Source organism: Miscanthus floridulus, chromosome 8 (genome assembly GCF_019320115.1).
Source record: "Miscanthus floridulus cultivar M001 chromosome 8, ASM1932011v1, whole genome shotgun sequence".
NCBI lineage: Eukaryota > Viridiplantae > Streptophyta > Magnoliopsida > Poales > Poaceae > Miscanthus > Miscanthus floridulus.
In genome coordinates, this window is record NC_089587.1 from 100510493 (window position 1) to 100582581 (window position 72089).

At 45.8% G+C, this 72089-nt stretch overlaps 3 protein-coding genes and 1 pseudogene across 5 annotated transcripts; 3 read left to right on the forward strand and 1 right to left on the reverse strand.

The window, feature by feature from the left end:
- The first annotated feature begins 19443 nt into the window (after positions 1-19443).
- LOC136473097 (uncharacterized) lies at positions 19444-23159 on the forward strand. Of its 2 annotated transcripts, XM_066470791.1 has the most exons (10): positions 19444-19805; positions 19920-20169; positions 20262-20420; positions 20676-20723; positions 20831-20890; positions 21043-21135; positions 21231-21374; positions 21760-21867; positions 22595-22646; positions 22724-23159. In XM_066470791.1, exons 2-10 carry the CDS (start codon positions 20065-20067, stop codon positions 22759-22761), a joined length of 807 nt encoding a protein of 268 aa, XP_066326888.1. In that variant the 5' UTR covers positions 19444-19805; positions 19920-20064; the 3' UTR covers positions 22762-23159. The 2 variants fall into 2 exon arrangements, with proteins under 2 accessions (XP_066326888.1, XP_066326887.1); XM_066470790.1 differs by lacking the exon at positions 19444-19805 and having other exon boundaries at positions 19812-20169.
- Positions 23160-23856: 697 nt separating this feature from the next.
- Positions 23857-26600, reverse strand: LOC136477079 (mediator of RNA polymerase II transcription subunit 15a-like). 2 transcript variants are annotated; one of them, XM_066475097.1, is made up of 5 exons: positions 26371-26600; positions 26182-26293; positions 25748-25826; positions 24223-24333; positions 23857-24108 (listed from the first exon to the last, which is right to left on the reverse strand). In XM_066475097.1, the coding sequence occupies exons 1-5, from the start codon at positions 26436-26438 to the stop codon at positions 24017-24019; spliced, it is 462 nt and encodes a 153-aa protein (XP_066331194.1). In that variant the 5' UTR covers positions 26439-26600; the 3' UTR covers positions 23857-24016. The 2 variants fall into 2 exon arrangements, with proteins under 2 accessions (XP_066331194.1, XP_066331193.1); XM_066475096.1 differs by having other exon boundaries at positions 24223-24336.
- LOC136469642 (protein Brevis radix-like 2) lies at positions 26487-28053 on the forward strand (annotated as a pseudogene).
- A 26885-nt stretch (positions 28054-54938) lies between these two features.
- LOC136469643 (uncharacterized) lies at positions 54939-55412 on the forward strand. Its single transcript, XM_066467755.1, has one exon. The coding sequence runs from the start codon at positions 54939-54941 to the stop codon at positions 55410-55412; it is 474 nt and encodes a 157-aa protein (XP_066323852.1).
- The last annotated feature ends 16677 nt before the right edge of the window (positions 55413-72089 follow it).

Here is a 72089-nt window from a genome sequence, read left to right on the forward strand (position 1 = left end):
CATCATGCTTTTCTAAGGATGGGTGTTTCCAACTTATTTGCCGGCTTGACAAGAGCTACAAAGTTTATCGTTCTCAAACACAACATCTTTCAAGCCTCTAACCAAGTCATGCTTAACCAATCTATTAAATTGTTTCATTCTAACATGACCAAGCCTTCTACTATGACAGAACCGCCCAATTTATACAAGATCAAGTACGGCTATCCCCGCTAACACGTTGACACGCACATACTCTCACTTATATAAACCTGGTAGTCCACCGAGTGTCACGCAAGACCTCGGTAAATCGACATCACAACCAAGATCGCGTGATTAAGCAAATACATATCACATACGTAGAGTTGCAGCGGAAATAATATTACAAATGGTTTCACAAATAATAGTATAAGTTTGGATTTCAAAACCGATTAGTGAAAACAACATTTGCTTTCAAAGAATTACATTAATATAAGTTCCAAATACATTGCTAGCATAAGTGACATCCTCAGACAAAAGCATGTAGATGAGAAGTAAATATAGTCACCAAGCCCACCGGCGGTTAACCACCATCTTCAGCAGGCCAAAACCTCACCTGCAACATGGTGGGATAAACCCTGAGTACTCGAATGTACTCAGCTAGACGTACCCATCATAACTAGAATAAAATTGACTCCAAGGATCATGCAAGGCTGTATAAGTGGATGTAGCTTGACAACATTTTGCATAAAAAGCAATTAACTAAATTATACAATTATAATTCTATTATCAAGTTAATTATGACTATCCATCTCTAAATTCACAACTATCCTGTGCCAAACATGTATATCATTTTAATAGCATACATTAGTAACCATAGCAGGTATTGTACTTCCATATTCATTCGAACCATCATGTTCCACAATATAGTTACTACGATGCTGGAGCTAGCCAAGTTTCTCACTATCTAGGAGAGACAGCGATTCGAATCAATTTCAACCAGCTGGGAATTTATTCCTAACACAAACCCCGGCAGACCAGATCATTAGTCGTCTTAGGTCACCTTTGGTACAACTCAGGTACACATTTCATGGGTTCATACTGCGTCGCACAATCGGGGACACCAAATGCCAGGACATTCAGGACTACCCTACCCTTGGGCTCAGTTTGGCTCCCCGCAAGGAGCGCACAACAAAATAGGACCTAGCATGAGTTGAGCTACTCGGCTTCGCGGTCGGAACGAGTTATCCGGCCAGCTAAGTGATAGGCATGTGTTCAATCTTGTCAGAAGTTCCAACAACGGTATGGTCCTTAACCAGCACAGACGAAATCACATGAGTCAACCTACACATAGACTCTGTCCGGCCTCGATTTACATCACCCCATGGTTCTATTCCACGATAGCAAATATAGTCAACCATGCTCTAGTATCCACCTATATCTCGTAGGTGATAGGAAATCACCTGACTTCTACCAGTCTAAGTATGGCTAAGCATATGTTTGATCCTGGACCTACACAGGGTTAACGGTGTATATATCTGGACAAGGAATTTATATGCATCGAGTGGTTCCATTCAACTCTTATATCCTAATGCATCAATCATAAGGACTTAAGTAATCATTTGTAAAATACTGGGAGACTTAGAATGCTTCGGGGCTTGCCTGGAATCCAACACTAGGTCAGTGCTTATTAGATGACACTCGCTTGGTGAGTATCTCCTGTGTCAGGCATGTACTCTAGGGATCCTTCTATCTTCAGGAAAAGTCCACCATACACCGTCTTCGGGTTCGGTTCCAACCTTACAACCTTCACGTGGTTCATCTAGCATACCTAGATGAGATGCATGATGCAAGTGCATGAATGTGATGAATGGTAACACAAGACGCACCGCATAAGCATTCAAGACCAACACAAGATTATGCAAGACATAGACATCAATATCTATTTAACTAACATCACAAAACTAACTATAGAGAGCAAGCACATCAAGCATGACACAAGTTTAACAAGGTCACAAGTATCATAACTTGACCATCAACAAGGGCATAAGCCACACTTAGCAACACATGGAGTAAACAAACACAACTAGCATCTGTCTATTTCTGGACTGCAAACAATAGCTTAATGTTTTGATCATAACTAGAGTTATACAAATCCAATAGCCATGCAACAAGACATTCTGAAAAGCTTATGAAATTTTCTATAATTCATCTTTAATCATATTAGCATGATTCTCTAGTTAACTAAGCCAAACATACCCGTTTACAGAAACTGATCTAAACAAGACAGAGAGCAATCAATTCTGTAACCCAACTTTAAACAGCTATAACTCTTAAACTACTTGGCCAAATGACACCAAATTTTAACTGAAGCTAGATACATGAATTATCTACAACTTTTGTATAAACAAGTTTCATAAAAAAGCACATTATCATGAAGAACTTTGCTAAGTTCCTAGATCTGTCCATAAACCACATCGGCAAGAAAATAATTATTAACTTATGTTGCAAACACATAATTGGGCAAAACAAACTTTACCAACATTTCACACATGACTAAAGAACACCAGAAAGCATGGTGCTCACCTCTAAATAAATTTTCTTAAAGCATTTCTTAATTTATTTAGACATCAAGGTGTATTTATGAACATATACCAAAAATACACTATAAATTCTACAAAAATTACAGTAGCTCACATATCCTCTCAATAGTCTATGGTACAAATTTTATACCATTTGCATAAGTATAGCTGCCTCTATGAAAAAGAAAATTTGCTATTGCAAGAAATCATGTGAGAGCGAGATAACCAATAACTCACTCATACTTCATCCAATACTCATGAAATTTTTACCACACATCAACTATCACATGAGTAGCATGCCACAAAAATTTCACTTCATTTGGAGCCCTAGATCTGTAGTTATGGAAAATAACAAATTCAACTAGCATTACAACCTTACTGCACAAATCTATTTTTTGCAGCTAAAACTTTAAACTAAAATATGCCATATTATAGATCTACTGCATAGACAATTTCACAAGGATTCTAAAAAGTCCTCATTTGCTATTTTACAAATTTCCTATGAATTACTATGAATTTCCAAAATTCAGCAAATTTTCTACAAAAAGGTCCTTAACAACACTATTCATCTAAGTCTATGGTTTGCAGATACACCCTTCCCATTTGTCGAATTTCTGTGCGAAGTCCTTGCCGTGGATTGGAGCAGAGGATGCGCAGGAGCTCGTCGTTGTTGGCCGGAGAAGGCTCATCAGCGGTGTAGGAATGGCGGGGGAGCACCAGGGGGTCCATTTGCACCCTAAGGTTGTCGCGGATGGCCGGGAAACGGACCGTGATGCTCTGGCCACGCATGGCGGCGGCATGCAGCGGTGGTAGTGGCGGTCCTCCGGCCTCCTGGCCTAGGTTGGCTCGACGAAGGAGCGCACGAGAATGAGGAGAGGTTGGCGGAGCCGGTGGCGCACGCGGGGGAACACGAAGGAGCTCAGGGCAGTAGGGACGCTGCGGCAGCAAGTTCGGCCAGCCGACCATGGCGGCCCCGACGCTGGGTATGAGCGGCAGCGCAAGGAAAGGAGCGGCAAAGCGAGTGGGGGAAGGCATGGGGCAGCTCTGGCATGCATTATGGAGGAGTAGGGCATAAGGAGGCGCGCGACACTGAGGTGGAACACGCGTCGGCCATGGCGGAGCGCACTCGGTGCATGGCGGCCACGCAGGCAAACCATCGAGAACGTGGCGAGCGTCGGTGTGGGCAAGGTGGGCGCCGAATTGGGCTAGATCTGGGCCAATTTAGACCTCGGGCCCAAAACAAAGTTTGTTCACCTCGACATGCTCTATATTTCTTATTTAAGTTGCCAAGTCATTAGAGCTCTGGATCAGCGGATAATTAGTGTCCCATTAGCAAGTGTCAATGCATTGACAGCGATTACCAAACTCCAAAAAATCGATGGTCGAGACAAGGTCCAATGAGTGCCATCTTTATACATGCTCTTTGCCATCAAGTACACTCCAATTTTTATCTTTGGACCAAATCGAGTTGCTTAACAAAATTTGGAGAACGCGAGACGTCAATGCCGATGTCGATGAATTTCTAGACTTAGAATATTTCTAAGTGCTGAAATCAGCAGTAGGTTCCAACTTTGAGCCACTGCTAGACTTGGTTTCAAGCCAATCCATGGTATACTCCAAAAACAAAGTTTCCTCTACATAACATGAGCTTCAACTTTTATTTAATGTCCAACTTTAAAATAGGTGCAGAAGCTATAGTTCTACTTTGACCAAAGTAGGATTACAATAAAGCTTAAATTATCCTTTGTGACCCATTGGAGCATTTTCTTGGCATTTGCTCAACATGAACCTTTCATGACTTTTGTTGTAGAGTTCATCTAGAGTCATTTGGGCAAGGTTGCAAGGTTTGGTTGATGAGCTAGAATTCCATTCACTTTATAAAACAATTCAAGCAAGGACATAACTTGTCATTTCATGTGACTTCTTGATTCCAAACTTCACGAAACTTTTCCATGGATCAATATAGATGGATATTGATGTGAGACACATGAAACAAGTACATCCAGCATTACTCAAGCATTCATTTTTGAAAGGGCAGCATGTAAGTGATGGTGCATGGTCCAGGTTTAAGCGGTGGCTCATTTTCATATGTTTGACCTAACATCTCCATCACCACTTAACATGCCATGGTTGAGCTTAAACCTATTGCTTAATTGGTGACAAACACATGGGGTGTTATAGCCTTCCCCCCTTAAAGGAATCGTGTCCCGAGATTTAGGATAAAAGACTTTTATGGAAGAGAGACATGCTACCAGTTTCCAATATCAGCGATAGCTTTAGGCTACATAGCTTCAAGCATAAGAGAGGCTAAATTGGATCAAGACAATTTTCTAATACTCACTCTTCACAGTGGCTCTTGTCCAAAGAATTTCCTTCGTTAACTCCCATAAAGCATTTGTTACGTTGGGAGGAGTCCAAGACAGCACTGTCCTACGTACTTCGTCCTCGATGTACGAAGAGTGATACAAGCGTAGACTAAATACTTGTAACATCTATTTCCCTAGTGGATATAGCACAGACCATATGGGCTTTGCACTAGACTGCAGTCTGTTGACGGATCTTCCTTGCAATGGTGCTATATTTGTTCCCAAAGTTTGAAAAGTAGTTCTCTACTAAAGTGGCTTGAGCACAACTTTCCCTAAAGGATGTGATCATAGATGGGGTAAACATTCTTTGAGGGTATGAGAAGCTAGTTAACCAATATCCAAACTAGTTGTAGCAGTGCAATCACTCAGATGTCAACTGATGGAAAGCTACATAATATTCCATGTGTGTAGTGCTCCTTCTCTAATGATAACACTGTATTATCTGAGTCCATTGAGTGAGTGGTGAATGTGATAGCTGACTCTATCGGCTCAATGTTCTCGATGATCATTCCTTAGGGAGCCTTCGTATTCAAGTTGCAACAGTTATCTGGGTTGAATCTAATGCAATCTCTTAGGTAAAAACACATATAAGGTACCAAAGGCATATCAGCATTGGAGAACCATTGATGCAGATGGATGTTAGCGAGGCTTAGAGGACAACAAAAGTTGCAAGTAATCACAAAACTAGGGACTAGTTCACTACCAAGCAGGTTGAGTATAATTTGCCTTTGTGGTGTAGTTGCATATCAAGTTGGGTTGACTTGCATCGTAGCAAAACCAGCTTTCTTAAACTACATTTGACGTCGAGGCTACCATTCTAAGGCCAATCAATATCTCAAAAACCATAATCCAAAAATCTATGGTTTGACACCTTTCCAATTACTTTCGATTTGCAAGAGTATAAATTGACTCGTAGAACACCTTGATTGCTCGAACATTGTTGATAGAAGAGGCCAAGAACAAGGTACAAAGGGGTCTAAGGAGTCTTCTTTAGGGCATCTAAAATATTACAATCATCGCATTGCCAACATGATCTGAGCTACACACACAATCATCCAATACGAAAAATGATAGTAGTCAGACAAGAAGATTATAGATTCTATTCCCCTTGGTAATCAGTTCATATTCTGCAAACTACTGCTCCATGGTGCACAAATTTTGGTAGGCATTTAGATCCAAGAGTCCTTTAACTACTGACAAAAATTCAGCTCAAACGGATACCGTTTGACTATCCAATAAATCATCTACCAAAACTATTTTGTTCTGAAATTTTTGTGACCGAACTGTCAAAACATCCCTCAAATCTGATGCTTCACTCAACCAATCCTCAAACAAACTTAAGGCATTGATGTGTCCTAAATGAGGAATGAGGTCACCAAAGTTTGGGGCCATTCCAACCATGTTTGAGTCACTAATCGTTGGCCTGAAGATGCTCGGTTTTGTACCCAAAAATCTAGACAGATTTCTTGTTCTTCTCTTTATAACCGCGGTAGCTTTCTCGCTGAGGATGGAGGTTAGGATTTTCCTTACATGCCTCTTAGGAAACAACCTCAATCGTTGATTTAGACACCAACTCGACAATGCGCAAGCATTGGACTGGTGGGCTATTTTTGTAGGGCACAATGCATACTCTCATGAAGGGGCAGTCCTACATGATAAGGAAACGTCTCTGATTACCCTGCTATGCTTCATTCAATAGAGTCCTAAACAAATCCTTTAGCAACCCCATATACATAACGATACTAACCGAGACTAGGGACGTGCTTTCTCAAGCTCTTTACTTAGCCGATACATTATCTTGCACCACCCGTGTGATTGTCCAAGGTGGAATTGACTGGACAACGCAGGGCTTGGAGAAGAAAGCAGTACTGGCATCGCTGACTGGCTTTGTTGTTTCTTTGTCTAACATTGTTCTATGAGATCTACCTTCATAGTTACCAAAGAGTCGTTACCTAACTAGAGACTAACTTTCCTACTGATAACTGATCAGTTGTCTCTCAACACTAAAAAGGTTCCAAATCTTCACTCTTGATAATAAAAATTGTGGTCGAAGCATACAGATGGTCGCCATTGAAGTTAGCAGAAAGGGGTCACACCAAAGAAGGTTGGTTTGTCTACATGATCCTTATGCACCTAAAGATTGAAAACTTGGACAGGAAACTCATAAGTACCAGGTGACCTATTACAACACATAATATCCTGGTCCATTTATCATCCGACTGATAACTTGCTCAACCTTAAGTGGTGCACCTTTCTGATCCAATAGAAATGACATAAGTTGCTCACTAGATGATAGACATCATTACCGGGACTGTCAAGTAGAGTCACTTGTCTACCACCTCTTGCAGTCTGTTTATGTTCCTATTAGTGACCTGTTCTTCAAAGGTTAACCATTGGACGACTTCAAAAGGGAGTCCTATTGCATCTAGTTTGACATATAGATCTCTTGACATGATAAGGAGAGATAACCAAGGAAGAGCTCATGTGAAAATAACACATCGGTGCAGTTCTGCAATGGATCATGACTAGAAACCTTGATACCAGCGCGTGCCGAGTAGCATAGCCTTGTGTGTGCACCCATAGGAGGCTCTCGGTTTCGTCGCGACACCGTAGATCACTAATCATGGCACCATTACTGAACATACAACCCACAAGAAATCTCACATGGCACAAATTGGGTTGCATAGGAGCAAGCACTATGCGAAGGAGGGATAGCAAACAAAGGTAGTCACAAGGTTAGGAGTCAACAAGCAGGGGATCTGAAGATTAAAACACAGCGCAAGAGAGCATAGCCTAATTGCTTAATTGGTGACAAACACATGGGGTGTTACATCTATGTCATAACCAACTCATGCTAGACTTAGTGAACAAACATGTAGATAATTTAGCTTCACTAGCATTGAAATCAACCAAGTATAGATTCTCATATCTAAAGCCTTTGAAGATCAAGTTAGATCCATCTACATTTATGATCTCTACATTATCTACCCCAAATATGCACTTGAATCCAAGATTACACAATTGAGCCATGGATAGCAAATTGAAGTTCAAGCGCTCTACTAGCAACACATTGAAAATGCTCATGTCATTGGATATTGCAATCTTACCAAACCCTTTGACCTTGCCTTTACCATTGTCAACAAATGTGATACTATCATAACCATCATTGCCATTGGTGTTGATTGAGTTGAACATTCTTACATCACTGGTCATGTATTGAGTGCACCCACTATCAATAACCCAATACCTTCATCCGGCTTTGTAATTGACCTACAAAAGAAGATTAATTCTTTTTAGGTACCCAAACTTGCTTGGGTCCTTAAAGGTTAGTTACTAAGCTCTTTGGTACCCAAATGGCTTTCTTCTTTGAGCCCATCCATGGTTTACCAATGAACTTAGCCTTCACACCATTTGTACCCTTAGTAAGCACATAGAAAGAATTATTCTTAATTGATGATACATTAACATTTTTGCTCTTGTTCTTGCATTCATGCTCTTTATGATCAACTTGCTTGCAACTAGTGCAAAATCGACCATTGTTCTTCATAAAATTAGTCTTGTGAGGAGCAAAGGCCGCCTTGCCTTTCTTGGGAGTATAGCCCAATCCCTCTTTGTAGAGAGAAGCTCTTTAGCTACCCAAGCATATAAGCAAGCGGTCCTCATCGCCATAGGCCTTAGCCAAGGTGTGAGTGAGCTTATTGACCTCCTTCTTGAGGTTCTCATTCTCAACCATTAGTAAGGTGTCACAAGTGAAACCATCACTACTAGATGAGGTGGAAGTGGAAGTACTATAAGAAGTGTTAGTAGGAGCAACAATGGTAGGCATAGATAATGATTCATCAATTATATCACAAGTTAAGCCTACATTGCAAGTTTCAACATGCTTCTTTTTATTTTGCTCATCAAGCAAAAGAGGAATAAGCCTTTTCAAGCTTTTTGTGAGCCTTGCCAAGCTTCTCATGGGCTTCTTCTAGCCTCTCATGAGATGCATTGAGCTCATCAAAGGCTTGCTTAAGGGCTTTTAGTTCCTTACGCAAGCTTTTGCATTCTCTTCTCTTGATGTCAAAGTATTCTTTAGCATCTTCTAGCATGTCAAATAGTTCATCCTTAGTAGGTTTATCATCATCACTATCACTTTCATTTTCATTTTTATTTTCATGTTCCTCATCACTTCCATCATCACAAATTTGTACCTTAGTGGCCTTAGCCATGAAGCATGATGGAGTGTCGAAGAGAGAAGGCTTCTCATTGATTGCAATGCTTGCAAGTGCCTTCTTCTTGGTGCTCTTGTCATCATCACTATCATCATCATCACTTGAGGAAGCATCACTATCCCAAGTGACCACATATGAACCACCCTTCTTCTTGAAGGTCATCTTGTCTTTCTTCTCTTTCTTTTCCTTCTTGTCCTTCTTCTTGTCTTCTTGTTGTCATCATCATTGTCGCTATTGTATGGACATTGAGCAACAAGATGATCTTTGCTTCCACATTTGAAGCACCTTCTTGACTCTTCCTTGTTCTTGGATGAAGATTTCTTTCTTCTAGCATGGTACCCTTTCTTTATCATGAAATTGCCAAATTTCTTAACAAAGAGAGCCATCTTCTCATCATCATCATCCCATGAACCATCACCTTCACTTGATGTATCTTACTTTACCTTGCCCTTGGATGATGTGGCCTTAAATGCCACACTCTTCTTCTTCTCATCCTTCTTCTTATCTTTCTTCTCCTTTTCTTCTTTCTCATCATCGTCTTTATATGTATCATCGGTCATTATATCTTCCAACACTTGATTTGGTGTCATAGTGTCCAAACCACTCCTCACTAGAATAGTGACCAATGTGTCAAATCTTAAAGGCAAGCATCTCAAGAACTTGTGGGAGAAGTCCTTGTCCTTCACCTCTTCTCCAGTGCTTTGAGATCATTGACAAGCACTTGAAGCCTATGAAACATCTCCGGCACACTCTCATCCTCCATCTTGAAGCTTGCAAACTTCTCTCTGAGAATGTATGCCTTTGCACCCTTCATGGCTTGAGTGCCCTCAAATGATTCCTCCAATTTCTTCTATGTCTCATGAGCTCTCTCAATGTTCTTGATTTGCTCAAATATTCTCTCATACAAAGCATCATGGATGACACTAAGTGCAATGTTATTGTTTTGGAGAAGCACTTCTTCAGCGGCGGTGGGAGCCTCTTCATCTTCAATCTCAATCTTTGTCTCTACCACCTTCCAAACCTTCATATTGATTGACTTGATATAAGTTGTCGTCTTGGCTTTCCAATAAGGATAATTTGAGCCATCAAATTAGGGTGGCACTTGATAAACTAGGTTAGCACTTAGGGTTTCATCAATTCACCAAAACCAAACTAGAGCTTTCAATGGTGCGGCTATGGGGAGGTCACACGAGTGAGTCCGAGCGGATTAAGATGAGGTGACCCCGATCGATAGCAGCATTACGAGCACGTGCGCACAGACGATGAGACCTAGAGGCTTAGCGTGAAGCGCTTGAATTGGAGCGGCCAGACCCGAGTAGGTTGCACCAACGTCGGCTAGCAGGTACAAGCACGGTAGAGGGACATCACCGTCGCCCATGCGATTGAGGGCATTGGCCCAGACACAGTGGCCTTTGGCACCTACCTAGAGCCACGACACAGTAGGTGAAATGAGGGGTGAAGCGAGCGCCACGATGGCAAGGCGATGGTAGCCATAGCCTTGTCTCATCCCTATGCGCGGCTCAGTGACCAGAGGGTGGCGTGCGCACACAATGATAGCGGGGCCAAGCCATAACCAGCTGGGACAGCCAATGCGAGGCCAAGGGCGTCGCACGACACTGATTGGGCACATGAGCTAGCCAGCGGCAATAGCCCAGCCACGGCTTGAGTTCAGCGCTAGCAGCGCACGCACGCGTGGTGAGCGCGCCCACGGGGCCAATGGCCAAAACGGTGCCAAGCATGATTTTTAAAACGAGCCAAAACTACTTCACGTCTCAATTATGACTCAACCAATTCCACTAACCTGTAGTTGGTGCTAACAACTAACTAGCGAAATAATGCTTACGACTAGAGGATGGCCCAAGAGAAAGATACAGAGACGCCAAGATAAGATCGTCGCGCTGAATGCCGGTTCACGAACCAAGCACCAAATCATGGTTCACATCGCGTTCTAAGGAGGTTTGGGCAATTTTTACGTGAGCAACGTGGCATCCAACCCAACTTCGACCTACACCATGCTCAAGTACTCACTTTGATGCAATCAACAATACCAAAACATGCAACTAGTGTTTAAATATTTTTGTTAAAAATTAAATGCCAAAATAGCATTGTCTTACTACTTTTCCATACTTAGAAAAGTTAAGGATTTCAGTTGGAACTAAGTAGCCATTAACTCTTTTGTCATAATTTTTAATAGGTCTAAACCTTGTTAACTTCAACCAACAAATACTTTATGCAATAGTCCATACCTTATACTAACCCATAGGAGCAAAACATTTAAGCACTATTTAACTATTTTGCTCAATATAATTCACCAAAAATGGTATTTTAACAATAGTTCAAGTGTTTGCCGACTTAACCAAAAGAGCTTATTTTAACTTCAAATTTGATTTTTGAGCTCTCAAGAACACTAGTTAACAATATTTATTTTGATTTTTCTCAACCATAAAAGTGAGTCACATAGGATTCGCTTATCATTTCACGCGCGTTATAAATTTTTAAAACCTGAAAACTTGTTTGGCTATTTCTCCTTGGACCTAAATCTCGGTGCTAAATAAGCTCATAACATCAGGGTGTTACAGTCATAAAGCATAGAGAACAACCAAGCAAACCATATGTGAAGCATGGCCGGAATGCAAAGAAGGTGCAAGACATTATGATGATGACAAAATGCAATGTATGCAGAAAAAACAAATATAAACATGAACATGTTGATGGTCTAAAAATAAAACAAGCCTAGAATAATTAGATACAAGTTAATCATCATAAGGTGGTGCAATACATTTTATTCTCTAAAAGAAACAAAAACTCAATGAACAGGTTGCCTCCTAAAAAGCGCTTCATCTAAAGTCATAGAGTTTGACTCTCTCACATACCTTCTCGTTGTCACAAAGCCATGGTCCTTTATGCAAGAACTAAAGGTGTCCATGCAACTTTTGTTCACTTCCCATACTATACATGATCGACTTGCCTAAGCTATTTTCTCTAACATCAACATCCCCTTCTTTGTCATTCTTCGCTGCTGCCTCTTCTTAGTTGAATTTATTCTATGTCCAGAATAGAACATTCACAAAACTTTTGCTCCTTTGCAAAGTTCATCAAATTCCCTTACCAACAAGTGTTCATTCACCCAAAACGGACTCCGAACAATGGAGTTACACCCGTCTTACTCCGACGTCCTGAGCTGATTTCATAACGCGCAGTGTCAAAAGATTTTTTTGGCAGTTGTGTTGAAAGATTTTATCACAACTCCTTGTACAGATCTCCAAACTTGGCAATTCTTGATATGTTGGAAAGAATACTTGATGGAACTTCTGAATATCCAATTTTCTACTATTGTACATCTCTGGTCATGGGTAGAAAATTGATCGCAACAGCAACGTTCATCCTGAAATGTTGATATCCAACTTGCAACTCTTTGGACATGACTTCTCCACATCATTTGGATCTCATGTTCCTACATGGTTAGCAAAATTAGGACAATCTCCCGACAAGTGCTCATTTAAGGTCATTAGCTTGACCAAGTGCAAAGCAAGATCGAGATTTGCAAAATTTATTGTAAGCATAAGCATCCATAATCACAATCACAATTGATTTGCAAAATAATATCATGATGCAATTAAATGTAGCATATTTTTTCTTGCATAGCACTAAGATCTCTACAAGGCAAAGGTTCTGAAGGCATAAAATCAATAGGTTCAAACAAAAGCACCGCCTCTTTATCATTCTCAAGGAGTTATATCCTATCGATATGATAAACATAGGTGTAAGGCATAGAATTTAATTTATCATCCATACTATTGGTTGAACAAGAGCATTTCAAGATATCATCATCAATACCTCGTGTAACACCTCTGGTGTTACGAGCTCACTTAGCACCTAGGTTAGACCTAAGAGAAATCAGCCAATAAATTTTTGGATTTTAAAACACACATGGAATGACGAGTGAGTCTTATGTGGTTCACTTTGATGGACTAAACTAAATATCTAAGTTAATTCACTTAGTGCATAAAAGTATTTAAAAATGTTCGATAACGATTCTAGTAAGTGAACGGAGAATGGCTTGTTCTGTTAGATTGAGCATGAAAACAATTTTTATAAATAAAATGAAATATAACTTGTAATTAGAACTTAAATAAAATTTAGAGTGCAAGTTAGTAGTTGAGAATGCAATTTTTGTTTTGGTGAGTAAAGGTTGTTCAATAGTATATTTGATAGCCTAGAAATCGAATCCAAAAATTTAAACTAGAATTTTCGTGAATCGGCAAGAAGTTGAGTAATAGTTAGGATGCCATTTTTGGTGAATTATATTGAGCAAAATAATCAAATAGTGCTTAAATGTTTTGCCTGTATGAGTTAGTATAAAGAATGGATTATTACATGGGATATTTGTTAGGTTGAGATTGACAAGGTTTAGACCTTCTATAAATTAAGACAAAAGTGCTAATGACTATTAGTTATAACCTAAACCTTGAAATTTCCAAGATGACGATAAATAATGACGTGTTAGCATTTAAATTCTAGCTAAATTTATTAAACACTAGCTTTATATTCTTGTACCGTTAGTTACATCATGGTGAGTACTTTGGCGTGGAGTGGTTTGTAGGATGGTCTGACGTAGCGGGGTTACCCCAAGAATTGCTTGAAACTCCTCAGAACACACAAAGAACCATGTTCGGTGCTCTGTTCATGAACCGGCGTGCTGCGCGACGAACTCATCTTGGCCGTCTCGTATCTTTTTCTCTAGTTACTCTTTGAGCATAACGAGTGTCTTGTTAGGAACCGGGTAGCAAGAACTATCGATGAATTCGAGTGGTCGCACTTTAGGCAAAGTAATTAGCCATTTTCGCTTAGCTTTAAAATCCGTGCCCATCATTTTTTGTGTTGGCTCAGCCCCTAGGCACGATCACCACACCCGTGTGCGCCGCTGTTGCCGCGTGAGGCCACGGGTTGGCGTGCGTAGGTCACGCCGCGGGCTGTCGTGCTACTGCCGCCGCCTTGTGGTGCTGTGCCGTGCCCGCACCTATGCTTTGCGTGCCGAGTCATGCTGCTGCACTGCTGTGCCGCTGCACGCGCGCTGCCGCGAGCGAGGCCGCTGTTAGGGCAATGTGGCTTCTTCCCCACCGTGCGAACTACATAACCGTTGAGTAGCCGTCGTATCCGTTGTCCCATAACATAGCTGCCTTGTCGCCCTCACACCACGACAGGTCGAATCGCGCCCTATGTCGTGCACTGCTGCTCGCTATGCTCTGCCGCGCCCTCGTGCTGCTATCGGCGGGGGCCATTCAAATTCATGGCACATGGGCCGTCTTGTGGCAGAATTGTCTAATCTAATGCCTCTTAGGAGTATTTGTCTTCTATTAGACACTAAGTACCTAAGGGAGAACACTAAAATACGCAGTTCCGTCGGGCACACCTCATGAGAGAACCAAAAATTCATATTTTTCTATCAGGATCACAAATGAGAGAATAAAGCTTACATCATTATTAGCCCTTTTCTTACATCACGTTCCATGTAACATCAGAGTATAATATTTATTATTTATAATAGCGGAATATGAACATGTTATCAGAGTTATGAACAATTTAAGTTAACAGCGGAATATAAACATATAATCAGAATTACAGCAGAAATAAATATATATTTATGACATGATGAAGCATTGATATATAAACTATGACAACAGATTATAAAACTTCTATTTAGAAACATATTTAGTGAGAGTTATAAATAAAAACTATGATCGCAGCGTAAAGGAATCCTCTCTGAACCCACCAGGAGAAATTCACACATAAAAGTCAGCTCTAGCATCCGCCTGTCACCTACAACAGAGAGAAATAAAACCCTGAGTACTCAATTGTACTCAGCAAAACTTACCCGATAGGAGGAAAGAAAAGACTCCAAGGATATGCAAGGCTATCAGGCTTTTGGGTTTATTGCATCTACAGAAAGCATTACTAAGCGTGCGTCCTTATATTCGATTTTATTAGCAGTCATCATTAGTTCATTAACTAACCATTCTATGTAAGCACCTATGCTACTTTCAAGCAGGTGATAAGCAATCAAAATTATTTTACCATCTTTCATCTTCTAGTTCTTACTACGTTGCTAGACTGTAGACAAGCCGTACCGGATCGTCCGGCGATTCACGAATCAATGACTCCATGATCCATCATCGTCCCTATCATGGTATGCAATGCGATGCAGAGATGATGCAATAGTTAATTAACAAGGCAACAACAATTCTTAAAACAGAGTACATACAACGAATAAGCTAGCTCTAATGACTAACGTACGAATCTACGCATCAACATCGTCAAGAAAGGTGTCATTTCCCAACAAGTGTTTTAGTTATACAATTCCAAGGTGTCTCTTTATTCCATTCTATCGATTTAATCTTTATTCAAAATAGGACATCATTATCTATCTAGCAAACTAATTATTCTGAAGCTACAAAAATTACAGTGGGTAGCTAATAATATTGATAATTTACTATAAAATTTTTAGAGTTAATACTATCACCGATTTATCACAGAAATTTCTACAAGTTCACCTTTTAACAATATTAAGCATGTTAAAATAATTAGAGAAATCCTAAAAATATACCAAACCTATGCGAACAAAATACACTATTAGATAGATCATAATTTTAGAAACTTAACAAAATTAGTTTCATAATTTTTGAATAACTACACACATTTATATTGATTTTATAAGTTTATTTCTGAAATTAAATTAGCTAATTGTTTTCTAGAACGAAAGGGCCGACGGCCGCTAAGTAGCCCAGTAGCCCCAACGCGGCCTACGTGGAGTGGCCACGCACGCAGCAGCAGGCCAGACCAGCGAGCGGCCCATGGTGTGGCGACGACAGGCTGGTCCAACGGGCGCGCGAGCAGCCCAGGCGCGTAGGTAGTGGCCCAGGCACAGGAACAGGGCGCGAGTGGCCTAGGTGTGGCGGGCGCGGCCCAACGCGGGGACGGGGCGCATGCGCTGCGCGAGCAGCCCAGGCGCGGTGGCCATAGGCTGGCCCAGCAAGCCGACCCACGCGTAGCCTAGCAATTTTGCAAAAACGCCCCCATGCTTCTATCTATTTGGCACGCTTCTGTTCATATGAGTCTCATGTTTTGCATCTGGACCCAAGGAAAAGTTTATATTTCCATTTCTCACCTTCTCTTCATCCTCAAAGTAGAGCACAAACAGGGGAGCACCAGTCGGCGCTCAATCCCGGCCGGGGAAGGCACGGCGACGGTGATAACCCGCCGGTGAGGGGCACGGGAGCCCGCACGACCATGGGCTGGCCGCAGCAAGACCCGAGCCGACCCCCGGCAGCTTACCCATGCAAGCCATGGTGGCAATACAATGGCTGCGGCGGCATCGATGCCCTAGCATGGGTGGTTGCGGCGCTATGGGAAGGAAGAGGAGGGGGCGTCGGTGCTACATGCGTGCGTCAGCAGCACTTCAACCCCGCACGAATGACGGCGGGGTCAGCGGCGGCACCGCCACGTCGGGGATGAGGCGTGGGGCAACGCGGGGCTCGGGAGGGGCAGCGCCATGGGAGCTGTGGACCAGCACGAGGCCACGAGGCACGTGCGCTCATGCGGGGAGCCAGACAACGGCGCAACAGACGCGATGGGAGGTAGCGCGGTGCTATGGCCGTCACGGCCGCAGGCATAGGCGATCACGGAGCTTGGCGTGTGGCGAGCGCGAGCCTAGGGCGCACGGCGTGGTTGGGGCACGGGGAGCAAGCCAAGGTGACACGGGCGTGCGAGAGAAATGGATAGAGGTGGTGGCTCGGGTAGAGAACAGGGAGAAGCATCTCCGGGTGGAGCTTTGCTTGGCTACCATGGCAGACGCGGCCACGACAAGCAGCAGCCAGAGAGGGAGAGCAGAGCGAGAGCAGCAGCTCGACGTCCTTAAGATGCAGAGGGTAGGGGGCAGCAGCATGTGTGGCCACGGCCGGAAGGATGAGAGCAGGGCCAACGAGGACCACGCAAGACGTGGGCTGTCGGGCAAGGCGCACGCAGGGGCAATGCTAGCAAGGGCAGTGGCCATGTGCCAGCACAGGAGCACACCTGGCCGGGTGCAGGACATCAGTGCATGGACAAGATGACTCAAACTTGGTGGGACGCTCTCAGCCCGACGAGAGGAGCAGTAACACAAAATCAACGGCCACAGCGTGACGGGACAGCAAAAGCAGCCAGCTCCTCCATGGTTAGGTGGGTCGTGCGGTGGGCAAAGCACCACGTCGGCCAGACGGCTGGCAGGCAGTGCACGCGATGACCGTAGGCCGAGCCATACGACGATGAGTAGTGATGCGCACAAATTTAAATGAGACGCAAAAACCATGGATTAGCTCGCCCAGTTCCAACCAACATGCACTACTCTAGAGCTGACACTACCATCTCCCCTCGAAGCCACCCATATGACCAGAAGATGACCATCGAGAAGGAAAGAGAGGCACCAAGATAGGCTAGCCACGCAGAACGTCGATTCACGAACAGAGCGCCACTATCATGGTTAACATGTTCAAAGCGTAATTGAAAAATTTTACGAGAGCATCATGACTCCCAAACCAACCACAACCTGCACCGTGTTCAAGTACACATCTCGACACAACCAGTCGTGCAAAAACATAGATATGTTGCCTAACCAGTTTGTTGGAATTTGAATGCCAAAATGGCATTGTCTACAATTCTTTTCCGACTTAAAGAGAATAATAACTTAGCTAGAACCAACAACCTTTAGCGCCTTTGATGAATTTTTTAATATGCCTAAACCTAATTAATTCCAACCACTATGCAATTTCATACACTAGTCCATATGTCATACTGACTCGTAGAAACCAAAACATCTGGAACTAATTAACCTGTTGTTCAATATAATTAAAAAAATAACACTGTTAAACCTAAGTTAAATTTTAAAATTCAAGAAAATCGCTTCGGTAAATCCTCTTAGGTCTAAATCTTGGTGCTAAGCAAGCTCGTAACACCAGATGTGTCACACGTCTCGGGCCAATTCTTCACGTCAGTAGCTAGATCATGGAGCTGGCCAACCGCCCAACCCGCATTTAGCCACAGCCATGCTTTAGCGATGGCCAATTTCTGAGTTCCGTCGCCGCCGGTCAGCTCACCACTAGAGCAGAGCGCGATTGGGGATGAGGCCCTATCCCTCGGTTGAGGTCCAACTAGTCATCCCTTTGCGTTCGCCTTGGTCCCCTCGTGTTGTTGCTCACCTTGGTTTGGTAAGGGACGATGCGAGCAGGGACCTGACACGGTCTTGCCATGCTCGGGCGCCACCGTCTAGTGCAGGCGTACGTGCCCAGGGTTCCTCGGGTCTTCTCCGTTCCTACCGATTGTGCGACTAGCTTTGTGGTAAGCCCCTTTTACTTCCCCGCCACCCCTATCACCTCTCTAGACCGTAGAACCGTCAGAACAGGAGCGCCGTCATGGAATATACCGAAAGACTTAGCCTTAGATAGGAGTGCTTGGAAAACAACTATTCACTTGCCTGAACCTTGATTGTTTCTGCTGGGTTTCAACTCTAGCCTATCCCAACTTATTTGTGATTTAAAGGTTTTGTTGTTGTTGTTGTTATTGGGTTGACGCATTCTACTCCCAATCCTTTAAAAAAACTCAAATGCACATTAATGTCTCCTCTCGTGGCTGACGAAAAAAAAGAGTAGTCACATGTGCATATGCAAGAGTTAGATCCCACACGATATGCGGCTGTGTATGTGTGTGTTTATGGTGCAAAGATGGCCTTATAAAGATATCTTTAAACAAGTAGACACGTAGTTTCTATTTCTACTGGTGATTTTGATAATTAAATTAGGTTTAAAGATGCATAGTCTTATAAAGAATGATGGATTGGGTGCCATCAATGCGACTATATGGAGCCATATGTCACGGACAAATGAGTGGGCGATCTGTGGGGAAACAAACGAGTGCACGGATGGATTAGCAAACCCTACCCTGGAATCATGACAGTGTCTGTATACAAATAAGTAGAGAGGAAGCAAGTGTCCACGGATCGAATCGTAAAAGCAGCGACAAGGAGCCGCCACGGCTCGAGGAAAAGAATCGAATTGCTTGACAATTCCCGTCACAGGGGGGGAAGGGAAGGAAGATGGAGATGACGTACATCATATTGACTATCCTGTTGCGCTCCTCGGGCTGAAGCTGGGTGCGCCAGTCGCCTCCGGCGGGGGCAGCCGCGTTAGGGTCGACGCCACCGGCGTCAGCGATGGCGGCAGGGCCGTCCCCCAGCGTGGGGCGCCAGTTGGCGGCGTCGTCCATGGCTTTGGACTCGGCCGCCTCTCTTGCTCTTTCTCGGATCTGATTGCTGACTTCGATCGATCTGCTGATCGACGAAGGAGGGAGTACCTCCTCCCGCCCCTCTCTGATAAGAGAGGAGCAATTGTAGCGAGAAGTGCCGTGCCGGAGGCCAAGGAGCGACAAAGAAAGGCAAGAAGGAAAAATGAAAAAGAAAGCTCGAAGTCAAAGCTAACACGCTAGACGTCATGTGCTTTGGATATTCATTCTCTTACAGAAAAGGCCCATCACTTAGTGGGCTTCGAAGAGAATCCATCCCAGTAGTCTGCCCGGCCTACCCTATCTTCGTCGCCATCTCCGTCTGCCCGTAGGTGTGCTCCTGCGCGGCGGCTACGTGTGCTCCTGCGCGGCGGCGGTTGGTAAGCCCCACCTCCGGTCCCAGCCACCGTTCTGTGTCTTCTGTGCTTCTCCTCCGCCTCTCTAATGGTGATTCGGAGTTGCTCTTCTTTCCACTGTGGGTTGCTGATTTCCAGAGCGGCGTGGAGGAGGCACTACCCCCTCTTCTGGGCTCTCAGGCCTCTCGTGCCGCCGCCGCCACTCCCACAGCCGCCCACGCACTTCTTCGCCTCCTCCTCCTCCTCCCGGCGCTCCACCAAGAGATCCGCTGCAAAGACGCCAATGGACTCGGCTCCCGCCGGCGAACCCTTCTACGTCGTCCGCAAGGGGGACGTCATCGGCATCTACAAGACCCTCAGCGAATGCCAAGCTCAAGTCGGCAATTCGGTATCTGCCTTCTGCCTTCCGTGACTTTCCTTCCGTTGCTGGCTTGCTGTCGCTGACCATGCCCCTACCGCTGCTGCTGCTGCTGCTGCTAGGTTCGTGACCCTTCTGTCACTGTCTTCAAAGGTTACTCTCTGCGTAAAGACACCGAGGAATACCTCGCGGCGCGGGGGTTAAGGAACGCTCTCTACGCCATTGACGCAGCAGATGCACGAGATGAATTGTTCGACGATCTAGTTCCCTGCCCTTTCCAGGTAACGTAAACAATGCTCTGGGCTTGTAATTGTAAATTCCAGCTGCTTCAGAGCCACGCTTTGTGAGGAGATTCTACAATGTTAGCGTCCACCAAGGCAGCAACCGTTTGCTTGCTTTTATGTAATTAGGGTTGCATCTTATGTACTAGCTGGATCTGATTGCTGGTCATTTCTGTACATGGTATTCAGTTTTATACTACCTGACTTTTGGCGTAACATCTCATGAGATGTTCACTGTGCTACTTGTGGTTTCAGCAACCTGATGGAGGTGCATCCTCTACATTGAAAAGGTCACACGAGATTGTGAGTAGCATTTTTTCTTTGTCACTGTGAATAGGTGATCCATTTCCATTCAAAAGTGACCTCTATATATATCTCATTTACTCGCACCAAAAAATCATTTTCTCAAGGAAACCAGACCATCAAAGAAGCATCCCAAAGTTGATGAGCAGGAATTACCTGATAGTCATGTGAGTATGAATAATGCAACCCGCACTCTATGCATTGTTTATTGGCTCGTTTCTGTAGTTGTGGTTTGTTACTAACATGTATATTTTCAACTTATCTTTGCTGTGATGATACATGAACCTGTGCTCATCAGCAGTTTTGACCTTTTTTGCAGCTCTCTTGTATTCTTGAATTTGATGGTGCCTCTAAAGGAAATCCAGGGAAAGCTGGTGCTGGAGCAATAATAAGGAGGATAGATGGTTCTGTGGTATGTAGCCAACTGGTAGCTAAACTGATGTGTTCTATTTATATTGAATTATCATACCTAGCTTGTTACCGTGTTATGATCTTTATTTACTGAAGATTGCTCAACTACGTGAGGGTCTGGGTATTGCAACCAACAACGCTGCTGAATATCGTGCATTGATCCTAGGGCTGACATATGCGGCCAAGAAAGGGTTCAAGTATATTCGTGCTCAAGGCGATTCTAAGCTTGTCTGTAACCAGGTCAGTGGTGATAGCTTTGTTATTTTGTAGCTTATATGTTCTTTGTTCCACTGTGAACTATCAATAGAGATTTAGCACTGTGCAATTCATTCTGACTTCAAATTCCACTAAGGTAATAACACCTCGAATGTGATTTTGCCATACAATTATCTTCGTTCTTGTTATCATTTCGTTCAAAGAGCCCTTGTTCAAATCAGTTCACATTGAAATAAAGACTTTATCTCAAAATCTCTGCATACATAATCTCGTAAAAACCTGTTTTTTCATAAAAATGTTGTGAAACCTAGTTTGTAGAGCTTTCAGGTGAGAGTCTCGAGCAGCTGGAAATTGTAGTGATGTTAATTTTTTTCTTGACAAAAGTAACACATTGTGCTTTCTGGAGCAGGTCCAAGATCTCTGGCGTGCTAAGCATGAGAATATGGCTGGCTTGTGCAAGAAAGTTAAGGAGCTAAAGGGAACATTTCATTTATTTCAAATCAGGCATGTTTTGAGGGTAGGTGTCACTTCTTTCCTCTGTTTTCTGACCTTGTTCAATTTTCTCTTAGACCAGCCAGCTTTGCAGTTTGCCATGTTCATGTGCTGCGCCATATCATATTCTACTGGCACCATTATGCTGGCCATGCAAGGTTTTATGTTGACATCACATACAATCAATTCTCAAAAGATACCACATGGCAGAAACTGCCCCTCAAAAAAGGTGGCATAACCTGGAATTACTTGTATGAGTCTTCTTAGACTCCTATCATAATATAACGATACACAACTCTCGTGCTTGAAAATAAAATCCATTCGGGCACTGTATGGGTGTTGCATAACAACTATTTCGTGCGCATTAGCATAGCACTATTTTTTTTCTTGCGGTTGAAGTAGTGAAAAGTGACACAAGATCGCTACATGGCCAGTTCATGATTGCTTCAGGTTGCCTCAGAGTCAAGTACTCAACTGCTAATTAACATATTTATTGGAGCAATTTCCTCTATCTGTCTAATACGTATCGATTTTTTTATTTGATAAACATTTAGATTGGCATATCTAATTCTCTATGGATTGATAAGACCATCTGAAAGGCCCTTCAGTAAAACATAACTTTCTGCAAGAGTCCCTTTTAACTGGATTCAATGTTGGTCGGAAAGTCCCTCTATCAAAAAAATAAGAGGGAAAAATGTCAGTAGCTAAACCATGATACCCCTGACACTCATGCTGCCTCGTTTGTTTCGCAGGAATATAACTCGGCTGCTGATGCTCAAGCTAACTTTGCAGTAGAACTTCCTGGTACGCTTGCTGTGTAACCTTGTGAATTACTGGCTTCTATGCTAATTGTATTAGACCTGATTTATTTGTCTCTACAGTTGGTGAAGTTCAAGAGCAGTCGAACTTTTCATGCTAGCAGTTTTGTTGTGCTCAAGTGTGGTTTGTGCTGGGACTGAATCTACGTCACGTTTGTTCAGTTCCCATTGACAGAAAAGGAAGAGACTAAACAACAGCTGTAGTGGAAGTGGTAGTCGGTCTGATATATCTACAGGGTATTGAACAGACTGAGATGCAATATTGGGTAGATTCCTAGGAAATTTAATTGTCTCAAAATTCTAGATAGTGCACTGTGCACAAGTTGATTTGTCCAGGACCGGTGTTTGCTGATATACAATGCTTGTATTCGGAACATATTACTACTAGAATGAAGGGATGCACCCTGAAACTTTTGTTACTCTTTTCTGTATGTTGGTTACTTGGTTTGTGTAGGTGAGGCTAAAGTATAAATTAATTCAAAGTGTGTACTCCCTTCGTCCCAAAAAGAATAATGTTATGATATGTGTACTGGTCAAACTTTCTCAAATTCGACTAGCTTTATAGAAAAAATATTAGCAACATTTGTATCACTAAAGAAAATTATTATAAAAATATATTCTATGATTTATTTAATAATACTAATTATGCATTATAAATATAAATATTCTTTTATATGTAATCGATCAAAGTTAAAAATATTTGACTTCTCGGAAAGTGAGAATGACATTCTTTGCTGTGTGGGGGTGGAGGGAGTATGTTTGAAGAAACAAAAACTTTCTATCAACCTATCTTTTCACTTGCTACAGGTAATCCTTAGATGTCCTTGGCTAAGTAAGACAATAACATGAGAAGTCATCAATAAAGAAAAAATAATATTTTCACCACCCCAATAAAAAGGAACATCAAATGGACAAAAATGGTTTTGTGTGTTCAATCGTAACAGTTTATGTGAACCTTGTATTAACTCCTTGCAGATGGTTGCTTCGATATTCGTGAGGTCTTATTTGCCCTTAATGTGAATCCACATATATGCCGGCCAACAAAATCTTCATTTTGTTATGTTATTACCTAATCTCTTGTGCCAAAAGAAAGCATATCATTGTGTGCATCGCACTTATTTTCGTAACTTGTTCAGCATGGCTTTAGAAAAAAACATCATGAAGGTTGAAATGGCATTACTGATCAATTAAAGTACTGGGACCACAATAATATGTATATGTATTCTCTCGTCTACATGCATAACCTTAAAACTTAGTACATCCAACTTTCTCATAAACACAAGATTTCTGCTACATTCGAAAAACATACATACACTCTTTAAGTACAAATCACAGACATACAGACATATACATGGATTACTCTGTGAGTCCTGATCCCTTCAATACAGTGCCTTCATTTTTATTATCATGTGCTTTAGTCCGCTTATGGGTTGGATCATAAGCAACTCCTGCATAACATTTGACACATGAGTAATAGCACTAGAATCTAACGAGTAGGTATTACTAGGACCTATAATGAGTAGATTCTAACTTCCAAGCATGCAGAAAAATATTGTATACACCTTTTTTTTCAAACCATATTTTTCTCTTCAAGCAATCCTTCTTAAAATGGCCACCTTTTTTGCAGAAATGGCATCTCAACTTCTTTTGCTTCTTCCCTTTGCTGCTACTACCTGCTGGCACCATTATCCACCATGAAAATTTATTGCTTTGTATAACCATTTACAGTTCATGTGCATCACTTTACACACCATCAAATAACATTTAATTGTGAGTCTGTGAAATTAGCAACAGCAAATTAATCCCTATAGAGATACAGTGACAATGAATAAAGGGTAAAGATTTAGATACAAACAACTTAAAAGATTTTTCTTAATTAGGCACACAGAGTACTAGAGTTTCATAATTAAGCATGCAAGGAAGTTACTTAGAATCCTGAGCAGGACGTTAGGGATGTGGGCGAATTCAGAGTGTTAGTATTGTTGTCATCTGACAGCAATGGCTTATATAAAATCAACGGTAAGTTATTGTACACATAAGAGGCAACGATTGACATAGACATGACACCAATGGTAGTGACATCAATGCTTTGCAATTCTAGGTCCGCCTCTGGAGCCAACCTGTACCCAGTGCCCCTTCGACAGTGGAATCAGGGCGATCACTTACCCCTGCCGGATGTGACCTGTTCACAGAGTCCATAAAATTGTCATTCTACTGGACATTCACAGCAACCTCATGTTTTCTCATCAGTTCAGTGTCCACCCAATCCAGATTCCAGAAAACCTATGAGATCATGACTTGGACATAGGAACTGAGCCTATTAAAGTTCATTGATGATATGGAGGCACACCTAACCCACCTAATCTAGAGTCATCATCAAGGAGAATCTGGATACCTATGATTCCTCCTAAGTTGATCTAGTTTGCTACAGACCATGACTTGAATTTCATGCACAGGCATTTCGTTTGTAAATTTCACACATCGATTAATTTGGAATTTAGGGCTTCAAGTTGAACAAAGGCTTGTGTTGAGGAAAATTTTGGACGGCAGCTGTGAAAAGACAATGTCTCATCCAGGGCTGAGAATGGTACCCATTGCCTCAACCAAGCGAATGGGCTGAACACTGCCATTTCACGGCATCATTCTTAGGATTAGGAAAAAACTGCCCCCACAAGCCCATTTTAAAATCGAAGGAAGTTAGATGCTCAGATTATGAAAGGTGGGAACAACCTAGATAACATGTAAATTTTAAAGAAAAATGCATCCCTCGCGTTCCCCTAGTGGCCCAAATATCTTACTCATAGTCTATTTTTTTTATAAAGGGCGTACCCAGTGCAGAGAGCTCCTGCTCTGTGCGGGGTCTGGGGAAGCTCTGTGCGGGGTCTGGGGATGGGTGTTAGTGGCAAGCCTTACCCTCGCCTGTGCAATGCGAGGAGACCGCGACTCGAACCCGGGACCTTCCGGTCACAGACGGTAAGACTCTACCGCTTGCACCAGGCCCGCCCTTCGGTCTATTTTTATAGTAAAAAATAAAAATAAATATATAGATAGCACAAAGTGTAATATTGGATTTATTGTGTATGGTACCTGGACCAGGGTTCTGTTGTGTATTTGCGTAACTCTCCATTGACAGCAATTTGAGAGAAATCTTCCGTAAGTAATCACTCTGAATGATACAAAAACAAGGATTGGAGTTGTAGTTTCACATTGATAAGTTTTTTTTAAGTGCAGGGTCAATATTTTCCTCCTGCATGCCCTAGTGTGATTAGCACAGTAAGCATGCATATTATCGACTTATGCTAACATGATGAGAAAAGGAAATGCTACAGGCATGTAAAAATTGACCTAAAATCCTGGTAGCAGATTGTTCATAGATGGCTGTTTTCCATGTTTTTTATTCTAGGTTTGCATTTTTTTCCTTTTTTTTGTGCGAGAATGTAGAAACTATGATTGACGCACCCACCTACCCACTCAGTGCTGAGCGCTGAGCGGAAAGTAGAAGCAGAGTTAGGTTAAGGTACCTGGCTAGTGGCTGCGGCATACACCTTGTCTTCAAATCGCACGGCAATTCTTTGAAGCTCAACCAGCCCCTCTGGCACTGATACCGGCAGATGCTTCCTCAGAGTCAGTACTCTGAATGCAAGACATGCGTCTGATTAAAGTGTCAGGGTGGCGAGGAAGGAGGCATGAAGAAAGGGGAGTGGGCGTACATCTTGTTCACGATCCTGCCGCGCGCCGCGGGCTGGAGCTGGGCGCGCCAGTCATCGCCGGCGTCCATGGCTTCGTGCTTCGTGGTTGGATCGGCGTGCTTGGATTGGAGTATTGGATGGATCTGTTCGTGCTAGGCGAGACGAGGAAGAGGAAACAGCAAGGCAACTGCGGGCAGCACCTCCCGACGACTCCTGACCACTGTCCTGCCCTCTGAGTCGTGCGCGCTGCGTTGGCGTTCGGACTTTGCATTTCACCCGTCGTCACAAACGGGGTTTCGCAGTTTTATCATTCCTCAAATGTAATTTTATAATTTTACCATTATAAAACAGATACAACCCGCTGGAATATACTTTAGGTAGTTTGAAGACGTCTTTTTCCATTTCTACCCCTGGTTGCTGTTTGAAGGGGTAGTTTGAAGGCGCCGGCAACGACCTAAAGCGAATCCGCTTCAGGTGCCTATCATGCACGAACAGTTTTGCGTGCAATTGCTTGATCAAATGCGTGATCAGCTAACGGAGCATCGAACATGTGCAGCCGCGACATGTTCAACAAGTGGGAGGCGCAGCGGTGGTGGGGGGAGAACTACGACCGCGTGGTGGAGCTCTACAACGTGCAGACATTCAGCCGGCAGCAGGGCATCTCGACGCCGATGTCCTCCATCGACGATGCCACTCAGGTCCGTCGCCGACTCGCCGTCTCGACCGCCGGTCTAGCGTACGTTTTTGTGCTGTCGTCGTGGATCAGGCCACACCAACTGAAACTGTTGGCATGCAGAGAGACTCGTCGTTATACTCCCGCGCCGGCTCGATGAGGGAGAGCCCGATGATCCTGCCGCCGACGGCAGCGGTGGGCAGGGAGCAGCCGATCGTCCGCGCCACTTCGTGCAGGGCCATGGCGGCAGCGGCGGCGGCTTCCACGGCCCGAGCCGCGTGCAACCAGTGGTCTAGTGCCATGCCGGACCCGTCGGACCACGTGTGGGCGCACCACTTCAACCTGCTCAACTCCGCGCGCGGCGCCGCCGGCTGCTCCGCACCTGGACCCGTCGTGCGCTACCACGTCGTCCCTGGACGAGGCGTCCGTGTCTGTGAGCAACGCGAGCGACCTGGAGGCCACGGAGTGGGTGGAGCAGGACGAGCCCGGCTTCAGGCAAGTCATTGGCCACACTAGCTATTCATTCTCCGGATGCAAGATTCATCGTCGGACATCTAATCATGCTGGAAATCTTGTTATGCTAATGGGATGTGATCTCGCGTTCTTGTTGCTGCAGCCGGGAGAGGTTCGGCGAGGATAGGGCCAAGGTGTGGTGGGAGTAGAACAGAGACCGAATACACGCGCAGTACCTGTGACGTCGGAGCAAGCTAGCTAGAGTACTGTAGGGTGCATCGGCTCCGCCTTGGCGAACGCAGCCACGGCAGCGGCATGACCGCTGAAGGAGAGGATGGTCGGCGAGGAGGAGTCCACGGGGGAGCCCTGCTCCGTGATGCACGAGTCCCAGCTGGTGTTGACCTTGGTGGCCTTGCGCGGGTGGTGCGGGTGCTCGGCCGCCGTGGGCTGCTGCTGCTGCAGCATCGGCATCGTCGACAGCGCCGCCGCCACGGCGTGGTCCACCTCCCCCTGCCCGAACGCCACAGGTACTGCGCCGTCGATGAAAGTAACAGCAGCCAGGGGTAGAAAGGGAAGGAGGCGTCCACAAACTACCCAAAGTGTATTCCAGCAGGTTACGTCCATTTTATAATGGCAAAATTACGAAATCACTTTGAGGGATGGTAAAACTGCGAAACCCATTTTTGATGATGGGTGAAATGTCAAAGTCCCATTGGCGTTGGATTGCCGCAGTGGACCTCTCTCTACGTGTAGACCATCGACGACGCAGCTGTTGAGTCGAGCTTGCCCTTCCACTGCGACTGCGGTCCCACTGTTCAGTATAAACTGCTAATACCTACGTATAAATTAATTAATTAATTGCTAGTCCCACAATTTCTCAATATAGGAACTCACTTTCATCTCTCTTCGTGAGAGTTTTGTGTTAGACTCTTAGGATCACTAGAGTAGATCTAGCAGGTGATTTTACTTGTATTTGGAATAAAGCAACCTAGAACATGTACCGGAGAAAGAGAGAAGAAAGGATGAGAAGAGGGGAGGTGTTACCGACCATCGGTGGGCTTGGCAGAGGAGGAAGCCATGGTGATGGTGATGGTGGCACAAGTGTCGGTGAAGGGTGGCAGTGGCGTCCGGCGACGGTGTGGACGTCAGGGTTGGTGCAGGGGCAACGGTGAAGCTTCCCGTCGCTCACAACACACCCTCTCTATAGCAGATTAGGGTTGTAGGTGGGGTTGTGGCGGCGTCGGTGAACCTTGTGCCGCGAGCCCTGGCCCCCACCTTCTTTATATAGCATTGCGCGACGGGGGCCCACCAGCCATATGTGCGGCTGGGCGCCCCCAATCAGGGTGCGGGATCAAGACCCGAGTCGGCCGTTGGACTGACTTGGTATAGATCAACCTAACATTCTCCCCTTTGATCTCACCTTTTGTCTTAAACTTAAAACACTTATCTCTTGTCCCATTCCATCACAGATTAGCGCATAGAGCGTGCCTCGTCACAACAGTTAGTATCATTGGATTTATAGCTACAATATACCTCTCTGTTTTAAAATAGATTCTCAGCTAGACCCCTTATTGTCCAGGAATCATAGGCTTTCTCGTAAGCCCATGCCGGCTAAGTGTTCTATGAACACATTGGGCGGTAAGCCTTTAGTAAGCGGATCTACAAGCATTTTCTTTGTATTTATATGCTCGAGACTAATAGATTGGTCCCGGACTTTGTCTTTCACAATATGAAACTTTATGTCAATGTGTTTGGTAGCATCACTTGACTTATTGTTGTGAGCATAACATACTGCTGGCTCATTATCGTAGTATAACTTGAGTGGTCTATGAATGTCGTCGGCCACTTTTAACCCGAGCATAACATTCTTTAGCCAGTTCACCTGCCCTGTGGCCTTATAACATGCTACAAACTCGGCATACATCGTGGATGATGCAGTGACGGTTTGCTTGGAGCTTTTCCACGATATAGCTTCTCCTGCGATAGTAAATACATAGCCTGATGTGGACTTTCTATCATCTACGTCTCCTGTGAAATCTGAATTTGAATACCCCTCTATATAAAGGGAATTAGATTTTCTGTACGTTAGCATGAGGCCTTTTGTGTCTTGCACATAATGCAAAGCTTTCTTTACCATTCTCCAGTGTTCTTGTCGGGTTCATAAAACTGGGGTCCATCATGGACCTACTTCCTAGCAAAAGCTCGGCCCAACAGACGACGTTGTGAACGATACGCAACTCCTCGGCCAGCCCAAAATGCCTACACGATAGGCCAGAAGGGCGACCCATTCTCCAGCTGAAAGGCCTGGCCAAGAAGGAATGACACTTGCTTCCGACTCCAGCCCGCCTCTCCGACCGAAAGGCCTGGCCAAGGAGGAACAACGCTCGCCTCCGACTCCGCCTGCCTCTTCGACTGGAAGGCCTCGCTTCCGACTCTGGCTCGTCTCTCCAACCGGAAGGCCTGACCAAGGAGGAACGATGCTTGCTTTTGACTCAGGCCCGCCTCTCCGACCGGAAGGCCTCGCTTTCGATTCTGACCCACGTCTTCGACCGGGGATGCATCGGACCTCTGCTTACAGCTCTTCTCCGACTGGCGTAGTCGGAGCCAACTGGGACCAACCGACCGGGGACGCCCGTTTGGTGAAGACCTAGGAAATAGGCAGAGCAAGTAAGGCAGGGTGCTCAAGTCAACCGCAATACTAAGGACCATACCCTGTACAGCTACAGAACAGTACCGATAGGGCATGTCAGAAGGGTGCCTTGCAACCTTTCAGGCATCCCTGTTAGAACTCAAGCAGTGTTGTGGGCGCCGACGTTTGCCCTATAGTGTTGTGGATGCCATCAATTTCCATACCAAGCAAACACGATAAAACCCCCCACATGCCTCTGGGCATCAAAGAGTGTTGTGGGCGCCGTCTTTTGCCATACATGGTGAACATGGTAAAAACTCCCACATGCGTCTAGGCCTCAACAGTGTTGTGGACGCCTACAAACCACCTTGTACCCGATGGCGTGGGAAACAAGACTAGGTAGCACACACACTCTCTTACTCACACACACACACTCTCTCTCTCTTGTAAAGCCACCCCCTTCATCTATAAAAGGGGATGCGCTCTCTCCAAAGTGAGGATGATTAACTCACATGACTCTTGGATGATTCGAACAACCAACGATCGATTCACCCTCTGCTAGCTTTAGACACTCTAAAGCTACACAGAGCACATGCTGGAACACTTAGCACATGTCGGAGTTCCTATCACTCTCGACCCTTTGGCCTAGAGTCCGACCAGACCTCTGATACCCCCATCTTTCTCCCTCTCGTTTATAACCCCACAACAAACTTCGAGCACCTAGGCTCAGGAATAAAGTCACCGGCTGACTCAAATTGGACGTAGGGCACGTTGCCTGAACTAGTATAAACCCTATGTCATTGAGTGCTAGGTCACATCCGATCACAACGTATGGCAAAACGACAAATATTTACTAGTTGGTCACTTTTCGCACCGATAGTTGGTGCCGTCTAGGGGGAAGACGCCATACGTTCATGCTTTTGGTCATCGGATGGCCCATCTTTCCGCCATCTTCACCATGGCGGGCTCAAGCAATATGACTCGCTTCGACTCGCTGGAGTTTCTCGCACTCCCACATGTTGGGATGTGGGTTCCACCCATCTTTGAGCTATCCTAGACCTTCCTCTTTGGAAGCCAGGACTTCATTGCTGACCAGCTCGACGTGCTTCGCCTTCATGAGAAGGCACTTGTTCCGATGCCCGTCGGAGGGGCGCTGAAGCACCCCTGATTTCCATGAAGGGAAATCCACAGAGTCGAAGTGTAATAAGACTATTGTAGATCATATTACCCAAATTCCAGTCGAATACCACATCCATACAACGATAATATCAGAGTACAAATAGTGTGGAATTACATAATTTATTACATCGCCGCATTTGGCAGAATCAAAAGTAGCATTCATTCAGAACAGCTTGAAGATAAGATCGCCAACTCGAGCGTAGGCACAAACCCCTCAACCGTCAAACTCCTCGGAGCTATACTCCTCAGTAGAACCTGTGTGCCAAAATTTATCAGTACGATTTGTACTGGCCACTCCCACCCTATGAGCATTGCTTTGTGAAAATTGGATGCAAGTTGGATATAATCAAAAGGAACCTATAAGGCTGGGGTTTCCTAGGTATTAGCATATCAGGTTTATTAATGTATAGTCAAGTTTTAACACCATTCCCACACACACATTCCACCCCATTCCCGCCCAGAGCTAGGTTTTGATCCTGGGATCAATATACCACCATCTCCATGTCATCACCACATCACCATAATACCATCGCTTAGTCGATAGGCCAACTCCCTCTCGGTACTGTCTCAAGGCTCGTAGCCCCTGGCTACGACCGACACTCTCTCTCATGGGGGAAGAAGAGAAGGACTCATCTCATTATCTAGTTTAAGCGAAACCCAGGAAAGGTCCATAGCCAACAAGTCAGCACATGTATCGATTGATCAACCATACACTCTGCAGAGGTTCTACATAACCACAAGATCTGCCTTCTTCGCTGACCATCGTCAACTAGGCTGATTTTGGCTGCTTGCTAGCCTAGGATAATGCCACTCTACCATTTAGCCCTGGTACACCCCAAGTCCAGTCTGGGGTGGCTGAAACTGTGAGTCATGAGCCGGGTCCACAAGGTCTCCATGAAGTCTCGGAAGGGTGTGGGGAATCCTCCATGCCCCATACCTCCTTACACTATCCGCTATCAACCTAGCAGTAGTGGCAATATCCTACCAAGTAGTCCGGCCGTCCCGCACCATATAGGGTGAGTGGTACGTAAGGCTTCCCGGTGAATCTGAGTACTAGTAAGTCCTTAGGGATGACCAAGCTAGAATGTCTTCATCAGGTTTTCCATTTACCGTGCCACCATAGCACCTCCATCCTAGGCTCCTCCCATCACAGGTTCACACCCAGGACCACCTTATATACCATTTACCCACCACAGGTATCCATTCTAGGGGTGCCTAGGTAGCACCCCATGGCAAGACTTGCCCTAGGCTCATCATATACTCCAACTTGGTCGACACAACCCTCACCCTCCACACACCCAAGTCACACACGCAACACTCTCCCCATAGTCCAGATAACACCAGTTTCCACCACGCATTGATGTAGTATAAGCGTAGTAGAAGTGTAAGTAATGATATATATAGCAGTAAGCGTGTGTCTAGCCTAACAGCAGGGTATGCAGGGGTAAGGTTGCATCAAGGTAAAGGCCATCAAGTAAGCATACTACCATGCAAGTCCTATCATTGTATGATTATAACAGTAAGTAAAGCAATAGCAGTTCTATATTAGCCATGCGTAATAGGTGCTATGAGATTGGGTGGGATGTGGCACCTTCAGTGTAGTCGTCTCCGTACTCCTCACGGTACTCATGATCCTCGTCCGTCTGATTCTCCTCCGAGTCTGCAAATGATCGCATTACAGTCGCATTAGCGATGTCTATAGAACAGCACAAAGAAGCAATAGAAATTCAAAAGAGCCAAATGCACTCAAACATGGGTTCATAGCGTAGAGCTCGATTTTAGATGAATTTTGGTCTTGGTTTCATATTTTTCTGAGGTCATATGAATTAGTTATGAATTTTTGAAGTTTAAATCATTTCTGAAAATAGAAAAGGCCGAATTAATCCTGGGCTGACACGTGTCACGTTGTGACTGGTCCACGTGGCATGCTGACCTTAGCATGACATTAGCATGACGTCATTAGCTCAGCTCTGAGCTAATAAGTGGGGTCCTGCTGATGTCATCATGACGTCATCAACATCATCAGTTCCGACAGGTGGGACCAGGGGCTCTTGGGTCACTGACATGTGGGTCCGGTCAAAGTCAACGTCAAGTCAACGGGTGAGTCAATGGTCAACAGATCAGGGTCACTGATGTGTGGGGCTAGTGCTGCTGATGTCAGCAGCTGACGTCATCGTGACGTCAGCATGACATCACCTTGGCTGTGTTGTTACTGATAGGTGGGACCCGCGTGACGTCGTCATGACGTCACTTACCGACATGTGGGTCCTGTGTCTCTGTGACACTAACATGTGGGGCCAGGTCAACCGTCAACATTGACCGGTCAACGGTTAACATGGGCCGAGTCCGAACTAGGCCGGTTGGGCCTGGGTATGGGCTAGGCTCAGCCCGCCACGTGGCCTCATCACAGAGTGCCATGTCGCCTTCTAGGTTTCGGGTTAGGCTTGAGTCCATGGCTCGCGGTCCATGGTGGACGGCGTAGTCACGACCCATGGACCACAGACATAGTCTGTGGTGGACCATGTCCACGCTACTGTCTCTTTCGTCTGGTTCACGGTGGACCAAGCGCAGGGCTACGCTGCCCATCTCACCCCCTTTCCTCTGCTTTCCCACGACGGCTTACACGCCGGCGGCGAGTGCCCGGTGAGCCTCGCCAGCGACGCTGGTGCACGATTGATGTGGGTGAAAGCTCCGCCGAGCCTCGACATCCTCGTTGGTGGGGTTAACGTGGCGTGTGGGGTCCCGTAGTGTGCCGGCCATGGCGGCGGTCTTATGGGCATGATGGCAGCGTTGGTGAGGTGGCTATGGCCTCGGAGAGGTGACTCGGTGGTGCGTGTGAGCTTCACGAGGCTATTGCGGGCACATCGGTGCTCTAGTGCTACCCCGGTGGCCTCTGATGGTGGCTGGCCGAGTGCACAGAGGCATCGGCAGGGTCTCAAATGGCGGTGAGCTCGTGCCGGTTGGCTAGGGAGAGGTCTCAGCAAGGTGCTCATCACACAGTGCTCAGCGAGGCTAGGCGATGTAGCGGCGGGTCATGGCCGTGTCAAGACGAGGCCGTGCCATGCTGAGCAGCAACATCGACGTGGTTGATTGGGGCGACGTCCTCCGCTTTGGTGACACCGGCGATGTTGGGCGCTCCTTCTTCTTCCTCTATCCCTCTTCTCTATTGGCTCGGGTGCGTAGTGGACAGCCACAAAGTGGTGGCGGGGCGATGGGAGAGCTCTAGGGCACCCAGGGCCAGGGCTTTTATAGTCGAAGCTCGGCCATGGAGCTCGATGAATGGCGGATGGAGATCGAGGGGCGATCGAAGGGCCTCTAGCGAGGCTAGGCTAGGGTTCTGGGCTGCGATGCGATCGTGGGCGCGATGGCGAAACCGTTTTCGTGTTCCTTGGTCAGCAAGGCAGGGGACAGGGGGCGACAAAGTCATGGCTCGGCCATGGCCATGGTAGGAGCGCATGGCAGCGGTCATGCATCGTGTGTGACCCTATCGGGTAGCCGGTGCCTACGTGCACCCATCCAACGGGCTTTCGAGGTTGGTTGTGAGAGCACGGATGGCGGATAGGGATAGAGGCGGCATTGGATTTTTCTTTTCCCTACGATACCGGTACTCTGTTTTCCAAAAGCAGAGGGGGGACCAAGGAGGGGTGAAAGGTCCTAATGGCTAGAGGGGGGGGGTGAATAGCCTAATAAAAATTTCTACAACAATACTTAATAAAATAGTTAGACAATTATGAGGCGAAGCAAGTGTTTTGCTAGCCTACTCAAAATGCAAGCCACCTACCACAATTCTAGTTTAGATAGTGTCGATTCACACAAGAGGTATGACACTACCCTATGTTAGTGTGCTCTCAAAGGCTAATTAAAGAGCCACACCAACCAAGCAAGCAAGCTCTCACAATTAGTTACACTAAAGAGCTTGTCAACTAGTTTGCGATAATGTGAAGAGAGTGATCAAGATAGTTATATCACCGTGTAGAGGAGTGAACCAATCAATCACAAGGATGGATAATAATGAAGACCAATCACCTCGGAATCAAAGGATGAATACAATGATTTTTACCGAGGTTCACTTGCTTGCTGGCAAGCTACTCCTCGTTGTGGCGATTCACTCACTTGGAGGTTCACGCGCTAATTGGCTTCACACGCCAAACCCTCAATAGGGTGCCACACAACCAACACAAGATGAGGATCACACAAGCCACGAGCAATTCACTAGAGTACCTTTTGGCGCTCCACCGGGGAAAGGTTAAGAACCCCTCACAATCACCACGATCGGAGCCGGAGACAATCACCACCTCCGCTCGATGATCCTCGCTGCTCCAAGCCATCTAGGTGGCGGCAACCACCAAGAGTAACAAGCGAAATCCACAGTGAAACACAAACACCAAGTGCCTCTAGATGCAAACACTCAAGCAATGCACTTGGATCACTCCCAATCTCACTATGATGATGAATCAATGATGGAGATGAGTGGGAGGACTTTGGCTAGGCTCACAAGGTTGCTATGTCAATGAAAATGGCCAAAGATATGAGCCACAGCCGGCCATGGGGCTTAAATAGAAGCCCCCACGAAATAGAGCCATTGTACCCCTTCACTGGGCACACTACGCTATGACTAGATGCTCCAGTCCAACTGACCGGACCCTGGACTCAGCATTCGGTCCACTAATGGATGCCACGTGTCACTAGCTTCAAACGCTGTTCGTCAGTTTTCAACGACTATAAAGCTAACCAGACGCTCCGGCAAAACTGACCAGATGCTGGAGCCTCAGCGTCCAGTCAAGTACAGTAAGGGTCAAAAACCAGTTTTCCTCGACCGAACGTGTCCGGTCCACCTCGACCGGACATGTCCCAACGTCTGGTGGTAAACCCTAGCCTATGTACCGCCAGTCAACGCGACCGGACATAGGCAGTCAGCGTCTGGTGCTTTTGGATCCAGCGTCCGGTCACTTGACCGATGCTGGCATCTCCTCTATTTTCACTTCTAACTTCTTCACCCTTGCTCCAATGTGCCAACCACCAAGTGTATCACCTTGTGCACATGTGTTAGCATATTTTCACAAATATTATCAAGGGTGTTAGCATTCCACTAGATCCTAAATGCACATGCAATGAGTTAGAGCATCTAGTGTCACTTTGATAACTATATTCCGATACAAGTTTCACCCCTCTTAATAGTACGGCTATCAAACCTAAATGTGATCACACTCTCTAAGTGTCTTGATCACAAAAACAAAATAGCTCCTTTGGTTTATACCTTTGCCTTGAGCTTTTTATTTTTCTCTTTCTTCTTTTCAAGTTTAAGCCCTTGATCATCGCCATGCCATCACCATTGTCATGCTATGATCTTCATAAGCTTCTCTACTTGAAGTGTGCTACCTATCTCATGATCACTTGATAAACTAGGTTAGCACTTAGGGTTTCATCAACTCACCAAAACCAAACTAGAGCTTTCAAGGGGGATGATGAGGGTGCCCCACCCGTCAGCCAGTGCAGGGAGAGACGACGGCGTGGCATGTGGGCTGGCTACGTGGGCCATGAGCGCTAGCAGGCCAGCGAGGCCAGGAGGGCGAGCTGGGCCAGCAGTTGGGAATGCGTGGGGTCTGAGGGCGAGCTAGGCCAACTCGGTTGCTTGGGCTGGTATGGCTATTGGTGAGCTAGGCCAAGGAGATGGACAGGCCACAAGCTAGGCCAGATGGCCTTTCTATTTTCCTCTTCCATTTCCTTTCTTTTTTTTGTTGCCAATTGGTTAGGGTTTGATTTATTTAGCTACATTGTGTAACTAAAATAGTTGTAGTTTTTGTTATACGAAAATATAAATAGTTTTCACCTTAAGCTTTTATTCTTTGGTCTGATTAATATTTACTTTATGGTTTATAATTTTAAAGGAGTTGTTAAGCATTACATAAAGCAAGTGGAGATCCAAATCACAATTTGAGTTAAACAATATATGCAACATTTTATTTGTTAGGATTTTTAATAAACATAATTAACAATGACATGCTGTGCTCATGAGATTGTCTAGTTGGGTTACAACTAATGCAACACCTAGGGTTAGCTCCTACAAATGTCACTCATCATCACATGGGATTTTGAAAAAAAATTTTGTAGTTGTGATTTTTAGTGTGTGGATTTTTAGGTTGTTATAGTCCTACCCCCTTAATAGAATCTCGTCCCCGAAATTAAAGCGTAACGTACTTTTTGAAGAGATAAGGATAGTGTAGCCGGAGGTCAGACTCTTTCTCCCATGTTGCTTCTCTCTCTGTGTGATTGCTCCATTGGATCTTGCACATAGGAATAGTCTTGCTTCGGGTCTCTTTGGTATCTCTGCCTAGAATTCTAATAGGATGTTCTTTATACTCAAGTGTATCTTGAATGTCAAGTGTATCAGTTGGAACTACTTCATCGGGCACTCTCAAACACTTGCGTAGCTGTGAGACATGGAATACGGAATGTACACTCATCAATTTCTTGGGTAGCTCAAGTTTGTAGGCGAGCTTTCCAATCCTCTTGCAAATCTTGTATGGGCCAACAAATATAGGGGCAAGCTTTCCTTTCACATGGAATCTGACAGTTCCACATAGCGGGGATACCTTGAGATAGACGAAATCTCTCACATTGAACTCAAGTTCTCTTCTCCTTTTGTCAGCATAGCTCTTGTATCGACTTTGAGCAATTCTCAAATTCTCCTTTACTTGCACAACTCCTTCTTCTGCATCTTGAATCTTAGCGGAGTCAAAGAACGATCTTTCTCCTAGTTGGGACCACATCAAAGGTGTCATACAAGGTCTGCCATACAGAGCTTCAAATGGCGACATCTTGATACTGGCTTGGTAGCTGTTGTTGTAAGAGAACTCTGCATAGGGTAGGCATTTCTCCCAATCAGAGCCATAATTCAGTACACTAGCGTGAAGCATGTCTTCTAAGATCTAATTTACTCGTTCTGTCTGTCCATCTATCTATGGGTGATAAGCGGTACTAAAATCGAGTTTGGTTCTAATGGACTTGTGCAGGGCTTCCAAGAATCGGGACACAAACTAAGGACCACGATCAGATACAATACTAGAGGGAGCTCCATGCAGTCTGAGAATATGCTCAACATATAGATCTGCTAATTTTTTGGCATCAGTCTTGGTCTTAACTGGTATGAAGTGAGCAATCTTGGTCAAACGATCAACAATCACCCAGATGGAATCATTGCCTTTCTATGATTGGGGCAATCCAACTATGAAATCCATGGATATACTCTCCCACTTCCACTCGGGAACGTCAAGAGGCTTTAGCAAACCTGCAGGCTTTTGATGTTCAGCCTTGACTCTATTATAGGTGTCACATCATGCCACATGTCCTGCAATGTCTGTCTTCATGCCTTTCCACCAAAAGTGTTTCTTCAAGTCTTGATACATCTTTGAATTTCCAGGGTGAATACAGTACTTAGAATTATGTGCTTCAGACAGAATTTCCTCTCGTAGTGCTGGATTGGAAGGGACACAAATTCTATCCTTGAACCAGATGGTTCCTTATTCATCTTCTTGGTGGTTGGTCTTGTAGCCTAGTTTCATCAGACCATAGAGATATTCGATCTCTTCACAACTTTTCTGAGCATGACGAATGCGATCTGTGAGATCATACTGTATGCAGAGCTCATTCAACAAGCCATGCGGTAGTATCTCTAGTTGGAAATCATCAATCTCTTCCTTGAGGTCAGGTGGTACGGATTCAGTGATCAAGGTGTGACAGTAACTCTTGCGACTGAGAGCATCTGCGACTACATTAGCTTTTCCCAGATGATAGTGAATTTCTAGGTCATAGTCCTTGATCAACTCTAGCCATTGGCGTTGCCTCATATTCAAATCTTCTTGAGTGAAAAAGTACTTCAAGCTCTTGTGATCGGTGTAGATGTCACACTTGTTGCCTATCAAGTAGTGTCTCTAGATCTTCAAGGCATGCACAACTGCCGCTAACTCAAGATCATGAGTAGGGTAATGGTTCTCGTGTTCTTTCAACTGTCGAGACGCATATGCTATCACTCTTCCTTCTTGCATCAATACACAACCAAGTCCTTGACGGGATGCATCACAATAGACCATGAAATCTTTACTGATATCAGGCAATGCTAGCACAGGAGTTGTGGTAAGTCTCTATTTTAATTCCTAGAAGCTTTGTTCGCACTCGGGTGTCCATTCAAACTCCTTAGTCTTCTTTAGAAGGTTGGTCATTGGACGGGCTATCTTAGAGAAGTTCTCAATGAATCGGCGATAATATCCAGCCAATCCCAAGAAACTTCTAATTTCTATCACATTATGGGGTTGATCCCACTCTTTCACAGCTTCAATCTTGGCCGGGTCAACTGCGACACCTTCAGCTGATAGTACATGGCCCAAGAAGGCAACTTCCTATAGCCAAAATTCGCATTTGTTGAACTTTGTGTAGAGCTGATGTTGGGCTAGTTTCTCAAGCACAGTTCTCAGATGATGTTCGTGTTCTTCAGCGGTGTGTGAATAGACAAGGATGTCATCAATGAATACTACCATGAACTTATCCAGTTCATTCATGAAAACCTTATTCATCATGTTCTTGAAGTATGCGGGAGCATTCATGAGTCCAAAGGACACCACAGTTAACTCAAACTGCCCATACCTAGTCACAAAAGCTGTCTTCGAGATGTCACTCTCTCGAATCTTCATCTGATGATAGCCAGATCTAAGATCAATCTTGGAGAAATACTTGGCACCTCAAAGCTGATCAAGCAAATCATCAATCCTTGGCAAGGGGTACTTGTTCTTGATGGTGACTACATTCAAGTTCCAGTAATCAATGCACATTCTCATTGAGCCATCCTTCTTCTTAACAAACAGAACAGGGGATCCCTATGGTGAAGCACTGGGTCTGATATATCCCTTCGAGACGAGCTCATCAAGCCATTTCTTAAGCTCGGCTAGTTCATCAACTAACATGCGATAGGGTCTCTTGGCAATGGGTCCTATTCCCAGCAAAAGATCAATGATGAACTCTACATCATGGTCTGGTGGCATACCCGATAATTCTTCAGGGAATACATCAGGATAGTCTCTGACCATAGGCACATCATGAACTGTCTTCTCCTCTTTTTGTGATTCTGAACTCGCTTTAACGGCACATAGGATAGAGGTGGACTTTCTGGACTGGGGTTCACACCTAATAACTTGGCCAGATGGGTGGGTCACTTGGACGTATCTAGGTGAACATGATATAATACCTCGGTGAATGGTTAACCAATCCATACCTAAGATGACATCTAGGTTTGTGGAAGGTAACAGGGTTAGGTTGGCTTTAAAGATAAGACCCTCAATGGTAAGACTCACTCCCTTACAGATGTGGGTGCATTTTAGTCTCCTTAAGGTGAGCTAGTGGTGATAGGCTTTCCACGTGGGGTTATAGGCAGGTCATGCTCTCATGCAAACTTGGATGATATGTAAGAACAAGTTGCTCCAGAGTCAAATAGAACTGATGTAGTATTTCCGTTAACTAAAAACATACCGTACACAACGTTAGGGGCAACCTATGCTTCCTCGGCGTCCAGATGGTTGAGACGTCCACAAGTAGCAGATCCCTTGAACTGAGACTCCTAAGCAGCTGAGTTCTATGGGCACTCAGCGGCTTTGTGACCTGGTTGGCCATAAGCGAAGCAGGTGAAAGGCGTACCGCCTATAGGGGTTGGTGTGGGTGCCTTCTAGTTTCTAGTGCTTGGTGCGAAGCGGTTCTATGCTAGGCGTTCATTCGCTGAGCGGGGATAGTTGAAACGGTCCTGAGCATAACGGTCCTGGGTGTAACGATCCTGAGTAGGGTGGGAGTATTTGGTGGTGTAGCCTCCACTACCCCTACTCAATCTAGGGTTGTCATCCCTGTTGTGGCGAGAGCATTCCCTGGATGGTGCATCTCTGTGGAACCTCTTGCGATCACGTCCATGGAAGGACTCCTCAGGCTTATGCTTCCTCTCCCTATACTCTTCTCTAGCTTCAGCACAATCTTTCTCGATCTAGATGCAGTGATCCACCAGAGCACGCAACGTGTTACTCTCAATACCGCCAAACTTCAGCTTGATGTGTGGGTTAAGTCCCTTGCGGTAATAGTATAGCTTCTCCTTCTCAGAGTTCACAACATAGGAAGGTGCATAGCGAAGAAGATTGGTAAAACGAGTAGTGTACTCAGTCACCCTGTCCTTTCCCATCTTGATGTTGCGGAACTCCTCAGCTTTGGCCTCCATGATACCCTTGGGAATGTGATACTCAGTGAATGCTTCAGCGAACTCATCCCACGAGATGTTGGCAGGGTCCTCATGGGAATCACTAAAACTGTCCCACCAGGTGCGTGCTGCACCTGTGAGCTGGTGTGCGGCTGCTCCAACACACTCATCGTCGGTGAAAGTAGTGAGGTCAAGCTTCTTCTCCATCTCCTTGAGCCAGTCATCGGCTACAAGTGGGTCAGGGTCAGTGCCATCATAGGTAGGTGGCCTTAGCTTCATGAATCCTTCCAACTTCCTTTGGAAGTCATTCTGCTGACCTCCCTGGTGATGATTTGCTCCGTTAACCAGAGCTGTAAGAAGTTGGGTCTGTTGTGCCATCACTTCTGCCAGGTTTGGTGGTGGTGGTGGATGAAGGTTCTCCTCAGGCGGTGGGGTATTCTCTAGGTTGAAGGGTATCCCTCCATGTCCACGGCCATGGCCACGGCCACAGTTGTTGCCACCATGCCCCCCATTTGGTTCGACTGGTTCGAGGGTGGGTGCACGTCCACGGTTCATTAGGTGATTAGATCGGCGGTTTGGCATCTACAACACGGATCATAGAGAATTTAGTGTTTGTGCCATAAGTGCTTATAATTTAGTATGATTACATGATTTTTGACGATTTATAGAAAATCATTTATACTATCCAACACTCATTACAAAGAAGCAATAAGATCCATAAGATGCAATAAGATCCAAAACATTCATTACATGGGTTTTATTACATAGCATCATCTCCAGTAGCTATACTTGAAGACTTGCGAGAATCGTACTATGCACAGGGTCTCATATTACATCTCATAAGGGGTACATCATGGGGTACAACTTATGGAAGCCACTAACATGACTCATGACCACGTAGGGTCATCTACTCTAACTCGTACACCATAGCTAGGATACGACTATTCTCGATCTCGATCTCCTCGTCAGACTTGTGAAGTTGGGACACGTACTTCAAGGCCTTGGCGAGCTCCTCAGTAGGCTTGGCTCTAGGTAGGGTAGGGTAGGCATCTAGGTTGAGGTGAGTCGGGGCTAACTCGAACTCCTCTATCCTAGGCTTTGTCTTGCTACGAATCTCCTTGGGTAGCTGATCCCACATACTCTTCATCTCCCTAAGGCGCTTCTTGTCAGACTTCTGCCAAGCCTGCCATGTCCTCTCACACTTGTCCTATAGGTACTCGTTCTGCCTGAGTGCCTCAATTAGGTGACCCTAGTTGTGAACGGCCTTCTTCCTGAACTCCTCTAGATGCTGAGTCATGGTCTTGTTTTGAGATTGGATTTTCAGCATATCAATCCCCTTGGACCTCTCTCTGTCTCCTCTATGGTTGAACTCAGCCTTCTTGTCGTCCAACTCTCTCTACAACTCCAAGACCTTGTTGTTGAGGTAGCAGTTCCTATTGCCTAGGTCGGCTGCTTTGTCCTATAAGTCAGCGACCTTGGCTGTGTGGACTTCTTCATGATGGTTGAGCTCGTCTTGTAGCTTGGCAACTGTCTCAAGTAGACTAGCTCGCTCCTATGCTCCCTGTGAGTCTCGCTCCTGGTACTCCCATAGAAGGGCCTAGTCCTGACATCTCCTCTGCTCTAGCTGGGTCACATACCTATCCTACTCTAGTAGGTGAATAGCCGAGACGTGAAGGCATCTATCCTCCTCGGCAAGGATAACTCTGCCGGCTACAAAACTCTGCTCACTAGGGGTAAGGCTGAGGTCGAGGGCCTAGGGAAGTAGACGGAACTCTATCGTCTTCAGGTGCTCATAGTGGTCCCTCATCACTCTACGAAGTGCCTTGTGTGAGATAGCTCGTAGTCCCTCCCTGACTGTGTCCTCTATGGTCAACTCAGTGAAAGCTAGGATAGAAGGTAAGGCAGTGCTAGCTGGGAACTCAACTGAGGTGACAATCGGTCCTTCAATTCCTCCTTCCTGAGCTGGCTTCCCAGTGTAGGTGACCTTGACAAGCTCATCGGGGACTCCTAACGTGACGAGAACTCGGTAGAGGGTCTGTGCAAAACCCCCGAGCTCACGTAGGTCGAAGGTAAGCTTGGCGTGGTCTAGAGGTAACAGTCCTAGAGGCTACCAGTTGACGTTCGTTGCCATCTGCATGTTTTAAGGAATCAGGTGTTAGCAGGTCAATAATAGATAAGCCTTGCATAAAAGTAAATGCAAGGTCGGTATATAACCGAAAGAAGGGCTATTCATGTCCTATTCTATCATCCATTTCTGAGGGTTTCGTCCTATGGTCAAGTATGGCTCTGATACCAACTAAAGCGCCCCTGATTTCCACGAAGGGAAATCCACAGAGTTGAAGTGTAATAAGACCGTTGTAGATCATATTACTCAAATTCCAATCGAATACCACATCCATACAATGATAATATCAGAGTACAAATAGTGTGGAATTACATAATTTATTACATCGCTGCATTTGGCGGAATCAAAAGTAGCATTCATTTAGAACAGCTTGAAGATAAGATCGCCAACTCGAGCGTAGGCACGAACCCCTCAACCGTCAAACTCCTCAAAGCTATACTCAGCAAAACCTGTGTGCCAAAATTTATCAGTATGATTTATACTGGCCACTCCCACCCTATGAGCATTGCTTTGTAAAAATTGGATGCAAGTTGGATATAATCAAAAGGAACCTATAAGGCTGGGGTTTCATAGGTATTAGCATATCAGGTTTATTAATGTATAGTCAAGTTTTAACACCATTCTCACACACACATTCCACCCCATTCCTGCCCAGAGCCAGGTTTCCATCCTGGGATCAATATACCACCATCTCCATGTCATCACCACATCACCATAATACCATCGCTCAGTCGACAGGCCAACTCCCTCTCGGCACTATCTCAAGGCCCATAGCCCCTGGCTACGACTGACACTCTCTCTCATGGGGGAAGAAGAGAAGGACTCATCTCATTATCTAGTTTAAGCGAAACCTAGGAAAGGTCTATAGCCGACAAGTCGGCACATGTATCGATCGATCAACCATACACTCTACAGAGGTTCTACATAACCACAAGATCTGCCTTCTTCACTGACCATCGTCAACTAGGCTGATTCCGGCCGCTTGCTAGCCTAGGATAATGCCACTCTACCATTCAGCCCTGGTACACCCCAAGTCCAGTCTGGAGTGGCTGAAACTGTGAGTCATGAGCTGGGTCCACAAGGTCTCCATGAAGTCTCAAAAGGGTGTGGGAATCCTTCGCGCCCCGTACCTCCTTACACTGTCCGCTATCAACCTAGCAGTAGTGGCAATATCCTACCAAGTAGTCCGGCCATCCCGCACCATATAGGGCGAGTGGTACATAAGGCTTCTCGATGAATCTGAGTACTAGTAAGTCCTTAGGGATGACCAAGCCAGAATGTCTTCATCAGGGTTTCCATTTACCGTGCCACCACAGCACCTCCATCCCGGGCTCCTCCCATCACAGGTTCACACCTAGGACCACCTTATATACCATTTACCCACCATAGGTATCCATTCTAGGGGTGCCCAGGTAGCACCCCATGGCAAGACTTGCCCTAGGCTCATCGTATACTCCAACTTGGTCGACACAACCCTCACCCTCCACACACCCAAGTCACACATGCATCACTCTCCCCATAGTCCAGATAACACTAGTTTTCACCACGCATTAATGTAGTATAAGCATAGTTGAAGTGTAAGCAATGATATATAGCAGTAAGCTTGTGTCTAGCCTAATAGCAGGGTATGTAGGGGTAAGGTTGCATCAAGGTAAAGGACATCAAGTAAGCATACTACAATACAAGTCCTATCATTGTATGATTATAACAGTAAGTAAAGCAATAGCAGTTCTATATTAGCAATGCGTAATAGGTGCTACGATATTGGGTGGGATGTGGCACCTTCAGTGTAGTTGTCTCCGTACTCCTCATAGTACTCATGATCCTTGTCCATCTAATTCTCCTCTAAGTCTACAAATGATTGCATTACAGTCACGTTAGCGACGTCTATAGAACAACACAAAGAAGCAATAGAAATTCAAAAGAGCCAAATGCACTCAAACATGGGTTCATAGCATAGAGCTCGATTTTAGATGAATTTTGTCCTAGTTTCGTATTTTTCTGAGGTCGTATGAATTAGTTATGAATTTCCAAAGTTTAAATCATTTCTGAAAATGGAAAAGGCCGAATTAATCCTGGGCTGACACGTGTCAAGTTGTGACTGGTCCATGTGGCATGCTGACATCAGCATGATGTTAGCATGATGTCATTGGCTCAGCTCTGAGCTGATAAGTGGGGTCCTACTGACATCATCATGACGTTAGCATGACATCATCAACGTCATCAGTTCTGACAGGTGGGACCAGGGGCTCTTGGGTCACTGACATGTGGGTCCGATCAAAGTCAATGTCAAGTCAATGGGTGAGTCAAGGGTTAATGGATCAGGGTCACTGATGTGTGGGGCCAGTGTTGCTGACGTCAGCAGCTGACATCATCGTGACGTCAGCATGACGTCACCTTGGCTGTTGTTACTAATAGGTGGGACCCACGTGACATTGTCATGACGTCAGTATGATGTCACTTACCGACATGTGGGTCCCGTGTCTCTGTGACACTGACATGTGGGGCTAGGTCAACCATCAACGTTGACCGGTCAACGGTCAACATGGGCCAGGTCCAAACTGGGTCGGTTGGGCCTAGGTATGGGCTAGGCTCAGCCTGCCATGTGGCCTCGTCATAGAGTGCCACGTCGCCTTCTGGGTTTTGGGTCGGGCTCGAGTCCATGGCTCGCGGTCCACGGTGGATGGCGTAGTCACGACCCCTGGACCGCAGACACAGTCTATGGTGGACCGTGTCCACGCTACTGTCTTCTTCGTCTGGTTCACGATGGACTGAGCACAGGGCTACGCTGCCCATCTCACCCCCTTTCCTCTACTTTCCCACGGCGGCTTACATGCTAGCGGCGAGCGCCCAGTGAGCCTCGCCAATGACGCTGGTGCATGATTGATGTGGGTGAAAGCTCTGCCGAGCCTCGGCATCCTCGTTGGTGGGGTTAACGTTGCGTGCGGGGTCCCATTGTGTGTCGGCCACGGCGGCGGTCTTATGGGCATGACGGCGGCATTAGTGAGGTGGCTATGGCCCTAGAGGCGACTCGGTGGTGCGTGTGAGCTTCACGAGGCTATTACAGGCACATCGGTGCTCTAGTGCTACCCCGGCGGCCTCCGGTGGTGGCTGGCCGAGTGCACAGAGGCATCGACAGGGTCTCAAATGGCAGCGAGCTCATGCCGATTGGCTGGGGAGAGGTCTCGGCAAGGTTCTCACCGCGCAGTGCTCAACGAGGCTAGGCAATGCAGCGGCGGGTCATGGCCGTGTCGAGACGAGGCCGTGCCGTGCCGAGCAGCAACGTCAACGTGGTTGATCGGGGCAACATCCTCTGCTCCAGCGACACCGGCAATGTCGGACGCTCCTTCTTCCTCTATCCCTCTTCTCTCTTGGCTCGGGTGCGCAGTGGATGGACACAAAGGGGTAGTGGGGTGATGGGAGAGCTCTAGGGCCCCTGGGGCCAGGGCTTTTATAGCCAAAGCTCGGCCATGGAGCTCGGTGAACAGCGGATGGAGATCGAGGGGTGATCGAAGGGCCTCTAGCAAGGCTGGGATAGGGTTCTGGGCCACGACGTGATCATGGGCGTGATGGCGAAACTGTTTTCATGTTCCTTGGTCAGCAAGGCGAGGGACAGGGGGCGACAAAGTCACGGCTCGGCCATGGCCATGGCAGGAGCGCACGACAGTGGTCATGCACCATGCGTGACCCTGTCGGGTAGCCGGTGCCTACGTGGCACCCATCCAACGGGCTTTCGAGGTCGGTTGTGAGAGCACGAACGGCGGATAGGGATCGAGGCAGCATTGGATTTTTCTTTTCCCCATGTACCGGTGCTTTGTTTTCCGAAAGCAGAGGAGGGGACCAAGGAGGGGGATGATGAGGGTGCCCCACCTATCAGCTAGCGCGGGGAGAGACAATGGCATGGCATGCGGGCTGGCTGCGTGGGCCACGAGCGCTAGCAGGCCAGCGAGGCCAGGAGGGTGAGCTGGGCTAGTAGTTGGGAGCGCGCGGGGTCTGAGGGCGAGCTGGGCTGACTCGGTTGCTTGGGCTGGTATGGCTATTGGCGAGTTAGGCCAAGGAGATGGACAGGCCACAAGCTGGGCCAGATGGCCTTTCTATTTTCCTCCTCCATTTCCTTACTTTTTATTTGTTGCTAATTGGTTAGGGTTTGATTTATTTAGCTACTTTGTGTAACTAAAATAGTTGTAGTTTTTGTTATACAAAAATATAAATAGTTTTCACCTTAAGCTTTTATTCTTTAGTTTGATTAATATTTACTTTATGGTTTATAATTTTAAAGGAGTTGTTAAGCATTACATAAAGCAAGTGGAGATCCAAATCACAATTTGAGTTAAACAATGTATGCAACATTTTATTTGTTAGGATTTTTAATAAACATAATTAACAATGACATGCTGTGCTCATGAGATTGTCTTGTTGGGTTACAACTAATGCAACACCTAGGGTTAGCTCCTACAAATGTCACTCATCATCACATGGGGTTTTGAAGAAAAAAATTGTAGTTGTGATTTTTGGTGTGTGGATTTTTAGGTTGTTATAGGCGCCCTCCGTCGGCTCTAGGACACCTGGCGACCTCAATGATGAGGCGCCTACGCTTCGCTCTGAGCCTACGCTAGGCTCAAACCCCACTGTGAGTAACGTATGCTTTGCTATTTACTCGCTATTTACTATCTTCTGCCGATTCTCCGGAGGGACCTCATTGTCCTAGCCACGACCACCATGCAACTGGTTCCCCTACAGCCTCATGTCCCCCATGGATGCGTATGCCCGAGGGCTCTGAAGGATGTTGGCACCACCCCCTCTCACATCCGAATTCGTGGGGATAGCGAGCTACACTCTCGCCTCTTTTTACAACCTCATGGATGACAATGTTGAAAGCGATGTCTCCAGCATCGATGATGTCGTGGCACCTAGCCACCCTCTATCCTGGGAGTGCACCATGGTGGATGCTTCGGGATAGCTGCTAGTGGTGGCGGACTCTCTACGGACCCACACCCCTCTAGATCCTCACGTGGAGGCCCTTGCATGTGCGTAGGAGCACGGCGAGGAGCTACGACAAAGGCAGCATAACCAGCCACCACCTATGCCGATGCACTCATCATAGCATGCTGTGCCCCATGCGCGTAACCCAGCGAGCGGCGCCTGAGGTCGTGCCCGCCAGGTCCAGTGCAACATCATCGACGGAGGGAATGATCCCTCACAATTTGCTCGGGCTAGCTAGAACATCGCCGCGACGGCGATGCTTCTACATGGGCTTCCTAAGCCTGTTGACCCACAGGAGCAGGCGGTCCACCGGAACCTCCGAGCGCTGGTGGAGACCACCGCCATTCAACAAGTGAAAAGCTTCATGTCGCGACACCTACTCGTGGCCTCTCTCCTCACCAGGGGAGTGAGGACGCACCAGACGAATCGCTCCATCCATTCACCTCTACAGCCGCTAGGCGTGGAGCAGGAGGACATAGCTGCACCACGGCCTACCCTAGTGCCTGCTCCACTCTGACCCCCTATACATGAATGGCTCAAGCTGAACCAAGACGCTTGTAGCATCATTAGCAACTGGCGTTAGGTCCGGCATGATGATGATGTTTATCGGGTGTCGGTGAGAGCGGGCAGCGCAGGCTCTAGCTGGACCATTGAGGGGATCGGTGAAACGCGCCCTAGGCATGGTCGCTAGCTAGATGACTGCAGTCCCAGCTCGGATGGCCTAGGACCATGGGCCTTTGGCCGATGCATCCAAAGAGTCGAACCCCGGTATATGGCTCGAAGACTTCCGGCTCACCTACCGAGCCAGAGGGAGTGGATGATGACCACTTCATCATTCAGTACCTCCCCATATGCGTGGGGGAACACATTCAAGCATGGCTCGAATTCCTCCCGCATGACAGCATCCACGACTGGGCGGACCTCAAGAGGATCTTCATCAAGAATTTCTAGGGGACATATGTCTGCCCTAGGAACTTGTAACACCCAAAAATTTCAACTGCAAATTAGCAATTAATTTTGAGCATTTATTAAATTTTCTATGTATTTTAACTTAGGCCAAATAATAAATTTTGGTTAAATAAAATTAACTATAAGGTTTAGAAACATGTTTGTTGCATTCATGCTGAAGCATACTATTTTTGATTGAGTGTAGGGCAAGAATGTTTGAAGTTAAATTCAAATTCCATTTGAATTTGGCTTAGATTTGAAAACTAGAATTGTAAAAAGAATTTATATTTGAAAAATCTTCTTTCCTTCCTTTTTTAGCCCAGCCCTAGAACTAGCCCGCTTCATTCTCTTCCTTCCCTTCCCGACCTGGCCTGCTCGGTGGCCTAGCCGTGCCTCCCCTTTTCTCCTTCCTCCCGCGCACGGCCTGCTCCGCTCTAGCCCGCTCCGTGCCCCTTCCTCCGCACTGCATCGCACATGCGCGTGGCCCAGCTTGGCGCCCCGGCCTACTTGGCCTACCCCACGTGCCCACACCCACACGCACTCCCTTTTCTCTCTCGCTGCGCCACTGGCCCCACACATCAGCCACCCCACGCCCCTTTCCTTTCTTCTCCCCAATGCTCCTTTCCTTCTTTGCCCGCCCATCGATGGCGCTGCTAAGCTTGGCAAGCAGCCGCCATCATGCCTACAAGGACGGCGGCCAATCCCGCCTGAGCACCCCGCTTCCCTTCCATCCATCGCACCTCGCCTGGCCTATAAAACCTGTGCCACACCCCTTCCTTCTCCCCTTTCCTCTGTCCATGCTCGAGCATGCCACCGTCGCTGGCAATCCATCGCTTTCGCGCCTCGAACCTCGATGCCGATGTGACCCAAAGCTCTGCCGTGTTCCCCCACAACTGTAGGTACCTTCAATTCACCATTTTGGTCTCGATTTGCTCAGATTCACCCTCACCCACGCCATGGTTCTCTCTCCAACCACCGCCACCGTTGATGACCTACCTTTGGAGCCCTTCCTAGATGCCGTAGATCCTTCTTCTTGACTCACGGTGAGCTCCTCGTCCTTCCTCTGCCCTCTATTCATCGTTTGGTGCTCTGGAACGCCGTACCGGTGACCTCCAAACCCCATCGGCCATGGTGTCACCACAGAATTGGCACTCTAGCATGTTCCCCGCCCATGATTTGCATCCCAGTGTGTTCGCGAGGTCCTATAGATCACGCACGTGCTTTTGGTTTGGTTTGGGATCGCCAGAATCACCGTCCTAATGTTTGCCGCCGTGTGTGCCTCACCGCTGGCCATGGTGGGCTCGCCGGTAGTACTGTGTAGTGGCGAAGGTCATCCCATGCACCCTACGCCATTAGATGTTGTCTGGACGGCCAAGATCTAACTGTACCGGTTTGGATCATAATCGGTCCACCGTGGACCCATGGACCGGCCCACGATGCCACGTCAACGAGTCCACCACGCCGCGTGGTGCATCGCACCAATCACATGTGGCCACGTGGCTGTCCAGTTAGCAGTGCAATCAACCCATGGTAAAGCCACACACATTTTTCAGAAAAGCCCCTCTATTTTTGATGAATTAACCCACAGTCCATAACAGTTCAAAATAAATACGATTTAGTCCTATTTTTTTGTTTAGGTCCCTGTATTTTCTAGAAATAGTACGTGCAGTCCTCTAATCGTGTAAATTCATATTTATTGTTTTAATTCAAAATTAAGTTTAGTTTATCTACAGAAATGCCATTGCACCTTATTTCATGCATAACTTTTGTGTTTTAAGTCCGATTTGAGTGATTCTTTCGCTCACATGTTTGTAGCAGTACGTAGAATAGATTTATAAGCTTTTCAACTTATGTTTCTACTATTTGGTGTACTGTTTTAAAAGACGTTTATTTTTATGCATGTAATGATTGGAATGATGCTTGATTGGTGATTTGGAATATGATTAGAGGGTGAGCAATTTGAGGTGACTGAGGACCCACAACAGGATCAGCAGTACTCCTAGGACAACTTTGAAGAAGGCAAGTGTACCAAAGGCCCCCTATACCTATGAATTATTACACTTCATATTCATGCATGTGTCTAATTTGATATACCTTTAAGGACTTTACCTAGATGATTACTTGTACCACATATCCTTGTTACCTAGGGTTTGGGTATGCATTTTGGATAGATGTTGTAGTGCTTAACATAGAATAATAGTTAAACATGACTAAAGGCATTATGAAATGTGATAACATGAAGCTTTTTAGCAACAGATAGGGGGCTAGAGTATGGGGTTGAGTACTCTAGTGCCTCTCCATAAGGACTTAATCCTAAAGTGGCCACCTAGGAGGTTTCGTACAACCCCAAGTGTCATATGGCTCTGACTTTAACTGGTTAACTAGATTGTACTAGCTCGTTTGTAGCTTTTTGTAAGGGAAAGAGGGGGCACTAGTTGGTATGTTTTCTTACCTGCTAGGGTGTGTGTACCGTGCCATGTGCCCACGTGTGCCACTCCTAGAGGAGGGCCACATGCAGCTAGACGGCTGAAACCTTAGTAGCTATGACCTGTTAGTGCGACTAGCTAAGGGTTACATAGTGAAACCCTGCCACACTTCCTAGGTAGAGGTGTAGTGGGCTTTGCAAACCCCGGCATTGGGAATCATGGCTCGATGGGTAAAGATGTACAATTTTTGTAGAAATAATTGACAAGTTATAAGAGCCGTGCTCATAGATATGAGCGGTCTAGATCCTTCATGATTAGTGGTTACTATAGATGGACGAGATTTGATATAAACTTGATTATACCTTAATATCACTTGGTATTTGGGATTGTTCACTATAGTAGTAATTCAGGATGCTAAAGCTTGATCAACTAAAATTGTGAACCATAGTCAAACCGTGTCTAGCCTTTTGAGCCTCATAGATCCCTTTGATATACTTGCTAAGCATGGTGAGCTTACACTTGCTTTACATCCAATGAAAATCCTAGATCGGTAACAGATAACATGTATGAGGAGTTTCCAGAGGATGTTTAGGACTACTAGGATGATGTTCACTAGTTTGAGTCCCTATGGCAGATTGGGTCTAGTTATTCCGCTGTGTGCGTAATAATGCCATTGAGCAAGACTATGTATTAACATTATGATGAGATATGTGATGTAATAAGTACTTTACTTTGATATTATTGCAATTTGTGATATATGTGTGTGTTTGGACATCCTAGGCGCACATATATGAGTACTTGATTTTGCTATGCAAAATTGGGTGCGACAAATTGATATCAAAGCTATAACTGACTATAGGACGATCAACCTAGTTAGAAATGGACGTTTTTAGGATCACATTATCTTTATTTTACTACCTTTAATTTTCTATAAATTTTTTGCTTATATTCTGTTCTTTATCTGTTGCAAAAATTATTTTATTCTAATAGTCAACCTTTTCATTCTTATAGATGGCCCGCACCAAGCTGACACCCCACAAGAGGACCATCGTGATGCCCACTAGGAGGACAAGGTTCACTTTCATCAAGCGTGTTCCTGCACATCTAGTAGAGGCTCTGAGGAGCATGGAGGAGGAGCCGCCTATGGAGGTGCCCATGGGGGAACCTCTGGAGGACGTGCTGGAAGATCCCATGGATGAAGAAACAGAAGAGGGGCCCATGTTTGAGAAGCCCATTGAGATAGAGGAGTCTGAGGAAGAACCCATGGAAGAAAATGGTTAGGGTGGTCAGGAGGGAGCTAGTGACCCTGATGATGGAGATGGTTCTGATAGTTCTGATTCTGATGATGGTGGAGATGGTAATTGTGGTGATTGTGGAGATGGAGGAGATGATGGTGGTGATGGAGGAGACGATGGAAATGGGGGTGATGAGGATCATGATGCACTGCTGTCTCATGGGTGGGCCACAGAGATCCACTATGACTTGGAGGGCGATGCCTACTACCACCCCAAGCTTCTCACACTTGTATGCCGCTACCACGCCGGGTGCACTATTTAGTACACGACAGAGCATTGGACCCACCCTGACTACACCGACTTTTGGGAGACAGAAGTGTACACCCGCAAGGGGACTTGGGTGCACTACATCCACCACACCATCACTGCATGGTTCACATGTGCAGACGCCATCAGGGACGCTGCTCGACAGGCATTGGTGGTCAACCGCGACCGCCACTTCAATGACATTGCCTGGGAGGAGGACCATTATCTTCCTCGCCATCGGAGCGGCCAGTCTACTTGCAACATCGCTGCACCACTTGGAGAGGCAAACCTAAGGCTGAGGCCTACCCTGTTGTGCTCTTCTTAGACCAACACTGATTTGGACCAGGCCTTGGATGAGTTAGATGTCATGGGGAAGGCGTACCTACAGCTTGCCTGTGAGAATGCTACATTGAAGCAGCATCAAGGGGTCCAGATGTGGAAGCACCGGGTGTTCCTACTCAGTCACCCCGAGGAACAGAGGAGAAGTTGGAGTCCCCAACCCCAACACCAACATCGACCCATACTAGGAAGTCTTAAAAATATGTATTAAACATGCATAGATGCGCGAGGGAGTGTTTAGTTTCTTTCTTTTAATGGTTGAACAATTGATACTTGCATGGTTGGATGATTGTTATAATGAACAATGTTTGATTTAGATTTTTGATATGATTGTGATGACTTGTGGGCATGTCCACGGTCATTTAGTTTAAGATTAACGTTTAACGATAATATGAATAAATAGCTGGGTTTCGTTTTATCATGCTGTCCATTCTGTATCATTCTGAGCAGTCTGTATTTATCTGTTAATATCTCATGTTCTATATGCCCAATTGTCATGAAACTTTTATGGAGATAAGTATACTTATACATCTTTCTTTTGGCTCTAAAATCACCTCAATACCTATTATAATTTGTGAGATACAGCTGTTGTAAGTTGAGGTTTCTGTCCTGTCAGAATTCTAGAATAGTACTGCTTGTCGTCTGTTTTTGACTAAGTAAATGTCAGAATCTGAAAAAGTATTCTAAATGAAAGTTGTAGAGAATTTCATAAGATTTCCATAAAGGTAAAATAAGCAATCAGATGATAAACAGAGAGTGAGAAATGCTTGTTTTACTGCACTGCTGTTTGTCCAACTCGCCAAAAAAGTTTAGAACAATTATCTTCTTGTATACCCTACATATATCTCTTGTCTTGATCTTGTGATACCTACTCTTAGTAGACCCTTATCTTCTAAAGATTATATATTGTGGACATATGAGACTTATATAATGCATCTACAGATGGTGAACACCAGGAGGAACAACCAGGGAGGCGAGGACCTACCACCACCACCTCCTGTTACTATGGAGCAGCTGATGATGATGCAGACACAGTTGCTTCAGTAGATGGCCTAGAACATGCAGAACATGGGGCATGAGAATGGGAATGCACCCCCTCAAGTCAGAGATAAGAGGGGAGACTTTCTAAAAGGACACCCACCTATTTTCAAGCACTCCACTGACCCACTCCAGGCTAACGACTGGCTACGTGCTATTGAGAGGCAACTAGAGATTGCCCAATGTGATGACAAGGACAAGGTTCTATATGCTTCTGGACAGTTGCAAGGAGCTGCACTGGATTGGTGGGACTCATTTTGCTTTGGCTGTACTAAAGCTAATCCCATCACTTGGCCTGAGTTTCGCAGTGCCTTCCACTCTCACCACGTGCCTGCTGGATTGATGAAGCTGAAGAAGGAGTTCTTGGCTCTCAAGCGGAGGAGCATGACTGTTGCTGAATATCATGACAAGTTCATACAATTGTCACGGTATGCACCTACTGAGGTTGATGAGGATGAGAAGAGGCAGGAGTTGTTCATGGAAGGTTTGAATGATGGCCTCTAGTACCAACTGCTATCTCATACTTTTGCTAGTTTTCAGCAGTTGGTGGATAGAGAACAAGCGCCGCTAGATGGAGGACAAGAAGAGGAACTTCCAAGGTCAGCAATCCGAGAGCAACTCTCGCTTCCATGCCAATCCTCAACAGACTCAACCACAACAGCGCTACCAGGGTCAGTTCGGTCTAGTCAACTGCAACCAGCAACCACAGCATGCATAGCAGCAGCAGTACAAGGCACCAGCTCAGCGACAACAGCAAGTCAACAATGTTCCTGTGAGGAATAATGCCCCTAATACTCCACAGAAGAATGGCGCACCAAAGGCACCAAATGCAGTTAATGATAACAGATGCTTCAATTGTGGAGAACCAGGGCATTACTCCAATAGATGCCCCAAGAGGACAGCTAACATGTAGCAGAACTATGTCCAGGGAAAAGTCAACCATGTGACTACAAAAATAGCTTAGGAGGCACCAGATGTGGTGATCGGTATGTTTCCGATCAACTTAAACTCAGCTACAGTACTTTTTTATTCTGGTGCTTCACATTCCTTCATAGCATATACTTTCATAAAGAAGCATGGTATGCCCGTATGTGTTATGAAGAAACCCATGCTAGTAAACTCACCTGGAGGAGAAATGAAAACAAATTGGATATGCTTAGCTGCTAGTCTCAACATAAGGGGGTAGAATTTCAAGCCAACCTTGTAGTCATAGACTCATCTAGAATTGATGTTATCTTGGGTATGGATTGGTTATGGTCCTGGAAGGTAGTTATCAATTGTGGAAATAGTTTCGTGAATCTTACCACTCCATCCGGAGAGAAAGTTGAGTATATGGCAACATAGTCAGCTACAGAAATCTGTCGGGTTAATCAATTGGAGGGCACAACTATAGAGGATATACGGATAGTAAATGAGTATCTAGATGTCTTCCCTAAGGAGTTACCAGGCATGCCACCTAAACAAGACATTGAGTTTATAATTAAACTTTTACCTAGAACTGCACCCATAGCTAAGAGACCTTATAGAATATGAGTGAATGAATTAGTAGAACTTAAGAAACAATTAAGGGAATTGCTAGATAAGGGTTATGTCCAACCTAGTTCTTCACCTTGGGGTGCACCAGTATTGTTTGTAGAGAGGAAAGATGGTACATAAAGAATGTGCATAGATTACAGATCACTTAATGAGGTCACAATTAAGAACAAGTATCCACTGCCTAGAATCGATGATCTGTTTGACCAGTTGAAAGGAGCTTATGTGTTTTCCAAGATCGACCTCCGATCTAGATACCATCAGTTGAGAATAAGACGTACTGACATCCCCAAAACTGCTTTTCTGACCCGATATGGACTATATGAGTTCACAATCATGTCCTTTAGTCTGACAAATGCACCTGCTTACTTCATGTATTTGATGAACAAAGTATTCATGGAGTACCTTGACAAGTTTGTCATTGTGTTCATTGATGATATATTAGTATACTCTAAGAATGAAGAAGAACATGAGGGACATTTGAGGTTAGTGTTGCAGAAGCTTAGAGAACATCAGCTCTATGCTAAGTTTAGCAAATGTGAGTTCTAGCTAAAAGAAGTATCTTTCCTTGGTCATATAATCTCTAATGGAGGAGTAGTAGTAGATCCCAAGAAGGTTAGAGATGTGTTGAGTTGGAAGCACCTCAGGATGTTAGTGAGATTCGGAGTTTCCTTGGTATGGATGGTACTATAGGAGATTGATCAAGGGATTCTCTAAGTTAGCCAAGCCTATGACTGCTCTGTTAGAGAAGAATGACAAATTCGTATGGTCTAAGCAATGTCAGGATAGTTTTAAGGAGTTGAAGAAGAGATTGACTTCTTCCCTAGTGCTTATCTTACCTGATCTTATCAAAAGCTTCTCTATCTATTATGATGCCTCACGGCAAGGTCTAGGTTGCGTTCTTATGCAAGAGGGTAGAGTTGTTGCCTATGCAACCAGATAGCTGAGAAAACATGAGTTAAATTATCTAACTCATGATCTAGAGTTAGCAGCTGTGGTACATGCTCTCAAAATTGGAGGCATTACCTGATTGGTCATAAGTGTGAGATTTATATAGACCATAAGAGTTTGAAGTATATATTCACACAGTCAGATCTGAATTTGAGGCAGCGTAGATGGCTAGAGTTAATCAAGGATTATGGTTTGGAGATACACTATCACCCGGGAAAGGCTAATGTTGTAGCAGATGCTTTGAGTAGGAGGAGTTATGTGAACATGGCCTATACAACTCAACTACCTAAAGAGTTATGTGAGGAGTCTGAATACCTGAATTTGGGTATTGTGGCTAACACCATGGAGTTAGAGGTAGAACCTACTCTAGAACGAGAGATTCGTAAGGGATAGCTAAATGATGGGAGGATCAAGGATATTGCTAAACGTATAGTGATTGGTAAGCCCTAGGATTCCACATGGATGATCAAGGAACAATATGGTTTGACAAAAGGATTTGTGTGCTAGAAGTGAAGTCTATTAGGGAGTCTATTTTGAGGGAAGCTCATGACTTGGCCAATTCCATACACCCGGGGAGTACTAAAATGTATCTTGATCTTAAAGAGAGATATTGGTGGTATGGACTAAAAAGAGATGTAGCTGAACATGTGGCCATATGTGATATATGCCAAAGAGTAAGGGTAGAGCATCAAAGGCCAGTAGGTTTACTACAACCCATGAAGATACCCGAGTGGAAATGGGAAGAAGTTGGAATGGATTTCATAGTGGGATTACCCCATACACAGAGGGGATATGACTCTATCTGAGTAATAGTAGACTATCTAACAAAAGTAGCACATTTCATTCCTGTCAAGATAACTTATTCTGGTGCAAAGTTGGCAGAGCTGTACATGGAAAGGATTGTATGTTTACATGGAGTACCAAAGAAGATTGTTTCAGATAGGGGTACACAGTTCACATCACATTTTTGGCAGAAATTGCATGAGTCCATGTATATGAAGTTGAACTTTAGCTCAGCTTATCATCCTCAGACAGACGGGTAGATAGAGAGGACAAATCAGATTTTAGAGGATATGTTGAGAGCTTGCGCTCTATAGTATGAAACAAGTTGGGATAAAAGTTTACCCTATGCCGAATTCTCTTATAATAATAGCTACCAGAAAAGTCTTAAGATGGCATCGTTTGAGGCATTGTATGGCAGAAAGTGCAGGACCCCATTGTTTTGGAATCAAATGGGAGAAAGTCAAGTCTTTAGACCAGATGTTTTACAACTAGTAGTGAAATAAGTACAAACAATAAGGCAAAACTTGAAGGTTGCATAGTCTCGATAGAAAAGCTATGCTGACACGAGAAGAAGAGATTTAGTGTTTGAGATTGGTGACTTTGTTTATGTCAAAGTTTCACCTATGAGAGGAGTTAAGAGGTTTCATACTAAGGGAAAGTTGTCACCCAGGTATGTGGGACCATTCAAGATTATCAACAGGAGAGGAGAAGTTGCTTACCAACTAGAATTACTAGAACAACTCTCCGGTGTTCATGATGTCTTTCATGTGTCGCAACTTAAGAAATGTTTAAGAGTACCTGAGGAACAACTACCTTTGGAAGAACTGGATATCCGAGAGGATCTATCATACAAAGAATATCCAATGAGAATTTTGGAAACAACGGAGAGAATCACAAGAAGCAAGATAATAAGAATGTGCAAGGTGCAGTGGAACAGACACTCTGTGGATGAGGCAACTTGGAAAAGAGAGGAAGATTTGAGATCTGACTATCCCAATCTCTTTGAACCATCCGAATCTTGAGGATGAGATTCATCCTAAGGGGGGTAGGTTTGTAACACCCAAAAATTTCAACTGCAAATTAGCAATTAATTTTGAGCATTTATTAAATTTTCTATGTATTTTAACTTAGGCCAAATAATAAATTTTGGTTAAATAAAATTAACAATAAGGTTTAAAAACATGTTTGTTGCATTCATGCCGAAGCATACTATTTTTGATTGAGTGCAGGGCTAGAATGTTTGAAGTTAAATTCAAATTCCATTTGAATTTGGCTTAGATTTGAAAACTAGAATTGGAAAAAGAATTTATATTTGAAAAAATCTTCTTTCCTTCCTTTTCAGCCCAACCCTAGAATTGGCCCGCTTCCTTCTCTTCCTTCCCTTCCTGGCCTAGCCTGCTTGGTGGCCCAGTCGTGCCTCCCCTTTTCTCCTTCCTCCCACGCATGGCCTGCTCTGCTACAGCCCACTTGGCGTCCCGCTCCATGCCCCTTCCTCCTCATTGCACCACATGCACGCACAACCCAGCTTGGTGCCTCGGCCTGCTTGGCCTGCCCCCGCGCGCCCATGCCCGCACGTGCTCCCTTTTCTCTCTCACTGCGCCGCTAGCCCCACACATCAACCACCCCATGCCCCTTTCCTTTCTTCTCCCTAGTGCTCCTTTCCTTCTTTGCGGCTCACCGATGGCGCTACCAAGCTTGGCAAGCAGCCGCTGTCATGCCTACAAGGTAGGCGACCAATCTCGCTCAAGCGTCCCGCTCCCCTTCCATTCATCGCACCTCACCCAGCCTATAAAACCCGAGCCACACCCCTTCCTTCTCCCCTTTCCTCTGTCTGCGCTCGAGCACGCCACCGCCACCGATAATCCATCGCTTCCGCGCCTTGAACCTCAACGTCAATGTGACCCAAAGCTTTGCCATGTTCCCTCGCAACTGTAGGTACCATCAATTCACCGTTTTGGTCTTGATTTGCTTAGATTCACCTCACCCATGCCGTGGTTCTCTCTCCAGCCACCACCACCATCAATGACCTACCTTTGGAGCCCTTCTCAGACACCATAGGTCCTTCTTCCTGACTCGCGGTGAGCTCCTCGTCCTTCCTCTGCCCTCCATTCATCATTTGGTGCTCTAGAATGCCATACTGATGACCACTAGACCCCGCCGGCCATGGCGCCATAGTGGGATTGGCACTCCGGTGTGTTCCCCACCCACGATTTGCATCTTAGTGTGTTCGCGAGGTCCTATAGATCACGCACGTGCTTTTGATTTGGTTTGGGATGGCCAGAATCACCATCCTGGTGTTCGCCGCCGTGTCTACCTCGCCACCGGCCATGGCGGGCTCACCTATGGTACTATGCAGCGGCGGAGGTCATCCCGTGCACCCTACGCCATTAGATGTTGTCTAGACAGCTGAGATCTAACCGTACCGGTTTGGATCATAATCGATCCACCGTGGACCCTTGGACCGGCCCACGGTGCCGCGTTAGCGAGTCCACCACGCCGCGTGGTGCATGGCGCCAATCGCATGCGACCACATGGCTATCCAGTCAGTAGTGCGATCAACCCGCAGTCAAGCCATGCACATTTTTTAGAAAAGCCCCTATGTTTTTAGTGAATTAACCCGCAGTCCATAACAGTTCAAAATAAATACGATTTAGTCCTATTTTTATTCATTTAGGTCCCTATATTTTCTAGAAATAGTACACACAGTCCTGTAACCATGTAAATTCATATTTTTATTGTTTTAATTCAAAAATAAGTTTAGTTTATTTATAGAAATGCCATTGCACCTTATTTCATGCATAACTTTTGTGTTTTAAGTCTAATTTGAGTGATACTTTCGCTCATGTGTTCGCAGCAGTACGTAGAATAGATTTATAAGCTTTTCAACTTATGTTTCAACTATTTCATGTACTGTTCTAATAGAAGTTTATTTTTATGCATGTAATGATTGGAATGATGCTTGATTGGTGATTTGGAATACGATTAGAGGGTGAGCAATTTGAGGTGACTGAGGACCCACAACAGGATCAGTAGTACTCCCAAGACAAGTTTGAAGAAGGCAAGTGTACCAAAGGCCCCTTGTACCTATGAATTATTACACTTCATATTCAAGCATGTGTCTAATTTGATATACCTTTAAGGACTTTACCTAGATGATTACTTGTACCACATATCCTTGTTACCTAGGGTTTGGGTATGCATTTTGGATAGATGCTGCAGCGCTTAACATAGAATAATAGTTAAACATGACTAAAGACATTATGAAATGTGATAACATGAAGCTTTTTAGCAACAGATAGGGGGCTAGATGAAAGCTCTAGTTTGATTTTGGTGAATTGATGAAACCCTAAGTGCTAACCTAGTTTATCAAGTGATTATGACATAAGTAGCACATTCCAAGTGGTGAAGCAAATGAAGATCATGACATGATGATGGAATGCCATGGTGATGATCAAGTGCTTGGACTTGAAAAGAAGGAGAAAAACAAAAGGCTCAAGAAAAAGGTATAAATAGTAGGAGCTATTTTGTTTTGGTGATCAAGACACTTAGAGAGTGTGATCACATTTAGGTTCGATAGCTGTACTATTAAGAGGGGTGAAACTCGTATCGGAATCCAGTTATCAAAGTGCCACTAGATGCTCTAACTCATTGCATATGCATTTAGGATCTAGTGGAGTGCTAACACCCTTGAAAATGTTTGTGAAAATATGCTAACACATGTGCACAAGGTGATACACTTGGTGGATGGCATATTTGAGCAAGGGTTAGGACTTCACCGGTGGAGTGTTCGCTCATAGAGTGCAGATAGTCCGACGGTGCCACTGGCACCCTAGACAAAAAAGACAAAGGTCACTATAAGTGACCGGACGCTGGTCTCTGAAGGACCGGCATGTCCGGTCAGTAGCAGTAGAAGAAGCGCAGCGTCAGTTGTCGACCGAACACTGGCGCTGAAATGACCAGACGCTAGCTGGCTGTGTCTGGTCACACTAACATGGTCATGCATAGGGGAGTCACCATGGGACCAGACGCTGGGTGAGTCCAGTCGACATGAAAAATCATTTCTGGATGCTTACTGGAAACGACCGGACGCTTACTAAAAAATCATTTCCGGTCACTTTGAGCTACTGCGTCCGGTCATCACTTGACCATTGAGATTAGGCGATCAACATTTGAAGAGAGGGGACACATGGCACGCATTGCATGACTGGACGCTGAGGTCCAGCGTCTGGTCAATATGACCGGAGCGTCTAGTCACCCCGTGTTGTGCCCAGTGAAGGGGTACAACGGCTCTATTTCATGGGGGCTTCTATTTAAGCCCTATAGCCGGCTCAAGCTCACTCTGTTGGCCATTTGCATTGACATAGCAACCTTGTGAGCTTAGCCAAAGCCCTCCCACTTATCTCCATCATTGATTCATCATCTTTGTGAGATTGGGAGAGAATCCAAGTGCATTGCTTGAGTGTTTGCATCTAGAGGCACTTGGTGTTCGTGTTTTGCTATGGGATTTGCTTGTTACTCTTGGTGGTTGCTGCCACCTAGATAGCTTGGAGTAGTGAGGATCGTCGAGCAGAGAGTGGTGATTGTCTCTAGCTCCGATCATGGTGATTGTGAGGGGTTCTTGACCTTTCCCCGACGGAGAGCCAAAAGGTACTCAAGTGGATTGCTCGTGGCTTGTGTGATCCTATCTTGTGTTGGTTGTGCGGCACCCTATTAAGGGTTTGGCGTGTGATGCCAATTAGCTCATGAACCTCCAAGTGAGTGAATCACCACAATGAGGACTAGCTTGCCGGCAAGCAAGTGAACCTCGGTAAAAAATCATTGTGTTCATCATTTGATTCTGAGGTAATTGGTCTTCATTGTTATTCATTCATGTGATTGATTGGTTCCTTCTTCGACACAGAGGTGTAAACAAATTGCTCACTCTCTTTACATTACCGCAAACTAGTTTTCAAGCTCTTTAGTGTAGCTAGTTGTGAGAGCTTGTTAGTTTGGTTAGTGTGGCTCTTTAGGTAGCTTTTGAGAGCACACTAACTTAGTGTAGTGTCATAGCTATTGTGCGGATAGAAACTACATAAACTAGAATTGTGGTAGGTGGCTTGCATTTTTAGTAGGCTAGCACAACACTTGCTTCGCCTCATAATTGTCTAACTGGTTTGTTAAGTGTTGTTGTAGAAAATTTTAGTAGGCTATTCACCGCCCCTCTAGCCTTTAGGACCTTTCACTAGAGTATGGGGTTGAGTACTCTAGTGCCTCTCCATAAGGACTTAATCTTGAAGTGGCCACTCAGGAGGTTTTGTACAACCCCGAGTGTCATATTGCTCTGACTTTAACCTATTAACTAGATTGTACTAGCTCGTCTATAGCTTTTCATAAGGGCAAGAGGGGGGCACTAGTTGGTATGTTTCCTTACCTGCTAGGGTGTGTGTACCGTGCTACGTGCCCATGTGTGCCACTCCTAGAGGAGGGCCACATATGGCTAGATGGCTAAAACCTTAGCAGCTACAACCTATTAGTGTGACTAGCTAAGGGTTATGTAGTGAAACCCTACCACACTTCCTAGGTAGAGGTGTAGTGGGCTTTGCAAACCCTAGCATTGGGAATCACGGCTCGATGATTAAAGATGTACAATTTCTGTAGAAATAATTGACCTGTTATAATAGTTGTGCTCACGGATATGAGCGGTCTGGATCCTTCATGATTAGTGGTTATTGTGGATGGATGAGATTTGATATAAACTTGATTATACCTTAATATCACTTGAGATTTGGGATTGTTCACTATAGTAGTAATTCAGGATGCTAAAGCTTGATCAACTAAAATTGCAAACCGCAGTTAAACTGTGTCTAGCCTTTTAAGCCTCATAGATCCCTTTGATATACTTGCTAAGCATGGTGAGCTTACACTTGCTTTACATCCAATGAAAAATCCCAGATGGGTAATAGATAACGTGTATGAGGAGTTTTTGGAGGACGTCCAGGACTACTAGGATGATGTTCACCAGATAGAGTCCCTGTGGCAGATTGGGTCTACTTATTCCGCTGTGTGTGTAATAATGCCATTGAGCAAGACTATGTATTAACATTATGATGAGATATGCGATGTAATAAGTACTTTACTTTGATATTATTGCAATTTGTGATATATGTGTGTGTTTGGACATCCTGGGCACACATATATGAGTACTTGATTTTGCTATGCAAAATTGGGTGTGACAGAACTCTTGGGACCTCAAGAGCTACCAACAGGAGCCCAATGAGTCCCTGCGAGATTACATCCATAGGTTCTCAAAATGATGCAACTCCCTCCCTGATGTCATTGACATGGATGTCATCAGTGCATTCCTCTCTGGGACAACCTGCGAGTCTTTGATCCACAAGCTTGGCTGTCTGGAGCCCCGAACCACCCACGACCTGCTCGACATTGCCACAAACCACGCCTCCAGTGAGGAGGAGGTCTTCAACGGTGGCCAGGACAAAGGCAAGGCCAAGCGCGAGGACCAAGATGAGGGCCCCTCCATGTAGAGGGGCAAAAAGAACAAGAAGGATCAACGCCGATCGGCCACCTCCGTGTTGGTTGCCACAGCTGATCGCACAGGCAAGCAGCCCTAGTAGGGCTGGCCTAACCACTTCGACAAGCTCATGGATAGCCCATGCACCAACCACGCCTACGCCATCAAGCACCTCTACAAGGACTACGAACTCCTCAAGCGCTTCCTCCAATAGGCTGACCGGCCAAAAGAAGGAAAGGGCAAGGAGGCAGTAGCCAAGAAAGGAGGCACGACGGGCAACGGTGGAGATGGCTTTCCTGAGCCTGAGGAATGCATCATGATCTTTGGGGGTTCTGATGCCTTCTACTCCAAGCGCCAGCACAAAGTGCGCTATAGAGAGGCATGTACTATCGAGATGGTCGTCCCCTCCTTCCTTCACTGGTCGAAATCTCCGATCACATTTGATTAGAGGGAGCACCCTTCGCACATCGCCAGACTGGGCCGTTACCCACTCATCATTGACCCCATCGTCCACAAGAAGTGCCTCACCAAGGTGCTAAAGGACGGAGGCAGCAACCTCAACATCCTCTATGTTGACACCCTCAACACCATGTGTAACCCCCAGTCGGAGCTTCGCTCAGTGAGCTCTCCCTTCCACGTCATGATCCTAGGGACATAGGCATGCCTGCTTAGGTAGATCGACCTGCCCATCGTGTTCGGCGACCAAGCCAACTTCTGCTCAGAGGTGCTTACCTTTGAGGTGGTGGACTTCCCAAGGTCTTACCACGCCATCTTGGGGTGGCCATGCTACGCCAAGTTCATGGTGGTCCCCAACTACACCTACCTAAAGTTGAAGATGCCAGGACCGAACAACGTCATCACTATGGGTAGCACCTTTTTGCACACCTTCACATGTGACTGTGAGCATTACAAGCTCGCCACTACCATCATCAACTCGTCCGAGCTCACATGGATCAGGTAGTTGTTGACCCCAGCAGTCCCAAACTAGAACAAACCAACCTCCTCGACAGCCTTCCACCCACTCGAGGAAACTAAGGCGGTGGGGATCGACCCCATTGATCCAACCAAGACGGTGAGGATTGGGACCTACCTCCTGGCCAAATAGGAATGCAAGCTTGTCGACTTCATACGTGCCAATCATGATGTCTTCACACAGAAACCATCTGACAGGCTAGGCATACCATGGGATGTCACCGAGCATGCACTACGCCTCATCCCAGTCTCAAAGCCCACCAAGCAGCGCCTGCATCGCTTCAACGATGAGAGACGCAGGGCCATAGTCAAAGAGATCACCGAACTCATGGTAGTCGGATTCATCAGAGAGGTATAGCACTCTGACTGGCTTGCCAATCCCATTCTTGTTAAAAAACACCAAAAAATGGAGAATGTGTGTTGATTATACTGGCCTCAACAAAGCGTGTCCGAAGGATCATTTTCCTTTGCCGCGCATAGACCAGATAGTCGACTCCACCTTGAGATGCAAGATCCTCTCCTTTTTGGATGCCTACTCAGGCTATCACCAGATCATGATGAAAGCGTCCGACCAGCTCGCAACCACGTTCATCACCCCATATGGTTCATACTGTTACATAACCATGCCTTTTTGTCTGAAGAACGCTGGCGCCACCTATCAACGTTGCATGCAGCAGTGCTTCACCGATTAGATCGACCCGCTTGTCAACCTAATCAAGTCGAGCAGCCAAAACCAACATTCGCCATCTATGTTGATGACATAGTGGTTAAAATGGCTCAAGCTTGTGACCTGATCGCAAACTTAGCCGCGGTGTTCATGAACCTCTGAAGGTTCAACATCAAATTGAATCCTGAAAAGTGTGTTTTTAGGGTTCCATAGGGGAAGCTACATGGATACATTGTATCTGAGCGCAGCATCGAGGCCAACCCCAAAAAAATCATGGCCATCTCCAATATGGGCCCCATACACAATGTCAAGGGCATACAAAGGCTCACCGGCTATTTGGCCACCTTGAGCCGATTCATCTCCTGGCTCAGTGAACGGGGGATGCCTCTCTACAAGCTTCTAAAAAAGACAAACACTTTCATCTGGACTGAGGAAGCACAATAGGCTTTGGAGAGCCTCAAAGCATCACTAACATTGGCCCCAATCCTTGTTGCTCCTGAATGGGGAGAACCCCTCCTCTATGTCACGGCAAGCAACCACATGGTGAGCGCCACCCTAGTTGTCGAAAGGGAGGAACTAGGACACCACCTTAAGGTCTAGCGACCCATATACTTCATCGGGGAGGTACTCGCTGACCCCAAGGTCTGGTACCCCTAGGTGCAAAAACTCCTATACGCCATGCTGACGGTGACCCGGAAGCTCTTGTACTACTTCACTGACCATGAAGTCACGGTCGTCACTTCATACCTGCTCGGAGACATCATCCACAACCGTGACACTGCGGTACAAATCTCCAAGTGGGCACTCGAGCTAATGGGCCATGACATCAGGTATATCCCCTATACTACTATTAAGTCTCAGGCTCTCATGGATTTTGTCACCGAATGGACGGAGGTCCAGCTACTGACCCTGGACGTCACCCACAAGTACTGGATGATGTACTTCGATGGGTCCGTAATGGTGCCTGGCTCGGGGGCTGGGGTGGTTCTAATCTCCCCAAATGGGAGTAGGCTCCGCTATGCCATTCGCCTCCATTCCTTGGCCTCAAACAACACCTGATGAGGACATCGCCACGCTGGACATACCGACGCCATGGTCTTCCCCAAGTTGCAATTCGTTTCCAACTCAGCTGCCACGTCGTCCTCGGATTCAGCAGACACGTCGTCACTGTTTCGGTCATAACTTCCTCATACGACATCGAAACGGGCCGCTCTTGGATGCGTTGGAAAGGGGATGACGATGCCGTCGTTTTGGATCTGGTCCCAGCTCCAGAAGGTCCGTGGATCATTCTGTGTGACCACGGCAAGGTGCTGCGTCACCTATTTGGGCCAACTTGGCCATGTATCGTGTCGGGCCTTAAGCCCAAGTTGTGGGCGCCCAACCCCTGGCCGTCCCCAACCCTAGGTCGAGTCTTAGACTATAAACACAGCCGTCGCTGCTGCTACACAATTGGGTTTTGTTTAGAGTTTAGTTTTCCCTCGAGAAACTGAATCGTTCATTGTAACTGTGGTGACAAATCCTTTTACAGTGATCCAGGGCCCCCGTTCTTGATCTCCTCCACTGTGTCGATTAGTCCTTTGGAACCGAGTTCTTGAACCCTCTATTGATATTCGCATCATTCATATTTGCAATTTCAGATTGCGTGTTTTACCTTCTTGCTTGTGCTCTTTGATTCGCTTGCAGGAAAAGCCTTCTTGGCGAGGTCAATCAAGTTGTGCTTGGTTGATAACCAACGGAGCAGTGGTGTAACGGTTGCAGGGTTCGAATTGTGTCTGATTTGAAGCCGGATCGCCAACGTCGAGATCTCCACCAATCGAACTTACCGGCTACCTCTCAGAAGATCGGGCCTGTACTCATCAACACCACGGAATACGAGGCCCTCATCAACGAACTGTGCATCATAATCATTCTCGACGCTACGCAACTCTACGTTCGCTGCGGCTCGAAGTTAGTCGTTGACCAAGTCATGAAGGAGTCCTCCTGCAAAAGCCCCCTCATGGTAGCATACTGCCAGGAGGTGTGCAAGGTTGAGGACAAATTCTAGGGTATCGAGCTACATCATGTCCCCTGAAAGGACAATGATGCTGCCGATTTTCTAGCGAAATTGGCTGCCAGGTGGATTCCATCTCTGAACGGGGTCTTCGTGTAACACCCAAAAATTTTTACTACAAATTAGCAATTAATTCTTAGCATTTATTAAATTTTCAAGGTATTTTTAACTTAGGCCAAATAATTAAACATTGGTTAGTAAAAGTAACTATAAGGTTTAGAAACATGTTTGTTGCATTCATGCCGAAGCATATTGTTTTTGGTTGAGTGTAGGGCTAGATGATTTGAAGTTGAATTCAAATTCCATTTGAATTTGGCTTAGAATTGAAAAATAGATTTGCAAAAGGATTTGTTTTTGAAAAAAATTTACCATTCTTCATTCTTAGCCCAACCCTAGGTTCTGGCCGAGCTCCTTTTTCTCTTCCTTCCTAGCTTGGCCCGCCCGGTGGCCCAGCTGCGCCTCCCCTTCTTTCTGATTTCTCCCACGCCCGGCCTGCTTCGCTCTTGGCCACTCGGCGACCTATCCCACATGCCAGCACCCGCCCACGTCGACCGCACCACACCGCGTGGCCTAGCTTAGCCTGGCCAGCTCACCTGCATGCGCTGCCATTTTCTTCTCTCACTACACCACTAGCCCCGTGTGTCAGCGCCTTCCCTTTCCTTTCTTCTTCCCCAGTGATTTCCTTTCTTTTCCCCCGGCACACCTTCCTTCTTCAGCGACAGTCGATGGCGCAGCCATGCAGGGCAAGCGGCCGCCATCGCCCACACATGGTAGGAGACCAATCCCGCCTGCTCCCCTTCCTTTTTCTGTGCATCACCTGACCTATAAAGCTCCACGACGCACCCCTTCCCTCTCCCATCCTCTGCTCGCACTCCAGTTCTGTTGCCACAGCAATCCTCCCTCACCCACGCCTTGGACCTCGACGCCGATGACTTCCTAAGCTCTACCAAGACCTCCCACAGCCGTAGGTACCGTCAATTTGAGGTTTTGGTCATGGTTTGATCGAATTCATCCTCACCCGTGCCCTCCCTCTCTCTCTAGATCGCTGCCGTCATCGACCCCACTTTCGGAGCCATTCTCGGATGCTGCAATCATCTTTAGACGACTCGCGGTGAGCTCCCAGTCCTTCCTGTGCTTCCCGTTCATCTTTTGGCCCACTAGAATGCCGTACTGACAACCTCTAGACCCATTGGCCATGGTGCTGTAGTGGGCTCAGCACCCCACCATGTTCCCTCGACTCGGTAATGGTTGCATCGTGTTCACGAGATCTCATAGATCATTTAGGTGTGCTTGGTTGTCTCAGGAATGGTCAGAACCACCGTACTGGGGGTTCACCATCGTGGTAGCCTCATCGGCGGCCATGGTGTGCTCACCGGCATTCCTGTGCAGTGGCACAGGTCTCACCCATGCCTCCTGTGCCATCAGATCAGTGTTGGATGGCCTAGATCCAACCATACTAGTTGGATCATAATCGGTCCACCATGGACCTATAGACCCAGCCACAGTGCCGCGTCAGCGCATCCACCAAGCCATGTGGTGCACCGATCCAACCCCAGTGCACCACGTGTTGTCCAGTTAGCGTTGCGGTCAACATCCAGTCAAGCCACATACAGTTTTGTAGAAAAGCCCTTCTGTTTTCATATAATCAACCCACAGTCCAGATTAATTCAAAATAATTGCATATCGGTCCTATTTTTATTCCTTTAGGCCCCTGTATTTTCCAGAATTACTACCCACAGTCCTATAACTATGTATATTCATATTTTTAATTGTTTTAATTCAAAGATAAGTTTATAAGCTTTTCAACTTATGTTCGTAGCATTACGTAGAATAGATTTATAAGCTTTTCAACTTATGTGTTTTACTGTTTGGTGTACTATTCTAATAGAAGTCTATCTTGTATGCATGTAATGATTGGAATGATGCTTGATTGGTGATTTAGAACACAATTAGAGGGTGAGCCATTTGAGGTGATAGAGGACCCATAGCAGGATTAGTAGTACTTCCAGGACAACTTTGAAGAAGGCAAGTGTACCAAAGGCTCCTTGTACCTATGAACAATTACTATTCATATTCATGCATGTGTCTAATATGATATACCCTTAAGGACTTAACCTAGATGAATTCTTATACCACATATCCTTGTTACCTAGGGTTTGGGTATGCATTTTGGATAGATGCTGCAGCACTGAACATAGAATAATAATTAAACATGACTAAAGATATTATGCAATATGATAACGTGAAGCTTTTTAGCAACAGATAGGGGCTAGAGTGCGGGGTTGAGTACTCTAGTGCCTCTCCATAAGGACTTAATCCTGAAGCGGCAACCTAGGAGGTTCCGTACAACCCCGAGTGTCATATGGCTCTGACTTTAACCTGTTAACTAGATTGTACTAGCTCATCTGTAGCTTCCAGTAAGGGTAAGAGGGTATCTTTCCTTTTTCTGCTAGGATGTGTGTACCGTGCTGCGATGCCCACGTGTGCCACTCCTTAGTAGCTATGACTTGTTAGTGCGACTAGCTAAGGGTTTCATAGTGAAACCCTACCACACTTCCTAGGTAGAGGTGTAGTGGGCTTTGCAAACCCCAGCATTGGGAATCATGACTCGGTGGGTAAAGATGTACAATTTCTGTAGAAATATTTGACCTGTTATAATAGCCATGCTCACGGATATGAGCGGTCTGGATCCTTCAAGATTAGTGGTTACTGTGGATGGTGGATGGCTAGGAATTGAGATAAACTTGGCTATACTTTAATATCACTTGGGAATTGGGATTGTTCACTAAAGTAGTGATACAGGATGCTAAAACTTGATCAACTAAAATTGAGAACCGTAGTCAAACAATGTCAAGCCTTTGAGCCTCATAGATCCCTTTGTTATACTTGCTAAGCATGGTGAGCTTACACTTGCTTTACATCCAATGAAAATCCTAGATGGGTAACATATAATGGATATGAAGAGTTCCCAGAGGATGTCCAGGACTACTAGGGAGATGTTCACTAGTTGGAGTCCCTGTGGCAGTTTGGGCTAGTTATTCCGCTGTGATTGTAATAATATTGCCATTGAGCAAACTTTGTATTAACTTTATGATGAGATATGCGATGTAATAAGTACTTTACTTTGATACTATTGCAATTTGTGATATATGTGTGTGTTTGGACATCCTGGGTGCACATATATCAGTACTTGGTTTTGCTATGCAAAATTGGCTACGACACTTCGTTAATGACCTCCATGAGCCGTCCACCCGCATCTAAGAAGGACTGATCCAGACACACCCTGATGCCGACCCGATGCTTGGGGCCTCCGACCCCAGTACCTCCGTGACGATGTCGCCGTGTTGGCACTCGATCAAGCCGACTGGCGAGTGCCGCTACTCGCCTACCGCCTTAAGGAGATTCTCCCACCCAAAAGGACTAAAGTGCAATGGATCGCTCGATGCACCAAGACATTCATCATGATTGGTAGTGAACTCTACAAGTGAAGTCCATCAGGAGTATTCATGAAGTGCGTCCCTACCGACCAAGGCAAGTAGCTCCTCCTCGAGGTCCATGCCAGGATCTCCGGACACCATGCGGCCCAGAGGTCGCTAGTCAAAAAAGCCTTTCGTCAAGGTTTTTACTGGTCCACCATGCTACAAGATGTAGAAAAGGTCATCCGTAGGTGTGAAGGATGCCAGTTCTACGCTCGGCAAATGCACTTGGTGGCACAGG

Excerpts from the sequence above, each read along its gene's own strand:
- LOC136473097 (XM_066470790.1), top strand. The coding sequence starts at position 19,870 with ATGGTGATTCGGAGTTGCTCTTCTTTCCACTGTGGGTTGCTGATTTCC. Across the intron at positions 21,375-21,759 it reads CTAAGCTTGTCTGTAACCAG|GTCCAAGATCTCTGGCGTGC; the intron begins GTCAGTGGTGAT and ends TTTCTGGAGCAG. Across the intron at positions 22,647-22,723 it reads CTTTGCAGTAGAACTTCCTG|TTGGTGAAGTTCAAGAGCAG; the intron begins GTACGCTTGCTG and ends TTGTCTCTACAG.
- LOC136477079 (XM_066475096.1), bottom strand. The coding sequence starts at position 26,438 with ATGGACGCCGGCGATGACTGGCGCGCCCAGCTCCAGCCCGCGGCGCGC. Across the intron at positions 25,827-26,181 it reads ATGCCGCAGCCACTAGCCAG|AGTGATTACTTACGGAAGAT; the intron begins GTACCTTAACCT and ends TGTATCATTCAG. Across the intron at positions 24,109-24,222 it reads AATATGGTTTGAAAAAAAAG|GAGTTGCTTATGATCCAACC; the intron begins GTGTATACAATA and ends AATGTTATGCAG.
- LOC136469643 (XM_066467755.1), top strand. The coding sequence starts at position 54,939 with ATGGGGCATGAGAATGGGAATGCACCCCCTCAAGTCAGAGATAAGAGG.